General features: G+C 42.3%; 1 protein-coding gene across 2 annotated transcripts; it reads right to left on the bottom strand.

Moving 5' to 3' along the window:
* Positions 1–27,329: 27,329 nt before the first annotated feature.
* On the bottom strand, positions 27,330–51,698 carry CDC6 (cell division cycle 6). Of its 2 annotated transcripts, none has more exons than XM_085874011.1 (12): positions 51,542–51,698; positions 48,795–48,978; positions 46,805–47,095; positions 46,511–46,710; positions 40,770–40,957; positions 32,413–32,519; positions 31,369–31,508; positions 30,608–30,705; positions 28,535–28,599; positions 28,150–28,346; positions 27,814–27,954; positions 27,330–27,611 (listed from the first exon to the last, which is right to left on the bottom strand). In XM_085874011.1, exons 2-12 carry the CDS (start codon positions 48,967–48,969, stop codon positions 27,519–27,521), a joined length of 1,695 nt encoding a protein of 564 aa, XP_085730137.1. In that variant the 5' UTR covers positions 48,970–48,978; positions 51,542–51,698; the 3' UTR covers positions 27,330–27,518. The 2 variants fall into 2 exon arrangements, with proteins under 2 accessions (XP_085730137.1, XP_085730138.1); XM_085874012.1 differs by having other exon boundaries at positions 51,529–51,599.
* Between the last annotated feature and the right edge of the window lie 20,391 nt (positions 51,699–72,089).

Here is a 72,089-nt window from a genome sequence, read left to right as displayed (position 1 = left end):
CACCTGTTTCTTGTTCCCTCTCCAGGGTGGACTGGTCGATAAAATTGGGAATTAAATTATCTTCCCGGTATTGGCTGCAGTACAATCCTCTTTAAATGAAGGGGGTTGGAGCTCTGCTCAGCTCATGCCTAATCGTCAGAGCCTATGTTTTCTTCAAACATGTCTTTTTACACACAATATCTCCATATATAAAAACGAAAAGCGCAGTCCGTCTGTCCGTGAAGCCATGTGACGATATGTCGATTAATTACATCTAGCAGACCCTCCAAGTTCGTGGGGTGTAATGTACTCAATAAACAGGGGTAAAGGCTCTGAAGTGGGACAACAGGTTTAATTCGGACATGGGCACAACACAGCACAGCACAGCATCGGAACATGGGTGGGTCAAATGACTGCTTAACCACGCCCCGGTGCACCCATGTGTGCATGTATTATCATAAAGTACTGATACATCTCATCTTCCCCCCCCCCCTAAAAAAATATAAATAAAGATGCTCAGGAGGTTTACAGACACAAGCTGATCTTCTTAGGGCTAGTGGAGGGCTGTCCTTGCTTGCAACTGCTGTGGGCTTCTCAATAAGGTGCACAGGGAGTTCAGGTACATTTATGGGTAAAAAGCTTTCATGAGGAAACACCTCAGGTTCAAACGCAGGTGGTGTTAATACAGGAGTGGGCGACAAAGGCACTTGAGTTGGTTCAATGTTTGGCTCCTCATGACGTAACCTGAGTTGGTCAACATGTTTCCACATGCATCTACCATCACACAACTTCACAAGAAACATCATTCCACCAAGGTTATTGATAATGATGCCAGATAACCACTTGGTTCCACATCCGGAGTTCAACACATATACAGGATCATTGATCTGGAAGTTGCAGGATACACACGTTTGGTCCGGATTACGTTTCTGTTGATACTTGTTATTCTTGACCTCGACTGTCACGTCCGAGTGCACTAATGATAACCGTGTTGTTAATTCACGACCCATCAGAAGCTTGGCAGGTGAACGACTGGTGGTTTGAGGTTGTCTGGTGTGGTAGTTGAGCAACACACGAGCGAGACGAGATTGAATGGAGCCTTCCTTGAGGCGGCTTCGACCATTGTTGATGATCTGAACAGCACGTTCGGCTTGACCACTACTGGCAGGTTTGTAGGGGCAGATGTGTAGTGCTTAATGTCATTCATTTTACAAAAGTTCTGGAACTCTGAACTCGTAAATGACGATCCATTATCTGATACAATAGAGTTTGGAATACCATGTTGCGCGAACATGGTACGTAGATCTTCAATTGTTGCAGCAGAAGATGAGGATGGCACCGCAAGAGCTTCCATATATTTGGAGTGGGCATCAATTACGATGAGGAAAAACCTCCCTTGAAATGGACCAGCATGGTCGATGTATAGTCTGGACCATGGTTTTGATGGCCATGACCACATGGCCAATGGAGACTGTGGCGGTGTCTTGGCATGAGCTTGACAAGTGTCACAATGGCGTGCACTGGACTCAATGTCCCTGTCCAAACCAGGCCACCAAACATGGGCTCGGGAAATGGACTTCATGGTGACGATGCCTGGATGAGCATTGTGGAGTTCACTGATAATTTTCCCGCAGAGTTTAGGCAGAATTATCACTCAGCTACCCCAAAGCAGGCAGTCTGCATCAATAGAGAGCCCATCCTTCCGGATGACGTATGGTTTCGCTCCTTCTGGTGGTGATGCCCAATTACCTGACATAACACAGCGTTTAATTTATGACAAATCTGAATTGCTATTGGTAGCAGAAGCAATCTGCTTAGCGGTTACAGGAACCTCATCGTGAATGACGTAAGCCATGAGATGAATAATATCACCAGATTGTGGAGGTTTTGGGATGGATACAGGAAGCGGAAAAGCAACGGAGTGCATCAGCACAGTACATTTCCCTACCCGGGCGGTAAACCAATGAATAGTAATAATCGGCAAGGGTCAACCTGCAATATCGGCAAATAATCGGCAAGGTCATTGTACACAACCTGATGATGTGGGAAGAATGGCTCTGGTTTCTCGCAGGAGACCTAACAAGGGTTTGTGATCAGTCTCAATGGTAATATGTCTTCCAAATATTATTTTGTGATTAAAGTACTTCTTGCACTCAGGTCTGCATTGCAGTGCTGTGTTTAATGATGTCATGACAAAGCGAAGAGGCTGCACATGCGCATAATAAACCTGTCCTGTGATGGTGTCCTTCCATCGTGTTTGTGGCCTTCACTGAAATACGGATGTGAAGGCGTTTGTTCAGTATATAACAAACTGGTGATGAAGCTTGGGATCTCTAAGGTGATCGGACGTGGAAGGCATATTCGAGACATGGCGGTGTTTGTGAGTATTAGGCCTTTCGATGAAAAAGTGGAGTTGTTTGAGGACGTCACAGACAGATGTGACGCATTTTTGGCGGCAAACCAAATTGATGAAGAGCTGCAGGCGAATTTATTCTTGGCTGTTATAGGAGCAGACTCGTTCAAGTTAGTGAAGAACTTGTGTCACCCAGCCACACCAAAATCGAAAACTCACGCTCAGCTGAAGGCGTTGTTAAGAGAACATTACATGCCGAAACCGATCGTGACAGCGGAACGCTTTAAATCTCTTTCCCAGGGAGAAAATGACACTGTAGGCGACTAGATCGTGCGATTTGAAGAAGCTCACGTCGACGTCCTCATTTGGGGACTTTCTGAACGAAGCCCGACGTGACAAGCTGGTATCGGGACTCCACAATAAAATGTCTCGGACTCAGACAAATTTATTGTCAAAGGCAGATTTGTCGATTGAGGAGGCCAGGGTGAAATGTCAGTCGGAGGCAAACCAAGTCCAGCAGGGGAAGCGAAGCTTTGTCGAAGATGGGAGGAAAATCGGAGCACACAACAAGCCGGTGCCCGGAGTCTGGTGCCAATGTTGCGGTCGGACAAATCATCGCACAGAAAACTACCGACTCAGGAATGTGAACTGTCATACCTGCTATGAAAAGGGACATATTTCCAAGGTTTGTCCAGGGAACAACAATCAACAGGATCGGAGACGGAAGAAATTGGGCTTAAAATCTGAAAGGGCCACAAAGTATGTTGATTCAAACAGTGATAATGAATCAGACATGGAACGAGACCACGAAGGATTTGGTTTGTACCAAAATGGTGAAGACTTTCACAATAAGGTTAAACCTATCAAGGTAAAGGCGGCTGGAGGACATTCTGATATCACCATGGATCTGGATACTGGAGCGTCATGCTCAACGATCTCAGAGACTGTTTATAGAATTAATCTGCATCAGTACCCTTTGATTGATACAAACATTACTCTTCATAGTTACACGGGGCAATTAGTTCCTATATTGGGTTGTATGAAGATACCAATCAAATACCCGGGTAACCCGGAGATGTTGTTTGAACTTGCGGTGGTAAAGGGGACATGTCCATACCTATTGGGGAGAGATTGGTTGAGTGAAATCAAGCTAGATTGGGAAAATATTTTCTCAGTGTCATATCTCCAAAACCAAGGTCCCAGAATCAAAAGATTACCCACAGAGTTCAATAGGTTGCTCGATCAGAACAAAGTACTATTCTCTACTGCGGTGCAGGGATAAAAGGGTACACAGCAAGACTCAAATCAAAGCCAAATGCTAAACCAGTATTCCAGAAGGCAAGGCACATTCCATACTCGATGACAGACAAAGTAGGCAAAGAGTATGACAGACTGATAAAAGCAGAAATACTGCAACCAACAGCAGTGAGTGATTGGGTTTCACCAGCAGTACATGTTCCCAAACCGAATCATTCAGTCAGAGTCTGCCGTGACTACAAAGCCCTAAGTGAGGCAATTGAGATGATAATTACAAACTACCAAATACTCAGGATTTGTTGGCCAACATAACACAGAATGGCACAGAGCCAAAAGTATTTTCCAAGCTTGATTTAATGGGAGCATTCAATCAATTATTCCTTGATGAAGAATCCTCTAAACTACTAGTGCTAAACACACAGAAAGGTCTTCTAGCCCCAAAAAGGCTCAGTTTTGGTGTAAAAACAGCACAGTCTCAGTTTCAAGAAACCATGGACAAAATGCTGTTAGGAATAGAAAATGTTCATTGCTATATGGATGACATATTGGTAGCCACTGAAGCTGTAGATCAGCATGTGAAGGTGCTAAAAAAGGTGTTACAAACATTGAAGAAGCACAATGTGTGACTAAATGGTATAAAATGTAAATTTTTGGGCAATTTTTTTTTTAACAAATCCAATGGTAATGAACATACCTTCTGCCCTCCATACCACCCCTCTACAAATGGATTGGCTGAAAAGAATGTACAAACATTCAAGAGAATGTTCAAGAAATCAGATCATTCATTGTCATTACAACACAGGATAGCAAAAGTACTCCCGAGTGATAGGAACACACTACACATTACAACTGGGATAACACCCACATAACTGTTACTAAAACGCACTCCAAAAACTCGACTTTCGTTAGTGAAACCGTGTGTACAACGAAAAGTTAAAAAGAAGCAGATAGCTTCAAAATTTCAACATGACGGATTCCACCCGAGCGTTTGTCAATATGACATGCATCAGCCGGTGCGTGTTAGAAATTTAAGTGGAGGAAAATAGAAGTGGATACCTGGTACAATCGTAGCCATTAAAGGTCCTTGTACGTACCTAGTCAGGATACCGGGTAATAACCACCCATATGTACACGCAGATCATTTGATCGCAGAAGAGTCTCGAGAGCAAACACCAAAGCCGCGAGAGAGAGAGAGAGAGAGAGAGATTACTTGCTTGAAGTAGAACTAAGGAGAGACATCCCCTCGATTAGTCTTCCTGTTAGTTTAGAACCTCCGGAGGAGTTGGTAAATCCAATACCAGAACCAGGAGATTTTAAAGAAACTGTTGTAAATGAGAAACCAGCAGTTTCACCCTCACCAGTAGGCAGTAAGGAGGTAACCATAATACCAACACCTGTCAGAAGATCCACAAAAGTGTCTAAAACTCTATCGACATTAGATCTGTAGTTCAACTCGAATTGTACAACAGTGGGTTAGGGAGTTTTTGAGTCAAGAAAATGCTGATTGTTTAAGTACATTTTGTGTTTATTCTTGTTCCAACGTTCAGAAACATTGTTGAGGTTATCTTCAGTCGATTGCTTGTAAAGGGACGAAGTTACAGTAGGAAATGTTCCTTTTGTAATATGTAAATTGTAACAACTGTTGTGAAAACAATAACTGAGGAGATGAATGCATTCGATGCTTTATTCAAGGGTTTAGAATTCATGGTGTAATACAAATGCTACATCAGAATGGTAATTATGTATACGAGTACGTGCCCGTACGTGCGTGGCCTCACGTGCAAAAAAAAACAAACAAAAAACTTTCAAACCGTGAGCCAGAAACGACAACGACACAGGCCGTTCCTTCACTCACGTGCCCGTACGTGCGTGACCATATGTGCAAAAAAAAAAAAAACTTTCAAACCACGAGCCAGAAACAACAACCACACAGGCCGTTCCTTCGCTCTCGCGTGCCCATACATGCAAACCAAAAAATAAACTTTCAAACAACCACACAGGCCGTTCCTTCGCTCTCGCGTGCCCGTACGTGCAAACCAAAAAATAAACTTTCAAACAACCACACAGGCTGTTCCTTCGCTCTCGCGTGCCCGTACGTGCAAATCAAAAAATAAACTTTCAAACAACCACACAGGCCGTTCCTTCGCTCTCGTGTGCCCGTACGTGCAAATCAAAAAATAAACTTTCAAACAACCACACAGGCCGTTCCTTCGCTCTCGCGTGCCCGTACGTGCAAATCAAAAAATAAACTTTCAAACAACCACACAGGCTGTTCCTTCGCTCTTGCGTGCCCGTACATGCAAACCAAAAAATAAACTTTCAAACAACCACACAGGCCGTTCCTTCGCTCTCGCGTGCCCGTACGTGCAAACCAAAAAATAAACTTTCAAACAACCACACAGGCTGTTCCTTCGCTCTCGCGTGCCCGTACGTGCAAGCCAAAAAATAAACTTTCAAACAACCACACAGGCCGTTCCTTCGCTCTTGCGTGCCCGTACGTGCAAATCAAAAAATAAACTTTCAAACAAACACACAGGCCGTTCCTTCGCTCTCGCGTGCCCGTACGTGCAAATCAAAAAATAAACTTTCAAACAACCACACAGGCCGTTCCTTCGCTCTCGCGTGCCCGTACTTGCAAATCAAAAAATAAACTTTCAAACAACCACACAGGCCGTTCCTTCGCTCTCGCGTGCCCGTACTTGCAAATCAAAAAATAAACTTTCAAACAACCACACAGGCTGTTCCTTCGCTCTTGCGTGCCCGTACGTGCAAATCAAAAAAAAAAACTTTCAAACAACCACACAGACCGTTCCTTCACTCTCGTAAACGACGACTGGATTGGGGCATTGTGTTTATCTATAAATGCGCATAAGAAATCGAGAAATTATTAGAATACAGTAAGTCATCACTATCCAGAAGTCGTGCGTGCCCGTACGGAATGTTCACATGCATTGAAGTAACAACTGCTGTGATACTTACACACACAGAGTTAATTAAAATCCAAATTAAAATCAAGTTTACCTCCCTGTCTTTACTTGCCATGACATTCGCTGCCATTGACCAATTGCCACTCCAACGCCACCGGAACTGAGGCGCCGATCAATCCCCATCGTAACCGGCACGTCCCGTGACGTCATCGTCCGCCGGCCGCGCACCGGCCACGCAGCAACGTGTTCTGTCATTGGTTTGCTAAATAAATGGCCGCAGCAACGTGTCTTGTCATTGGTTTGCTAAATAAATGACCACAGCAACGTGTCTTGTCATTGGTTTGGTAAATAAATGGCCATAACTTGTCCGATTAATATCAAACCTTGAAAAGGCACATACTCAGGTCCCCAGCAATATACCTGGCAAGTTTCAATTAGATCGGACCAGTGGTTGTCGAGAAACAGCGGTCACAGACACACACACACACACACACACACGCACGCACGCACGCACGCACGCACGCACGCACACACACACACACACACACACAGACACACACGCGCGCACACACACACACACACACGCGCACACACACACACACACACACACACACACCACAAAAACACACCACACACCACACACACACACTCACCACACACACACACACACACACACACACACACACACACACACACACACACACACACACACACACACACACACACACACACACACACACCACAAAAACACACCACACACCACACACACACACTCACCACACACACACACACACACACACACACACACACACACACACACACACACACACACACACACACACACACACACACACACACACACACACACACATTGCTGGAATTATAGATGGATAGGAGGAAGGAGTGCAGTATTATGTTGAATGACGTCATGACGTGGCGGGGAGGCTGGGCATGCGCAGAACAAATGGCGTCCTTCCACGGTGTCTGTGTCCTTGACTCGGGCCGGCTCCTTCACTGAAATACGGATGTGAAGGCGTTTGTTCAGTATATAACAAAATTGAGTCTGTAATTGGGGGAGGGGAGGGGGGGCTGCGTGGGACTGTGAGGTAAGACTGAGATGCGGGGTTGTGTATTCCTCCGTGCCAGACCGCAATAGAACGAGGGAGCCATGCTGTGATCGGTACATTTTCCCTGAATAATTGAACTGCAATACTGAGCGAAACCTTGATGCAAAAACTTGTGTTTGTGGCGGGCCTGCTGTACTATTTGAACATCGGTTGTAGACCGTACGTACGTCTATTAATTAGGTACTCTTGGAATGTTTCTTTCACGGTGAAGCAGTGTGATGATATGTCGTGGAACTCTGATAGCTTGTATCTGCTGCCATGTTTGAGCCTGCGGAGTAAAGCATGAGTCACATTTGCTCGACGGCGAGGATACGGCGGACGTACCCCCACCCCCTTGAATTGAAAGAAACGTGCGGCGGCCGCAGAGTTTCTGAGGTGGCCTCAGGGAGGCCCTATGCCGTATGGCTATATTTTACAGGTCGTGGGGGTCTCCGTGGAATTAAAGCGCGGAGTTATATTTTTTTTCATTTCTAGGTTGGCCGTACAATTCGACAAGCCGTAGCCATGACGTAGATGTGTTCCACGTCGACCGTACGTAGGGCGTACGGTGGGCTTGCGTTATTTGTGCGTTTTCCGTAGGCTCTTATCAATGAAAAATGAATTTTGCCAACTCCCAAAAAATTACGGCGGCTGCACTATTTCCACGTTCGCCTTAGGGCCCCCCTGAGGTCACCTTGCGGGCACCTTGAGGCTACCTTGCGTCTGCCTTGAAAATTATATGGCCACCGCAGGGATGCCCTAAGGTCACCGTGCGACATCAAATCAAAGACCGTACGGCACCCCCACGTTTTCGGTCTCCACAATTTATAAATACCCCGTGCGGCTACCCGAAAAATAAAAACATATGTGACTGCTACATTGTGTGACCGTGGAAATACTGCGGCCGCTGTATAATTGTTAGTGGCCGTAGATTTTTGAGATCCTACGGCCTCTGAGCCAAATGTGATTGAAGCATAATTGCTGAAATCTATCTATTTGGGTTCTGCTTTGCTTGACATCTTTGTTCCTTTCACATTTCTTTGCAATTTTTTCTTCATAATTATCTTTATTCATTCTAATTCTTACTTTTTCTTCTCTTTCATCTCTCTATTCCTCTCTTTCGTTGTCAATCTCTAAGGAGAAGTGAATTCTTGCAGAGATTTTTCTGTAAGGCTCACTTGGCTGCGCCAGGATGGGTTTGAGGGTAGCGGAGTAGTGGCTGAAACCCGAATCCTAACCAGGTTCCTCCTGATGACTCCATCTTTGCTCTTTACTGCTTCGGCTTCCTTCTTGGTCTTCTGTTTCATTATTAATTAGGTACTGTTTGAACGTCCGTGTCACTCTGACTTCACACATGTACGTCTGTTAATTACATACTCTTGGAATGTACCTTTCGACCCTTTAGAGTTTAGACTGCTGAGACCCTTTCAACCATTGAAGGAGGAGGAGAGGAGATTGGGACCACACTCTGTGCAGAGCGTTGGTGCTGCCGAAGCAGTCTTCTTGGCTATTGAGCACAATCTTGGCTGGGCCGCCACTCCGACACAGTGTACCAGCAAGCTGGCACTCATTTTGCCGACCTCGGAAGGATGACAGGCCGAGTTAACCCCACCTGGTATTAATTCAACACCTGAGCGGGATTTGAACTCAGAACCCTAGGATCCAAAGCCCACCACCCTAACCATTAAGCCAACACGAGGCATGACCGTTGAAGACTCTTTAAGAACTCTAAGACCCAAAAGACCCAGACCTGGGAGATGGGGTTTAATGACTTGGGGTGGAGAGGAGGTTTGAAGACTTGGGGTTAGGGGAGGAGAGGAGATTTGAAGACTTGGGTTGAGGACTTGAAGTCATATTTTACATTGCGTGGAACTTCTGCAGGTCCCTGCTATTATGCTGTCTGAGGACATTCCCAGCAAGCTACTGAAATATTCCACACTCAATTGGGAACTAATTCTATTTATTTATATTGTTGCGGTTCTCGGAACCGCATGCATACAACAGATATGTGTCCCAAGACAGTTATTCCATTATTATACGTGTAGATAGTCCCCTTCCTTTTGTTTAGCGGGACAACAAGGGAGTGCGTTGCGATGATCTAATAGCTAGGGTTGCTTAAATCATTTTCTCCTTCATTTCATCCATACTCTTCTTCTTTTCTGATTATTCCTGAGATAAATCAGCCACGTGCGCCTTCGCTGTAAGGTGGGGCCTCGTGGAGGCCAGCGCGTGCGGCTCCCCGGTGGGGAAACTGCAGCGCCGAGTCATGTGGTGTGCTTGTTGGTGCGGGATTATCGACTCGAGCTTCCGATGATCTCGGGAGGATTGCTGGTTGCATTAAAAAGACATGCGAATAAATACCTCTTAAGAGGCTGCACGGATGGTGTTTTTCACGGCACAGGAAACACAGCCAGCATGACGCCCACGCTGCACGAAACGCATACGGAGGCCGATAAAGCTGACTCCACGCCATGTTGGGCAGGATACGAGTGTGCGGGTAGAAGCGGTTTGTTCCTTTTCAACCTCAATATCCGACACATATTGGTGTTCACCCCACGCACACGCTTGCGGAGTCATGTGAACGCAAGCGCTGGCCACGTGCGTGATGGCGGAACCGCGCGCGCTGTATGGAATGTGCTCGAAAGCAGACACGTACGCCACTCGTGAGACGTGCACGGATTTATCCATGATGATGTACCTTCGGTCCTCACTGGCAACAGTGGATTCTCCACGGATGCTGAACGTCTTCTCGTCTCTACGGCCAGCGAAGCTGCGACCGAGCCAGGGAATGTACAGTGCGGGCCACATTGGCGTGCGCGGAACGAGCACGTTGATCGACGCTGGTCGAACGCCCGAGCGGGCATGCGGGACCCTCGACCGGTCGCCCAGGCGTGGCCCAGGGGGTTTTGCAGGATGATTTGCGTGCCAATTTCGGTGTGCGCGATTCGTGTCATGTTGTGTGGTCGGAGCGAGGTGTGTTCGCTGTTTGGGATGGCCTTGCCGGAAACGAAGTGAGGCGGTTTCTGGCCCAAGCTGGCAGGCCACGTGAGGGGTCGGGGCCAATCAGAGCGCCCGATTCACGTGATGACGTTACGATTTGGGGTGGCCCATCCCGCCGAGCTGCAAATCCAATAAGGGTCGGAGAAGTTCCTCCGTCTCTCTCTTGACTCTTGCTTTTTGAGTTTCTCCCCCTCTCTCTCGCCTCGCCTCGACTCGCCTCCCGCTGCCTGGACTCCGCCTCCTCATCTCCGCCCACACCACGTCGACCCCACCCGCCTACCTCGTCCCGCCTACTACTCCACCCTCGCACTCTGGACTCCTCCTCTTCTCGACTCAAGCTCCTCCTTTACAGTGCCCAATTCCTGGTTCTAAACTCCCTCTTCATCGGGTTCTCTGTGTCTGTGTGTGTGTGCATATATGTGTGTGTCCTGGCGCCTGTCTGCCTAAGTAAGACCGCAGAAGATCGTTATTGTTATTATTGTTATTATTTTCATGTTAAGTCTGCTCTGTGTCCCCTTTTGTAAGTTGATTGTAAAAAAAAAATCATTATTAGGAATGTTCCCTGCTCGTTTTTGTCTTTACTTCCATTTTTCCAGCATGGTCTGAATCCTATCTTAGCCGGGACTTTATTCTCAACAATCCGTTCCTTTTAGCCGGTACGTCCTTGGCAGTGTCGTTCGGCTGCATCCGATCCGGTAAAGTGATCTGGTCCGATAGAGTGATCCGGTTCGGACAAGGCGTACCGAGGGCGTGTTCCCTGGTTATTAAATCACGTGATTAATTAGGTAACCCGATTAACCCATAGACTGGAGGACCCTAGGTCACGTGGTTGAGTTATTGGCGTCCACGGTCGGATAAGCGACCCGCCGCGTCACGGAATTATCCGTGAGTGACAGCCTACAATTCCGGGGAGTCTGATGGGAACCGGCATAGCTTCCCCACCAAGTGGTCTTCTCACCCGACCCCCCCGGCCCGCAACAATATTTTCATTTACGGATGCTTTCTGACTGTTCTGTAAAAAAATAAAAATATATCCGGTGTATTGGCTTTGATGTCTGTTGGCACGTGGAATTTCCGCTGTCTACATCACCTGGAAGGTACCAAACATAAATGTCAGTGAGTGGTTAGAATGATCTTTATATATTAGATGATAATACATGGCATGCAAGACCAAAACTGGGAAACACCAGCATACGTTTTAATGAGTTGGAGGAACTTTTAGCAGACAATGAACGAATCAACAAACTACGTGGGATTTTAGCCGAGGAATTAAACATCATGAGCTAAAGGCTTTACATCGACATACCAAGCAAACCAATCCAAGCCTTCATCACTTTGTTCTAATTAGTAGCCAAAGCAATGTTTTAAATTTTTATACACACCGCCCGTCGCTACGACCGATCGGACAGTTTGGTGAGATCCTTGGATGAGCCCCTGCACAAACCGTCCTGCACAGACCCTACTATGTACCACGTACATACCGATGCAGACGATGGATGAAAATCTTCATCGTATTATTCTATGTACAACAAGAGTTACCTTAAAATGAAGAAATATAGCTATTGGAACCCAGACTACTTAACATTATAGTTTATTTTTGACCTTCCTACATTTCCTGCAGCCAAGTTCCTTTTTGTGGGGCTGGCAGGATGGCCTTGGGGCACGCACACTCACCTCCAAGCTGTTTCACCTGGGTTTGAATGTTTGCCTAGCTATAAAGTGTAATGTGGTGTTTCACAGGCAGAGTGATTCGCCAATGTGCATGCCGTCCCTCGGATGGACGTTAAGCGGGCGTCTGTCTTCTCTGCTGATATTAGCTGGTGGATGTTGAAGAAGATCCTATGGTGTCCTTTCCAAAGAATAGGGGAGCAATTGCTGCCACCATGCATGGCCAACAAATTCCGAAATCCCTGCTCTAACCTTGCGTTCCTCCAGCCCCAAGGGAGCAAAGTGCAAAAGGGTCAACCGGTGGGGGGGTCGCTATACCTTCTTGGCTGAGCATGTACAGTAGTAGTAATAGTAGTAGTTGTAGTATTAGCCATTGTAGTGAATGGCGAATTGAAATACTTATCCTGGAGGATGCCTTTCAATGCGAGACAAGTTGGTTTCCCCGGTCAAATCACCCCTTAACACCCTGTAATCTTCCACGTAAGGATTACAACCCAAAATAGAAGTCAGGTCAAAAGTCAATCGGTTGCTGCTGTCAACCACCATACCCTCTCGGAAATCCACAATATAATTGTTTGAGTGTTGTACATTTCTGTCGGTATTTATTTCAGTTAACAAGGAATAGTAAAGTTCATATATTCGTTTCTCTTTTCATTTTCACTTCTTAATTTTAACCACCATTCCAATTGTCTCTCTTCTTCCCCGTTTATTCAGTGGACGGACAGTTGATTCATGTAAGCTAAACTTCAGTGTTGCATGTAAACGGATGTGTAATTGGTTAATATAAACGAAGGAGACCAACCATATTACACAATGTGAAACAGACGATGTGCATTTTTTGCTGAACAACATAAATGGACATGTTTATATTTCCCATGAACATTCAAAGCAATCAAATAAGGTAAATGAGACCAATGTCATTTACACATCAAAGAGAGATGGTTCCAATGACATATGCAAACAAGACAGCCATGCAAGGTACCATCTATTTATTGTATACATAAAAATTATAGTATCACTGGCAAGAGATAAATATTGCTCTCCTGTTCTCAGACGAATGGGGGAGATGCAAACCGAATCCTGTTGCCTTAATGAGGTCCTCATTAAATTCGATGCTGCAGTGTTCTGGACACTGTCAAACTCCTTAGAGCCTTGGGTAAAATTAACCCCTCATTGTCCCTCTCCAGAAAGACGGCTATCTGGCACAGCCCATCTCAAAGACCAGCTTCCAACCCCCCACCCCGTGTCCTGTGCAAACCCGATCTCAACCTCCACCATCAAATGCTGCAGAGTATCTTAACCTCCCATGGCTTTTTTTTTTTTTTGTATACCTTGGTCGAGGCTCGTATGAGAGCTAACACACAACTCACAGCAAGGAGGCATGAGACAAGAGGGGCGGGAGTGGAAGGGACAAAACAGTGGGGAACAGACACATTAGGTGAACTGTGGAAGGGAGAGGGATGGGGATGGGACGGGGAACATGGCGAAGAGAAGATGGACATTTCAGGGACTTTCAGGAAGGAAAGCAGGAGAAATGAAGGAAGTGGGCTTGGGTGGATTATCGGGGGTAGAAAAGATCGAGGATTTGGATGGGGGAAGATAAGAGGTGGTGGTGAACAGCTGTTTTGAAAGCCTGGAGGGAAGAATGGGAAAGAATAGAGTGAGGAAGTTTATTCCAAAGGCGGGAAAAAGAGGAATGAAAGAGTGAAGATGAGCAGTGATTCGTGATTTTGGTAGTTTTACCAGAAGGGGGTTGTTGGCGGACCTTGAGCGCCCTGTGGAAATGTGGTGGGGACAAATCGCAGAGAGAGCAGGGGGGCAAGGCTGGAGAGGAGTCGGTAGAAGACAGAAAGACCACCGACCAACCTGCGGTGATTGAGTGAGAGGCCCAAAGACTCAGCTTCATTGCGGGAGATGCCGATGATCTTAAATGCCCTGGTTTCGACAGCGTGAAGCCGAGAAAGGTGGGAGGCAGGAGCACCAGCCCAGAGGGGAGAGCAGTACTCCATCAGGCTACGGACAAAAGCTTTGTAAGTGGTCAGGAGCTCACGAGGGCCGAGGAAGGACTTAGCACGACGGAGGATTCCCAGTCGGCGACTGGCTTTTGAGGCGAGGTTGGAAATGTGACTTTCCCAGGAAAGGTCATGGCAGATAGTGAGACCTAGAAGCTTGAAAGAAAAGACTTCTTCCAGAGGATTGTTGAGAAAGTGGATGGGGGGGGTTTGTAAACGGTCCTTTCGAAGAGACATAGTGAGAGTGTGAGATTTGTCTGGATTGAAAGACATGTTCCACGTGTTGGACCAGTTTGTAATTTTATCCAGATCTGCAGTGAGTGAAGAAGCTGCTGCTTGCCGGTCTGAGGGATGACAGATGGTACGGCAGAGGGTGGAGTCGTCGGCAAAGAGAAATAGAGGATTTTCCAGAGAGTCCGAGAGATCATTGATGAAAACCAGAAAAAGAACAGGGCCCAGAACGCTACCTTGAGGAACTCCAGCCTGCACAGGAAGAGGGGATGAAAGAACTCCATTTAGGGCCACACGTTGACTGTGACAGGAGAGGAAGTCTGCGAGCCATGAGTGGAGATGGCCTTGAATACCATGGGAAGAGAGTTTGGTGAGTAGGGCAGGGTGCCAGACTGTGTCAAAAGCACGTGATATGTCCAGGGATATGGCTCGGATTTCCTGTCTGGCATTGAGGACCTCCATCCATTGATGGGAGAGCAGAAGCAGCATATCCAGGGTAGAGTGACCTGGTCTGAAACCAAATTGATGATTGGAAATCAAGCCATTGGAGAAGAGGAAGGATTTCATATCTGAGGCGATTATGGATTCCATCACCTTGCTGATGATTGGGAGAAGGCTGATTGGTCTGTAGTTATAGGGATCTGTTTTTGCACCTTTTTATGCAGGGCAGTGATGTTAGCAGATTTCCAAGCAGATGGCAGATGACCTTGGGCAAATGAGAGGGTGAATAGAACAGAGAGAGGGTGAGCAAGAGCAGAAGAGCAGGCTTTGAGGACACGTGGGCTGATGCCGTCTGGACCGGTTGCAGAATCTGACTCGAGGTTTGAAAGCAAGCTCTCCACCTTGTCAGGAGAAAAGGATACAGAGTCCAGGGACAGTTGGGTGCGACTGGGTAAAGTGGGTAGAGATAGAGATGGGTTTAGGACACAAGATTTAGCTGCAAACACCGAGTTTAGACATTCAGCTTTATCACGTGTGGAATCAGCAGTGCGGCCATTTGAGGTAAGGGAGGGGATGGAGGGGGAACATACACCAGAAACAGATTTGATTAAACGCCACCAGGATTTTGAGGAGGGAGAGAGGTTTGAGAGTTCAGACTTGAGATGAGAAAGATGTTGTTTTCTGGCTCTCCTAAGGGTTGATACACACTTGTTCCGAGCTTTGTGGAAAGAACTGAGATTGCCCTCAGTTGGGTTTGCTTTCCATGAGGAAAAGGCAAGTTGTTTCAGGACAACTGCCTCCCCACAAGCTTCAGTAAACCAAGGGCGGGAGGAAGGGTAGGACAACTGAACACAAGAGGGGATAAATCTGTGCATGAGGGAGAGCAAGTTTCTTTGAAAGAATTCCCAGGATGAGTTGATGTTTGAGAAAGTAGTGATAGGAAACCAGTCTGTAAGTTTGATGGCTGCTCAGAGACCCTGCCAGTCGGCTTGAGTGAAATGCCAGACTCGACGGCGGTGAGGTGGTTCTCTGATAACAGCCAGAGAGATGTCCACTTTGACAAGGACGTGGTCAGAAGAACCAATTGGAGCGAAGGAAGAGCAGCAGATATTGTCAGGGAAATTGGTCAAAATCAGATCCAGAAGAGATGGAGTACCATTGGTTGAGATCCGGGTCGGGAAGTTGACCGATTGAGTCACAGAAAGATTTTGCTGAGGTGCCATGGCAGGTGAGAGAGGTACCCACACCTAGCCAACTGGCGTGATGACAATTGAAGTCACCACATAAGAGGAAGAGAGAGTTTGGATGAGAAGATAGAAGATGGTCCATGTTTTCGGATAGTGAGGTGTAGATGGAGTCATCACTGTTCGGTGGACGGTACAGTACACATATAAACATGAGGTGGGAGTGGAGGGGAAGCCGAAGCCAGAGGTATTCCTGGGGGTGTGGGGGAGTGAGAGCAGTGCATGGAGAGTGAGGAATAGAGTCTTTGATGAAGAGAGCAACACCTCCACCAGGACGAGGCTCAGGTCTGTCATACCGTAAGAGGGAGTAGCCAGGGAGAGATACTTGGGAGTCAGACACGTCTTGGGAGAGGAAAGTTTCTGTTAGGCAGATAATGTCTGGTTTGTCAGTGGCAACCTGTATGGGAAGATCTGAAAGGTTTGAGCGAAGGCCCCGGATATTTGAGGTCCACACTTTTAATGAAGAGGAAGGTAAGGGACGAGGGGGGCAGGTAAGGAGGGTTGCTGAAGGAGTGTGGGGTATTGCAGAACAGCGAGGGGAGGGGGCCGAATGAGGAGGAGAAAAGGCTCTGTGGTGCTGGAGGAGAGGGGGGACAAGAGACAAGGAAGAAGGCAGTTGAGGATTTGAGGAGGTGGAGTGAAGAGATGGAGGTGAGAGGGCAGTGGAGGGAGGCAGGTTGGTGGATGAGAGGGGGGGCAACTTTGAGAAGGAAGAGTGAGGGGGATGAAAGGTGGGAGAAAGGTGAGGGGGATTTTTTGAGAGAGGTGAGAGGGAGGCTTGGAGGGAGAAGAGTGGGATGGTTGCTTTGAGAGTGAGAGTGAGGGGTGAGGGGGTGAGGGGGTGGGTTGGCACTGAAGTTGGAAAAAAAGAATGGTTGATGGAAAGCGAGCATCCATTGCAAACTGTGGTTTTTAAAAGTTTTAGGTCAGAGATGCGATTTAACACAATTCTTGATGGATGCAATGAAGGCGAATTCAGAGCATGGAGAGAAGAAGCGCTGTAATAGTTGGATTTTTTAGGCAAGGAATGAAGGAAAGGTCGAAATGAGAGCAGTCTGTTAAAATAGCAGAAGAGTAGTGCATTGTGAAACAGTAAAGAGTACCACATGTGTGAGAGAGGAAGATGAAGCATTATAAGATTGTTTTTGTAGTTAAAAATAATGTATGAGAGAGTTCAACAGATTAGGTCATGGAAGTGTAAAAAAAAATAAAAAAAAATCGAGGAAGAAGACGAGGAGGAAGTTAAGAGGAAGAAGAAGAAGCAGAATCGGGAGAAGGTGAGCGTGTTGTTGTTGTTGGGTGTATATATATATATATATATATATATATATATATATATATATATATATATATATATATATATATATATATATATATTTTTTTTTGTTGTTGTTAATATTAATATATGACAGAGTTCAACAGATTAGGTCATGGAAGTGTAAAAAAAAAAAATCGAGGAAGAAGATGAGGAGGAAGTTAAGAGGAAGAAGAAGAAGCAAATCGGGAGAAGGTGAGCGTGTTGTTGTTGTTGTAGGGTATTTATTTATTTATTTATTATTATTTTTTTTTTGTTGAGATAAGAAAGAGATTAGTTGGGAGAATGGGGGATGTTTGGAAAGTGGGGAGGATCAAAATTGAAGGTAATGGAGAGGATAGAAATTGAAGGTAATGGGGAGAAAAAAAACAAACAAAAAAAAAAACGATCGAACACCGAGTGGAACCGGTAGGCCTCAAGCACAGGTAAGAACGTCGACAAAAATACTCACAAAATAGCACGATTTTTGAAACAAAACCGAACTAGCAACACACAGTAACATGTAGGTGAGAAAATTAAACAGTTAAAACGGGACAAATAACAACCGGAAACTTAGCTTTGAGAACGTCAGCAGGGAGCCCCAAAGGAGACCTCTCGCTGCTCTAAAACCGGAACCGGAAGTCAACCGGAACCGGAAGAACCGGAAGTCCATTTGGCTTGGTCTGCTCATCCCTCTCTTGCCCCATTGATGTGTGCATTCACTAATCTGCAGGTTTTGTCCAGCTCCTCCTCGAGCCAGTTGCACCTCCATGCCAAGTTTCCACAATCCCAGACAACACACAGGTGTTGGGTTGACCCTGCATAGTAGTTTTCAAGATGTCTTTTAACACTTGGAGACCACCACGTGCTTATTCTTTATGGTGGTCCATGTTCCCCTCGATCTCACCCTTAAAGGTGGATAGAAAAGATTTTGTAAAAAGCATTCATAATTTAAACGTGAAATCAGAATGTCATAACAAAACCATTGTTTTAAAAAAACGGCATGTTTTCCCCCAAATGCAAAGGAGAGTAACTCCCCATAAATTCTGTGATCATGCCTGGTGTTGGCTTTATGGTTCGGGTGGCTGGCTTGGGATCCCAGGGTCCTGAGTTCAAATCCTGCTCAGTTGTTGAATTAATACCAGGTGGGGTTGACTTTGCCTTTCATCCTTCCAAGGGAGGCAAAATGAGTACCAGCTGCTGGTATCCTGTGTCGGAGTGGCGACCCGTCCAGGATTGTGCCCAACAGCCAAGGAGACTGCTGAGGCAGCACCAACACTCTGCACAGAGTATGGTCTCAATGGATGGATGGAAATGCGGTGATCTACAGTCAAGTTATACAGCTCAACTGATTGAAACACTGACAGGAAGTGACATCAACTGGGTTACTGCTTTGCACAGAACCAAAAGGAATATGTGGACTTTCAAAATGACACTTTCTACCCCAAGATACTTTGTGTGCATGTGCATTAAACCCTTCACAACAGTGGCCATCAGGGCATGCTAGCCCATATTGTGTGTTCGAGATCAGGATTGTTACCTAAAATGATTCACAAAGCTTCTAAAATAAATCAAAAATCTTTGGAAAAGTGCATGAGAGAAAGGGGGTGTATGCCTCTGCACAACGAGGATCGTCAGTGCTCTGCAGTTTTGTGCTCTGCCTGGAACACAAGCATCATCTCAACTGATTGGAAGAGGGGCCTTGTTGTCCCTCTCTGGAAAGGGAAGGGTGATCGCCAAGACTGCAACAACTACCGAGGAGTGACGCTGCTCTCAGTGGGGGGCAAGGTCTTTGCTCGGATAATTCTTGATAGGGTTCGCCACAATGTGCTTGAGCACTAGCATCAAGAGCAGTCAGGCTTCACACCAGAGGTCAACGATTGACCGTATCCTTGCTCTTCATGTCCTCATCGAACGCAGAAGAGAGTTTCGGCAGGGGCTGCTTGCAGCCTTTGTTGATCTCTGTAAAGCGTTCGATTCAGTGAATCGGGATGTCCTCTGGAGGATTCTTGGTCTTCGTGGGGTGCCACCAAAACTGATCGATCTGATTTCTGAACTCTACTCTGGTACTGAGAGTGCTGTGAAGTGTGGTGGTACCATCTCTGACTTATTTCCAGTTGTTACTGGAGTTCGTCAGGGGTGTGTACTGGCCCCCACACTTTTCAGCACTTGTATGGACTGGATTTTAGGGAGGATGTCGGAGAGATCAAGCTGTGGTGCATCGTTTGGGAATGTCAAGATCTCGGACCTTGATTTTGCAGATGATGCAGTCATCTTTGCGGAGACATCCTTTTGGGGGCCCTCGAGGTGCTGAATGAGGAGTCAGAGTCCCTGGGATTACGGGTTTCTTGGTGAAAGTTAAGATCCAGGCTTTCGATGACATCTTGGATGCTGCTGTCTTGTCTGTCTGTTTGTGGTGAGGATGTTGAGGTCGTGGAGAGATTCACTTACCTTGGCAGTGATATTCATGTCTCTGCTGGCTGTGAGTCAGAGGTCAATAAACGTCTTGATCGGGCCTGGGGAGTCATGGATTCACTGGATCATGGGGTGTGGCGCTGCCGGTACCTGTGCGGGAGGACGAAAGTCCGAAGCTTCAGGTCCTTGGTGCTTTCAGTCTTGCTCTATGGATGCGAGACTTGGACTCTGATCAAGGATCTGAGACAGAGACTTAATTCCTTTGGTACCAGGTCTCTTTGGAGAATCCTTGGCTTTCGCTGGTCAGATTTTGTGTCCAACGAGCGGTTGCTGAGAGAGACTCGGATGAGTCTGGAGTACCGACGGAAAGTGGAAGCAGCGACGTGCTGTTCTGGCACATGCTCCCATACCTGACCTGACCTGATCTCTAAGTCTTACTCACGTTGTTGTTCTTGTGGACTTTTTTGTTTCACAGCCTACTGTTTTCATAGAAACTTCCTGAAACTTGGCATACATATGTAAAAATACCCTGCACAGACAGTAACCATTTCCAATTTTGAAAATTCCTCCCAGAAAAAAAGTTATGACGTCAAAATGTCTCCGCTAATAGAAATCACCTAAAAAATTATCTCTGAAACTTGGCAAGCTTTTTGAATTCTGTTTGCGGGAATCGAACAGGGCATTAGCAGAGATGAATAATTATCGCACATATGATACATCACTATGACGTCATATCAATTTTTATGACGTCATTCCTATTTTTTGCATTTTTTGTTTTTTGGTTCATTTGTTTCACAGCCTACAGTTTTCATCGAAACTTCCTAAAACTTGACGTATATATGTAAAAAATACCCTGCGCAGACAGTAACCATCTCCGATTTTGGAAATTTCTCTGAGAAAAAAAGTTATGACGTCAAAATATCTCTGCTCATGGAAATCGCCAAAAAAATTATCTCCGAAACGAGGCAAGCTTTTTGAATTCTGTTTGCGGGAATCGAACAGGGCATTAGCAGAGATGAATTACCGCACATATGATACATCACTATGACGTCATATCAATTTTTATGACGTCATTCCTTTTTTGTCATTTTTTGTTTCACAACCTAGAGTTTTCATCGGATCTTCGTGAAACTTGCCATGTATATGCAGAAAGCCCACGCGCAGGCAGTCACCATCTCCGATTTTGTAAATTCTTTCTAGATAAAAAGTTAACGTCATATCGCCGCTAATGGAAATCGCCTATATCATTATCTCCGAAACTAGTTTGTTTCACAGCCTACAGTTTTCATCGAAACTTCCTGAAACTTGGCGTATATATGTAAAAATACCCTGCGCAGACACTAACCATCTCCGATTTTGGAAATTCTTCCGAGAAAAAAGTTGACGTCATAATATCGCCGCTAATGGAAATCGCCGATACCATTCTCTCCGAAACTGGGCAAGCTGTTTGAATTTTGTATGCGGGAATCAAGCCGAGCATTAGCACACATATGATACATCACAATGACGTCATATTCGTTTTTATGACGTCATCATTAAAAGGACGAGGATCTTTGCTCATTCGAGCTTGTTTTTCTACTTTCTTCCCAAATATTGCACATTCTTCCTCCTCAACATTACCCTATTTCCGCTTTCTCGCTCCAGAATATATATATATATATATATATATATATATATATATATATATATATATATATATATATATATATATATATATATATATATATATATATATATATATATATATATAATTTCACTCCACAACAATCTCACATTCTACTTTAATTTCCTTCTGCCTGTACTTATTTTGTTCTCCATCCTTTTTTTTCTCCCTTTTCTCAATATCTCCAAACGGAATCTTCACTGAATTTGTAATGTACTTTTCATCAATGCCAAATTATTCGTACTTTTACATCATGAACTTCATTCCATTTACTTGTCCAACCAATGGCAGAAGTGTAGGTGTATTACTTTTTAATCTGCTTTCTAACCTATCATTTTTCCCCACACTCCTATCGGGTTCTTGGACCTCCCCCTCGAGGGACTGTGATTGAGGAAGGCTTTAACAGAAGTGTGACGAGGCTTTCATGCCGAACAGCTCGCTATTTACACCATCGTGGAAATGACTCACGGACTTGAGTTTTGCTTGAGTTAAACAAAGGTTCATTGGAGTTCGCAGGAGTTAAATCGCATTTGCAGCCCCATCTTCAGCGACGCATGGATCTTCATACCAGGTGCCATGTCGCAGCTCTATCTTAAATGGATTTTCACTCCTTTCAACCTCGGGACTTCGATCACTGAACCCCTTTTGGTGAGCAGCTTACCCCCGTGGGCACTAGCCATTTATATCACGCGAAGCACCGAGTGAATCGTTATTTCATGGACACGGCACTGAATTAGTCTTCTGGTGATACAGTATTTCTTGCTTCTTATTGAACTTGTGGCTGTATTCACCTGCACTCAAGCTTAACAGCTTATGGGAGACCGCTCAGACTGGACGAAGTCCTCAACCTTGAGTAGAGGTCGATAACGTGATTTTCTGTAAATGCTTTTCCTTCAAAAGCATTTTAAAAGCTTCACTTCCCCTATTTCGGTGTTTGGAATACTGCACGTTCTTCTTCACCACAATATATTCCCCTTCTTTTTATAAGATTATTTCCTAAAATGTGTCAGCAAAGCACTTGGTTCAGCCATCCTCATGCTGAACCTGCGGCACCACCTTTACCCGTGCCTTCAACAAAAATCTGACCTCCCATATTTTTATTTTCATTCTTCCAATTTGGGAACTTGGAATCAGCATCCCTCCACTCCCCAACCCACCCTCCCTTTCTGCATCTCTCCTCATCCCACTGTCGCAATGCTTCCCCTCAGCCCACCCAGCAAAGCCTTCCTCTCATCTTGCCCCCCACAAGCCCCCCTACCCTCCGTCCTGCACCCCTCCCCCCCTGTCCGTAACCGTGTGGACCTCAAACATACAAGGTCTTCACTCCAACCGGACGGATCCCTCACTCCAAGCCGTTGCTGATTAAGCAAACATCATCTTTTTAACAGAATCCTGTTTATCCATCTCTTTGGCAATTCTCTGAGCTGCCTCAGCACTTGTGAGCCTGGCAGTTCATTCAAGCAGATTGGCAGGGAATGGAAGCAGCCATCTCGCTTCAGGAGTGACTGCCCCTGATATTAACTTAGTCAGAGAATTCTTCCACAGAAACCTGCGTTCTCTTGTGCAGAGATCCATCCCATCTCTTCTTCAGTTATCCTACCTTTCCCTTTAGTTACACACCCATGGTACACCAAATCCTGTGGTGAGGCAGTTGCTCTGAACAAAATTGCCTTTCCTTGTAAAGCAAAGCTGACCAAAGCCAATCTCAGCTCCTGCCAAAAAGCTCACTCACAAGTGTGTGTGTGTGTGTGTGTGTGTGTGTGTGTGTGTGTGTGTGTGTGTGTGTGTGTGTGTGTGTGTGTGTGTGTGTGTGTGTGTGTGTGTGTGTGTGTGTGTGTGTGCGCACTCAAGAGAGTCAGAAAACATTTGCCCAACCTTAAGATTGAACTTTCAGGTCTCCTCTGTATATGCTGTAAAACCTGGTGGCACCTTCTTAAGTCTGTCTGAATATGCTCCCCCTCCAACCCTTCCCTCACTTCAAATTGCACCACAGCTGACTCCGCTCGTGAGAAGGCCGAATTCCTCAATTCTGTGTTTGCTTCCAAATATTGTCCTCAAACCCTCACTCTCTGTAACCACCATAACCAGTGAAACCCAATTGCTCCTGGATTGTCTTTTCACCCGAGAAGGTGGACAAGTTTCTGTTGACCCTTGACTGATTCTGCAACTGGACAGCATCAGCTCACATATAATAAACTGCTCTGCTGCTCTTGTACTCCCTCTCTCTCTCTCTGCTCTTTTCATATTATCATTTGCCCTTGGTCATCTTCCATCTGCTTGGAAATCCACCAAAAATCACTGCATTGCATCATAAAAAGGTGTAAAAACTGATCCCCTTAACTCCAGATCTATCAGCTTACTTCCAATCATCAGCAAGGTCATGGAATCCATCATCACATTTCATATGAAATCCTTTCTTTTCTCCAACAATCTGAGAGCAGGTCACTCCACATTGTACATGTTGCTTTGACTCACCCAACAATGGATGGAGGCCCTCAATGTCAGACATGAGATCAGAACTGTCTGTGGACATATAATGAGCTTTCAATACAGTCTGGTTTTCCATCTTGCTAAACTCTTCATGTATTTCACCCACGGACACCTCCACTCTTGGGCGACTGACTTTCTCCACTCTCATAGTCGATGTGTGGCTCTCGACTGAATCCTTTCATCTCCTCTCCGTAAAGGGTGGAGTACCCCCAAGGCAGTATTCTGGGCCCAGTCCTATTCCTGATCTTCATCAATGATCTCTGACTGGAAAATCTCCATTTATCTATTTGCTGATGACTCCACCATCTGCCGTGACTATCCTTCAGATGGACAAGCAGCAGCCTTTTCCCACTTCAGACCTTCACAAAAATCACAGACTGGTCAAACATTTGAAATACATCTTTCAATCCCAACAAATCTCACACCGTCTGAAACGATGGTCTGGCAAACCCTCACATTTTTCTTAATGATCCTATTGAGGAAGTGCAGTCACTCAAAACCCTCGGTCTCACAATCCGCCATGATCTTTCTTGGGCAAACCACATTTCAAAGTTGCCTTCCAAAGCCAGTCGCTGATTGGGCATCCTCAGTTGTACAAAGCCCTTCCTCGGCACAGCTGAACTATCCCCTGACAAGGCCTTCATCCACAGATTCATGGATTATTGCTCCCCCCCCCCTTTGGGCTGGTGCCCCTGCCACACCTTGATGCTATGGAAACCAAGGCCTTCAAGACTATTGGGATCTTCCTTGATGAAGCTGAGTCTATGGTCCTCTCCCTTTCACATCACAGACAGCTCAGTGGTCTCTGTTTTCTACCACCTCCTTACTGGTCTTTGTTCCCCCACAAGTTTATACATGGTGCATGCGATTCACCATCAACCTCCTTCTGCTGAAACTCCAAGCCAGGATCACTGCTCACCCCACAAGAACGAATTTCCACATTCTCTTCAATGTAATTCTTCGCATTAAGTCTTCAAGACAGCTGTTCTCCACCATCTCAGATCACCCCTCCCATCTAAAACCATATTTCCTACCACTGTTAACCCCCCCACCTCCAAATATCCATTTTTATCTCCACCACCAAAGGTGGACGGAGGTTGTTTTCAGGATGATATCTCAATAAGTTGTCAGATGCATTCGGACAAAACTTAGTGGGCAGGGTGGGTGTGTGACAATAATGAATCAATTATATTTTGGTAAATATCCAAATCCAGATCCAAGAATCTTTAATCGGGCCATGAGATACAAACACGTAAACTGTTCAGGCTGGTGGAAGTATGCACTTTAAATAATGCTGTTCTAGTTACCCTTGCCAAAGGATTCAGAGAGGGTTTTGCATTTGGGTCCATTTGTTACTTGACTATTTTTTTATTTTTTGACAAGCATGTTGATCACCTCCGTTTGTTTGTTTGTCCGCTCACCTCCAGCCCAAACCGCTCAACCAATCATTCTAAAATTTTCAGAGATTAATGTCACCGACTCTACCAGGGTCCTGCATTGAATTTTCATAAAACTTGGTCGACCGAAAAGGTTTACATCGGCCAATTTGAGCCAAATTTTCGAAAAAAATACATCCTCAAATTATCTGATTGACTTAAAATTCAGGTTTTGCACATCCGGTCAGTGAATCCAACCACCTACTACTGTTGAGGGCATCATAGGTCAAATTTTCAAAAATCCTCAATTTTCATCTGATCGACTTGAAATTTGAAAAGCATTTTCATGTCAGGTCACTGAATTAAACTACCAATTGATTTTAAGGTCAACACAGGCCAAATATCCAAAATTGATAGGGCCAAAAACCTAAATACATCACGATATCTCAAAAAGTTGTGGATAAGTTATAACAAAACAAGGTGGATGAGTTGAACAGGTGACAAGCAGATTGGATTTTGGATCAGATCCAGCCCATCATTTTAAATATATATATATATAATCTGATGTACCATCCTGTGTTGTGAAGGGTGAGTTCTACCAACACAGTTTCTTGGCCAGTCATGATAGGTGGTTTGTCATAACTTCCCAAGCAGTAGTTGGAGCAGGAATTTCAAATTTGGTCATGTGCCAGCGATACGTTGCCTACTCAGCAGGATGGACACGGTTGGATCTTTAATGCCCACCAACAAACGTCAGCAAACGGGACTCCAGTTCAACATCCACCCGAAGGACAGCACACACATTGACGAGTCACCTTGGCTATGATATTACACCCTGCCAGCACTATAAATATTGCTACTTGATGCTGCAAAGTCTTTTATGCCACTTTTGATGTTGAACTGAAATAATTCACCAAGCACTCCATGAATTGGAACTCAGCATATAAACACATCCACCAATGGGAATATTAATTGCTGTGCAAAGATATTTCCAGCTCAAATAGAGTAAGGGGATCTGAAATATTTAAATTATGCACCACCATCAAAGGACGTTTTTTTCGTTTTAGAGTTTGCATTATCCTTCCCAAAACGATGACATTTTGAACTGAAAAAAATTCTGCATTTTGGGAATGAGAATGCAAACTCTATAAGAGAGATAGAGATAGAGATAGAGATAGAGATAGAGATAGAGATAGAGATAGAGATAGAGATAGAGATAGAGATAGAGATAGAGATAGAGATAGAGATAGAGATAGAGATAGAGATAGAGATAGAGATAGAGATAGAGATAGAGATAGAGATAGAGATAGAGATAGAGATAGAGATAGAGATAGAGATAGAGATAGAGATAGAGATAGAGATAGAGATAGAGATAGAGATAGAGATAGAGACTTTATGCAAAAAATGAAATTAAAATTTTTTTTTTTTTAAAAACCCAACAATTTATTGGTCATACATTTATACAATCTCATAAAAGCATATTAAATGGGCAAGAAAAATTTAAACAATTACTTAAATGATTCATGGCTTCGATTTTGTCTCACACGAGATTCAAATGCAACAATATAAAGAATTCATCAGAGCTGGCATAATAAATAATTAAACATGGCCTTGCCAGTCCCACTTGAGTGGATTCATAGCCTTGTGAGACCCAATTATTTACAAGAAAAATAAAAAAATAGAAATAAAAACTGGTGCAACAATAGGACACAGCATCTCAAAGGAGCACTCACTCACTCAGTTTAGAGTATGAAGCTGGCTGTCATGAACATGCAAGTATCAAGTCATCTTAGTTCAATGCAAGAGCTGGCCAAATCCTCAATTCATGCTCACTACCCTGCAATGTTAATGACGGTACATAACTGCAGCAGTGTTTATAAAAATAAAATAAATAAAAGCCAGAAATAAAGCACAAGGGTAGTATTTACCAAAAATGTTTAAAATATACACTTTGCACACAATAAAAGTAAAAGTAATGCCAAATAGTATAAACTGCTTAACAATTCAAAAGCATCACTAGGTCGGCAAATAAAGCAAAGGACAGGATGAGAGAATTTGCAAATCACTCTGGGATGCCCCCTTGAAGGATCTTCGATAAAAGCACCTTGTCCTGCAAAGCGTGTTCCACTTCGTTTTCCTCAATCACGAGATGCAACTGCAATGCAATTGGAGATGTACGGGCATTTAATATGAACAAAAGACTCGTATTAGATGGTCTCTCATTTGACAATCACAAGTCAGAAATTAAAGATGAGGTTTGAAAGGCGGGGTAAGGGGGAAATCAAAAACAAATCAACCAGGTGGATAAGTGGTTGGAGTCATTAAGGAGGAGACAGGGAAAGCAAGTTGATCGACACCTTGGTTAGTCGAGCATCCTTGGCACGTTTCATGCCGAGGATGCCTCGAGATTCTAGTAGACCACAAAGCACCAAAGTCTCAGCTAAATCCAGACGTCCTGCAAGGTGCTTCTGGCAGAGTCGGACATATCCCTCATGCAGCTGTAGCCACCAGACAAAGACAAAGAAAATAACTTCATTATATATATATTTTTGTGATGTACAAAACCCCACCGTAACAGCAAATCTCACCAATCTGATCGTATTACTGATACACCTTTCCATCAATTCCCACTTAGAGCATTTTCAACATGATATTCTTTCATTTCCTGTTGGGTTATAGGATCACTTTCACACCTTGCCCAACATCACTTCACGACTCTTTCCATGGCGAGCAAGCAGCAGCACAGCACATACAAGCAGTGTCTGCTGCAGCGGCAGTTCAACGCCTGTATCTCCACCACCCAATCGCTCTCCGTACAATGTTGATACCACTGCTGACACTTGTTGTAGGGTGACCTTTCTGGGCATGACAGCTGGAGGTGCAGACTTGCCTAGTGAAACCAGACAGCAAGATATTGCAGATGAATCTGTCACTCCAGTGCCAAGCAATTAGGATATATAGTGATGGACATAATAAAACAATATTTATTCACAATCCTTCCTTACTCCTATATTTGAACACCAATAAAGTATCAATAAAAATGTTGTTGTCTGCAAGGCTGATGTTCATATTCTTTACCTTCTCCAGAGGGTTTAAGAACAGCTTCTCTCAAGACTTGAATCTCCACAAGTTCAACAGCTCGTCTGCAAGACAAAAAAGGTTTTCACAATGCAAGACAAAACACCGACACTTTCAGAAAGACAAATTACAATTTGTGGAGGTCATAACACAGCATAGCATTTATTTGGGGGGGGGGGGAGAATAATAAAAAAAAAATACTTGGGGAAGGTGGCAAAAACATAAATAAATGAAAATGATCTCCCATATTTCCAAACAGTCCATCTCCCAATTAGTATTAGTTTGCTTGACCCCCACCCTACAAAAGAATTTTTTTGACCCATTTGACCATGCACAATTTTACCCTTTATAGCACAGCCAAACTTTTTCAAATCTCAACCAAACATGCTTCAAGTACAGTGCCTTCAGAAAGTATCCACACCCCCTCGACTGCCACATTTTGTTGTTGCAGCCTGAATTTAAAATGGATTAAATTTAATTATTTTTCTGTCACCGATATACACAAAATACCCCATGATGACAAAGTGAAACACGTTTTTAGAAATTAATTAAAAATTAAAAGCTGAAATATCTTGCATCAATATGTATTAAACCCCCTGAAAACTTTGTACAAGCACCTTTGGCAGGAATTACAGCGTCGAGTCTTCTTGGGTACGTCTGCATCAGCTGTGCACACCTGGATTTGGGGAATTTCTCTTTCTTCCTTGCAGATTTGCTCAAGCTCTGTCAAGTTGGATGGGCAGCATCGGTGAACAGCAATCTTGAAATTTTCCACAGATTCTCAATGGGATTCAAGTCTGGGCTTTGGCTGGGTCACTCAAGGACCTTCATGTTCTTGTTCTGAAGCCATTCCAATTTGCTTTGGCTGTATGCTTGGGGTCATTGTCCTGTTGTAACATAAATCTTCACCACAGTCTAAGATCTTTTGCACTCTGAAGCAGGTTCTTAAGGATTTGCCTGTATTTGGCTCCATGAATCGTTTGCTCTTTCCTTAAGTCTCCCAGTCCCTACCGCTGAAAAGCATCCCCATAGCATGATGCTGCCACCACCATGCTTTATGGTAAGGATGGTGTTAAATGGGGCAATGAGTTGTGCTCGTTTTCCATCTGACACAACGCTTTGCATTCAGGCCAGAGAGTTCAATTTTCATCTCATCAAACCACAGAATATTTTACCTCGGGCTCTCAGTCTTCCATGCACCTTTTTGCAAACTCCAGGCATGCTGTCATGTGCCTTTTTCTCAGGAGTGGTTCCCGTTTGGCCACACTCCCATAAAGCCCAGATTTGTGAAGTGCTGCAGAGGTTGTTGTCCTCCCAGCAGGTTCTGCCATCTCAGCCAAGGAACTCTGTAGTTCTGTCAAAGTGGTCATTGGGTTCTTGGTCACATTCCTGACCAAAGTCTTTCTTGTGCAGTTGCTCAGTTTGGTCGGACGGCCAGCTCTAAGAAGAGTCTGAGGAGTTCCATATTCTTTCCATTTCATAATGATGGAGCTCACTGTGCTCTTGGGAACTTTCAACACTCGAGAAATTGTTTTATGCCCTTCCCCAGATCTCTGCCTCCTCACATTTCTATCTCAGAGTTCTACGGACAGTTCCTAAGACTTCATGGTCAAGTTTCTAGTCTGACATACACTGTCAACTGTGGGACCTTATATAGAAAGGTGTATTTATTTCTAAATTATGTCCAATCAATTGAATTGGCCACAGGTGGACTCCAATGAAGTTGTTGACACCTCAAGGATGATGAAAGGAAATTGGATACACCTGAGCTCAATTTGAAGTGTCACAGCAAAGGGGGTTGATAGCTTGACACAAAACATTTCAGCTTTTAATTTTTAAATTTGTAAGAAATTCTAAAAACACATTTTCACTTTGTAATTATGGTATATCTTGTCAATATCGGTGCAAAATTTTTTTAACATCAAGTTTAATTCATTTTAAATTATGGCTGTGTGACACCACAAAATGTGACAAAAGTCAAGGGGTGTGAATACTTTCTGAAGGCACCGTCACTTTCCTTTACCATACAGCAAGACTCAAGATTGCAGATGACGGAAGAGGCTGTACAGTTACCTGCACACATCCAGAGCCTTGCGCACATCTCCAGATGTGGCTGCTATCTTGCGTGCACAGAACTGCAGAGCTGCAGCATCAATCACCTGGCCAGCCACCTGCAATATTCAAAACATTTTGAGTGTAGCAGTTCAATTTCTGTTTTGCGATCGTCTACACATTGTGGGAAAGAGACATTTGTGTGCTTGTACAATACACCATCCAAGAATAAAATTCTCAGTGAAATGCATTTTAATTATCATGACAAATGCAATGTGACAAAGTAATTAGGTTTTTGATTCACAAGCAACACCCGACCCTTTGGGATCAGCCTGGGAGGGTTGGGGGAGGAGCTGGAGTGGAGAATTGTGGGTGGTTGGGTTGGGCAAATATATTTTGAGCCGTAGCTAATAATCTTCACTGTACGCAGCGGGGGTGAGTAAACCGTTTGCACTGTGGCACATGTACAGGCAAAAATCACAAGTCACCACCCCCCCCTCACCAGGGAAGGGGCGGGAGTTTGTGCCCTCAACCTGACCCTGGGTACTTCGAACACGTATGCAAAATTTGGTGGAGATTGGGCAGACGCAGACATAAAACACACAGCAGGATTGTTCAAAAAAAAAAAAGTTAATTCATACATTTTCAGCACAAATTAAGTTACACTTAGTATCTGTCTTAAAACAAGTTTTAAGAGTGGCAAAATTGCAAGTAATTTTCAACTTATTTAACCAATTATTGACACAGACAAACGAGCTGAAAAAAAAGCAAGCCAATGTTACCGATTGTAAACGGCTCTGGAGGATGGTCACGAGCTGTTCGTGAGTGTACGGAGGGAAGTGTAGGAGGTCAGGGCGACAGGCGGAATGTGCCTGCAGCCGTGGCAATATGCGGTCCGTGAGATCCAGCGAGTTAGCGATTCCTGCACAGACACACGATCACAACTTATTTTATCACAATGCATTATAAACAGGTTATTGACGAATGAGTATTTATTAATCCATTGAAAACGGTACCCCAACAAAGTAAATATATGTATTTTATTTACCTAGTTTGATGGGGGCTGGCACCACTGCCTCACACCTTGTACTACTTAATGCCCAGGAAACAAAAGCCCTCAAAATCATTGGAATCTCCCTGATGAAGCCAAGTTTGGACCTGTTACTCTTGCATCAAAGGTAGGCCGATGGTCTCTGTTTTCAGTCACATCCTTTCTATTCCTGCACCTTCTACTCTTTCCTTGCTCCTTCATTCCCCCACCTTGCCACTGTTATGCTTTGTTCTAATCCACACTGTGTTCTACTCTTCCAGGAGTTTAGATTTGGTATTCAAAATAAATCGGTTTTATTCTTCTCTTCTCTTTATAAGGGGTGAGGTTCAACGGTACCAAACTTCTGCCCTGCTTCAATGGCAACACGCCTCCACTTTCCCCAATCCTCAGTCATCTCTTTCCACTCTCCTTCAGCACAAGCTTTTCGACCTCTATACTAAAAATTAATCAATAAATAAATCTTGAAACTTTGGTATTCCAGTGACCTACAACTACAGATGGCCAAAGTGCTGAACACATAAAAGCCAGAGCAAAATGTAGTGATTCACAAAGTATTATTAGAAATACAATAACTTAGCAATTTACAAATCAAAATTGTCGTCAAAGTTGCTACTACTTACAGCGACCATTTTACTCATTTTGCAATTGCAGAGAGTCATAACATGGGACATTGGAGCTAATCACAAGTTAACCACAAACTATCATTTTTACGTCCACAAATTAACACAAAATACCATAGCCTGATTTTTCGAACAATAGGTGCTTTCATTCTCACCAATAAGCACGAGGCGTGAGCCAGGCAGTGATAGCCACCCAAAGATGGTGTAAAGAACCTCCTGGCCACGACTGTCTAACTGGTCGATCTCATCCAGCACAAGCAATCTGTGGGAAATGGAGTTGAGAGAGAATTTAGACAAATATAGAGATACACAATGCAATTTAAACCAAAAATTAGAAAAGAGAATTTGCCACAAATGTGCCGAGCGATGTGCTTCAGTCCACTAATTAGATTATTGTGCAAGTCAACCAACTTGCATTAGATTTCAATTGAAAGTCATCCGAGGGAGAGTGCGAGAGAGAAATGAGGCAACATCAGATGCTTCTCACTTAATTTATAGTCTGCAAAATGATTTTTAAAGGCAAATGACCTTTGACCGGTTGATAATGAAATCGAGTGTTCATAGTTGTATTACATTCCATACTTGTACAAAGTTTGCTTGAAATACATTCAGTGGTTCACAAGTTACGGCTAAAAAAAAATTAATAAATAAAAAACAGACACACGGATGGCTAAGACAGTCTCCAGCCTTTGGCTGCAGAGGCAGAACAAAATGCTACAAATAAAGTGCGGTGGGATATGACACTGCCAGTTGGTATAAATCACACTGACTGACTGGTGCACACATCTGTCTATCGCTCACAGGAGAGTTCTGCGGTACAAACCTGTGAGAAATATAAGACAGAGCATGCACTGCATGAGCAGAAGCACCACAACGTTTGTGCCGCCATATCACATCAGCACCTGATGTGACTGCCAACACCACCGACAAAGACCTGCTATTCCCGGCTCGCAATTGTGACCACAATCATTTGTCCCAGCTTGCAGTTCATTTTGCTGTTAGTTTAAATTTTTTTTAGTAATTCACTAGCAGGTTACCCACTGTTCAGGTGGAGTGCAGTACTTCAGGTGGGTGCACAAGAGGAATTTTAAGTGGAGTATGTTCAGCCTTCGCTGATGCCAAATATGTGATCATCCCACAATGTGCTTGAGATTGGCTCAGTGATCTAGGAGTAGTTAGATAAGGAACATACATACAAACACTGATTATTCTGGTTTATTTATAGAGATGGCTGAGTTACATACACATCCATGATCTGGGTTATGGACTTTAACAAAGAGGGGGGGAAAAATCAAGTAAGATTTGTATCATACAAAACAAGTCAGATTCAAGACTAACATGTACTACGTAGCGTGCTTACCGGAGAAAAAAAAAAAAAAAAAAAAACAATACTGCAAGAGTAATTTCACATGTATTTTATAGATATCGTACGTTACAGTCGTTGAAACGAAGTAATCATTTTGCTTATAAGAGTGATTGAAATGCCTTAAATTCTGGTGAGCAAAATTGAGTTGTAAGTGACGTGTCACTATCCCGCAGACAGAAACTAAACTGTGTTTGGGGTCCAAACATGTTCCACGCGAGTGCAGACCCTGCCTCAGGCAACATTTCGCCGGCTTCATCAGGCACAATAGAATGTGACTGTCCAATGGGGATCAGCGGAGTGCTCGGCACACTCCACATGTTTCGATTTTCCCGCTGATCACATCATGCGTCTTCTGGTTGAATGGGTTGCATTAGCGGGAACAATTGTCTGGGTGGCAGACGGATGGTTGTTCTTTGCGGATTATGTGGTTTTACCGTATGAGACATAATCCGTGGAAATGGTCACCATAACAGTCAGGAGGTGCGTCTGATGTATAAATGACAAATGTGGTCATCATTAGTAAGATATTTATTGGTATGCCATCCTGATGAGGGGCAAATAAACCTGAAATCTGGATAGGCGGCTCCGTTTGATGGTTAACTGATGCTGACCATGTAATCTTTGTCCGTTTGAGGCCTCTGGGTTGGAGGTGATGTTTGTTGTAGGACGATGTCCACTGGGGAGTACTTGTCACACTCCACATGTTTTGAATATATATATATATATATATATATATATATATATATATATATATATATATATATATATATATATATATTGTTGTGGTTGACCAAATTCGCAAACCACCATTCAGGTCCCTGAGGTGAGATATCTCTAAGTATATGTGTAGTTAGGCCCAAACCCGTTGTTTCGAGGGAATAAATGTCATTTATGCGGGCTGCGACCCTTTTAGATAGCCGTTTTTCTTTTACTATCTTTATTTTTGACCAGCCGCCATTACTACCACCACCAACCACGTCTCAACAGCCATCACACAACAACCACCAACCGCAACGCCGCTTCACAACAACGGCCACGACCTTTACCGTCACAACTCGCCACCATCGCATCACCACCATTCTTGCGCCACTTGTGGGCACCGATACTGGACTCGTGCAGGGCGCGCACCGAGCAGCGTGTTCAGAAACATCACAGACTTTCCGAAGAAAACGGATCAAAAACGACTCACGCCCACTTCTGTTCCGTCCTATCGGTGAGCGTGGGGCGATTTGGCCCCGCCTCCAGGGCGTTGGAGCGTAGTCGCTATATGCAAATTCATGGATCAAAAAGCATTCACGCCCACTTTTCCTCGGTCCAATGGGGAGCCAGTTAGAGGTGAAGGGTCGGAGGTAAAGGGTCAAAGGTGAAGGGGCGAAGCCACGGGGCATATAAGGGGCCGCGTTCGTCAGTCGAGGCAGTTGGGAGTTCGCGGAGCCAGTGAAGAGTTGGGACGAGTCAAGAGAGGAGACGGAGAGGGCGATCGGACGGAGCTGTGGAGAGGTGGCGGCGGTGAAGGCGGTCGAGGGGTTGCTCGTGTCGGAGTCGGGGAGCTGCGGAGGGAGAGGCCGGCGGCGCGACCGAGGTCGTGGTGGAGACGCTCGTCGCGGGACCCGAGACAGGGAGATATCCTCCTTCCCCCCCGAGCATCAACAACCCCCTCCTGTTTCCCCCCGCGCTGAGATAGTGCGAGAAGGGGGCCCCGTCCCCACCCCATACCAGGCAGTCCCAGCGAGGCCCGCGGAGTCGGGGCGCCAGCGCCATTTCGCGGCTCATCACCAGACGGGTAGGCCCGACGCGGTCTCGGCCCCAGGCCCGCCTCATCCTTGAGGGTGGTCCTTTTCTTTTGCTTTGGGTATATGTGTTGTCGGCGCCGTCTGTGAAGTAAAACTGCATAAGTGTTGCCGTGTGCTCGCGTAGTCGGTAATAGATCTGCATTGTGTTTCTCTTTTATGTTTGCTTTTTGTGTAATATTGTGTTTCTTCTTCTTTTACATTTGCTTTTGGTGTAATTGTATATGTATGCTTTCCGTTCATCGTGAAATAAATGTGCTTTATGTTGAACTGTTTTCCCGCTTCGCTTCGTCTTTTCCTCTATTGAATCTCCATCTTACTTCACGTAAAGGGTTGGTCGTGGGCTAAAACGCCCGATAATTAATCGAACCGTCGAGGCCGACGATAACACCGCTCGGTTATCCCGATAGTACGGAACGGGTCGCTTAAAGTGGCCCGTGTCCGAAGTCGACCTGCGGCGAGGTGCGATCGCCCGGTCTACCCTCCGTGTGGGTACTTAGGTAGGTCGAATTTGGCGAGCAACCCTATCCCACGCGGGGGGCCGATTGGCACGATCGTGGTGAGGCCGAAAGGTCCACCCGTGACTAGTTCCCGGTGTTAGTCCGAGAGGGTCACGACGGGATTGTCCGTCTGGTGGGCGACGTGCCGCGATTCGAGTTACGTGGCCGTTCGCACGCCGGCGGGCGCGAATCCGCAACAATATATATATATATATATATATATATATATATATATATATATATATATATATATATATATATATATATATATATATATATATATATATATATGAAAAATTACATGCCCAGACCAGGAATCAAACTCAAGTCCTCTGGAAAACCATACCAATGCTCTGCCATCTGAGATATCTGGGTAACCCAAAGGCTGAATCCACAATTCTCCCACATAAAGAAGCCACTCTCTTTCCCCTGCTGCTAACCATAGGAGCAGCAAGGGCATGCCCACACGAGAGAAAGAGTGGCATCTGTATGTGGGACAATTACGGATTCAGCCTGTGCATCACCCAAATAGCAGAGCACTGGTATGGTTTCCCAGAGGACCTTGACACGTGATTTTTCCCACATATACATCTATAATCTGTATTTCCAGTTCATTAATAATTTTGATATATATATATATATATATAATATATATATATATATATATATAAATAACTCTTTCCCACGGTGGGATCTTCATACAATTGTTACTATTGCCACATGGTCAGCCATGACAAAAAAGTTAAAGGTTGGCATGATAGCAATCCGTAAAGGGATTGTGGTGTTGCAGTGTGGTGTCATTGCTGCCTTGTTTGGTTGTAGTTTTAGAAATCCATCCTTTTTTCCTCCCTTTTTTGGTGGTGGGAGTGGGGGGGGGGGGAGATTTATTGTTCCATTTATTCTGGACCCTTTTCCATCATAAATTATGCATACTGCAGTTACGTAGTAATGCACAGCAGACTTTACGACAGAGATTATGATTAAGTCAGAGTTTTCCCCGATCTGGGCATACGTAAATTGGGGTGAAATGGCTATGCAAATGACTACCAATTGCCGAACAAGTTCAATTTCTTTGAAAATGCCATGGTAAGAGTGCAAAACCCCAGAGACTGTTGCTTCCTCACGTTAGAATACTGTAATTGCAATCACTTCAGCTATTTTTGTGTGAGCCTGGCTGAAGATGAAGAAATTACAATTTGGCAGTTGAGCGTTCTCCCAATTTAGTACTTTCGCAGTCTTGGTAGTTGTGAAAATGCCAGAGAATAAAAAGGTACGAGTTGTTAGGCTAAAAAGAATTTTAAGGCTTATGACCTTGGAGTATAATTTTATACACATTGTATGCGGTGGCTTTTTTTTTTTTTTTCTGTGTCATCCCTCCATGTTAAAATGTGTGGGTGTGGGTGGGGAGGGGGTTGGAGTTATTAAAATTAAGGGAGGGCAGCTAAAATGATCAACTATTCAATAACAGATAAACTGCGTAACATTTCATTCAAAATCTGAGCATGTGTCGACACAAGAGCAATCTATTGCTCAAACAGCTTCTGAGAATGAGCTCGTTATTTGTTTCCATTTCCATGAGTTGGCTATGCCTATGCATGTTCCATGCCACAGCTCTCAAGATGTTTGCCATTTTGACACTGGTTTTGATCACCCCCTTAAGTATATGCAAGATTATTTTCACTGAAACATAAAGTTCAAATAAATAATAATTTTAAAAATGTAATCACCAAGAATGCACATATTAAGAAGTTTCGTCATTACCTCCGCCACCAAAGGTGAAGGAGGTTATGTTTTCATCCCTTTGTTTGTTTGTGTACAGGATATCTCAAAAAGTTGTGGACGGATTCTGATGAAATTTGGTGGGTGTGTGACCACGACAAATTGATTCGATTTTGGTGAAGATCCAAATCTGGATCGAGAATTTATTAATTTTTAAAGTGATTCTTCACCATAGAGAGATAGGGCAAAAAACGATATAGTACTGTAAAAAACTATATTGGGCCCAGGTATGTTCTCATGGATCAGGCGTTACGTGACGGAGGTAAGCGCTCGACCGAGTGCCCTTCTTGTTTTATCTATTAACATCAAATATGTATACATTGGCTAATCTCCACCCAGAATCTGCAGAAAATACTTCACCGTCAAGAGACTGGGGATACGAGACATTTATTAAAATTATGTTTAAAATGCATGTACAGTAAGTCCTCGCTTTTCGCAAGGGTTGCGTTCCTGGAAAACCTTATGATAAGCGAAACTGTGTTAAACAAAACATATTTTCCCATAGAAACCAATGTGTTGAAGGGGGGATGTGTTTTTGGCTCAGAATTTTTTGGACATAAACACAAATAAACAAAACACACTCCGAGTCGTGGAGACTTACCCCGAGGCTGGAGGAACGGAGTTGATTGCGGTGGACAAGTCACACTTGCGGAGTGGCAGAATAGTCCCCCTCTTCACTTGACACTGTGCTGTCACTTTCTTCACCAGCGGGAACGGTCTCTTGGCAGCTGGTTGAAGGAGCATCCTGGATGGTGGATGGAGTTAGTGCTGCATCTTTTGGCTTGAAAAATGCATGGAGAGTGGGCTGGATGGCTTTCTTTTTCTTTGCTGCATAAAGTTCCTTGTAGCAACAAAGGGCGTCATAAACAACACTGCTAAAATCAGTGCTCCTTTCAAGATTTGGATCTTGCTCGATAACAAATTCTATGGCACTTTCAAACGAGCTGAGGATTTGGCTGAGGTTTTTCATGGTGAGATGCTCGGATGAAGGTGTCACAGCATCTTCTTCTTCCTCAAGAGCAGACTGCTGTTCCAACTCCATAAGATCTTCATTGCTTAAGGGTTCTGCATGAGACTCCAGTAAGTCATCCACGTCCTCTTCGTCAACCTCTTCAAAACCAGCCTCCTGCGCCAGGTCTACAATTTGACTTGTAATCAACGGAACATCAGCAAACCCCGTGAAATTGTGGATGCACTCAGGCCACACTTTCTTCCACACAGCGTTCATTGTGGAGGTACTCACCTCCGCCCATGAATCCTTAATGTTTTCCAAAGCCATTTTTATGTTGTATGTTCGCCAAAACTCCTTGATTGATAGCTTGTCCTTATCAGTTTTTTTGATAAGCTGCAGCATGGTATGTTTAACATAATAGGCTTTAAAAGCAGCAATAACTCCCTGATCCATAGGCTGTAAAAGTGAGGTAGTATTTGGTGGTAAAAATACTACCTGCACGTTTTCACACCAGTCTTCCATTTGCTGAGGATGGGCAGGAGCATTGTCTACAAGCAGCAAAGATTTGTTGTCAATGTTGTTCTCCTTGGAGATACTTCTCAACATGATTGGAGAAGTAATTGATCACGTAATCGTGGGACAATGCCCTAACAAACTACGCGCTTTTTCTTGTATCACAGCAAGAGATAAAGGCATGCGACGTTTAGTTTGATCTTCTATCCACACACATAATAAATGCTTCATGTTGTGCATGGCACCATCTCTCATTCTCGTTAGTGTCGTTGTATTCAAACTGGTCGCAATCTGTGATATTTTCTTTATCTTTGCCGAACTTTGAACGATCGAATGTACAGTCGATGCAGCGATTGCTGTGCACGGCCGATTTCCGTTGTCCCTTCACCTCGTTAATGTCTTTTAATTATATCCATTTTCACCTTCAATGTGACAGCCTTTCGTTGTCGCTTGAAACGAGGTGTGCTCGACAAAGACATGCGGGTCGCTTGGGATTCATACTGGAAGGTATGCAGGCGAGCGTGAAGAGAATACGTACAGTACAGCATACAGTACATGCGCAGTAAAGTGAAAGTGTGTTTATGCGCATCCTGTGTGATTGTTGTTTTTTGCAGGCAGTTTGAAACTTTTTTTGCGTTTTTCCTTGCAATGACATTACGATAGGCATAAAATGTTTGCGATCATTGAAAAATTGGTCATTAAAACTAAATTACGAATAATCGAAACTACGATATGTGAACTTCCGGTTAGCGAGGACTTACTGTATTGTGTCATCATAAAGGACAAAGTTGTGCAGCAATGAGGGTTATTATTGCAAATCAAATAGGTGAAGCTTCACACAGTGCAGAACTGATGAGCAAGTTATGTAACCATGTAGTCAAAGGTCTATCAAAACTACAGTGACTCAGATCATCACCCAGGTCCGACACTGCAAAAAACGCCAATTTGAATTTCCTTGTGGTGGCATAAATGGCCCAAACCACTCAATACTCCCCACAAAAAACAGGCAAATAAACCGATATATTGAATTATTGTGGTTTATGAAGCACAGGCATGATGGGCCAAATGGCCTCCTCCCATGTCCAAATTACTTGTATAAACTGTAATAATACTGCTATACAAAGTTCATTTGCTATTTGTATCGTATAACAAATGCATGGCAAGCATGCTGTCAAGATTGGTATTTGTCTATCATACAAACAGTACCAATTGCTTGGGTTTGCAATGCAGCTGCGTGTGAGCAGATTGTGAAAGCACATAGCAAGGAATTTAAAATAAATAAATAAATGCCATTCCCAGCTTACGAGCTTCTGCCCCAAGAAATGCAAATTAACAGGACACATCCCTCATCTGTTTGTTCCTCCTCAGATGAGGGCTCAACAATCAAGTGAGTCCCTTTTAAAAAGGGTCATTTGGGAAACCAGAACCCTCGTTTTTATGGCCAAAAATATCAAAACAGCCTGTTTATGCCAAATTATTAACAACCTCAACTGCATGACTAATGCTGTTTAACAGACAAAGTATTAACATCTAAAAGAAAAAAACAAATTGCAAATGCCACGTTATTAATTCCAGCCTCATCCTAATGACTCAACTCAACTCAGTCACTTACATGACAGGTCCCTTGCGAGAAAGAATCTTCTCCAGTTGCTTTGCAGACTCTCGGTTGTCAGACTTCCCCACACTGGTATCTCTGGCAGCTTTTGGGGATAGCTGAGTTAGCAAGGCCGAGAAAATTCTCTGAGACGTCGTCAGCTCCATACAGTTCAGGTATATAACATGTACCTTCTTCAGGTCTTCCTGTATGGGAAGAGAGAAAGTTTATCTGAGAAGCAGAAATAGTGCTGCAATTAAAAAGACAAAAAAAAAAATTTGATTTATAAAATACCACATTGACAATGATTTATAAGGAGTCCAGCAAAATACTTACAGCACATCCGTTGACACAATTAAGTAATTACTGCCATCGAAAAAGAAAGCTTGCTTCGATTTCATTTAAAATAATAAAAATTTTTTTTTTTTTTAATAATACAAAACTCACAAGTGCACCTTAAATTCCAAGCTAGGACAATAGTAGACAATTGATAAATCAACCTGGAATGCAAAACAAACCAACTAAACTTAAAAGGAAATCATGAAAATAAACTCCTTCAGAAGAGGAGACTTGCAAAGCACTAAACTGGTATACTTGATATGACGAATAAAAGACTATTACTTAAATATTCCAAGAAAGGAAACCATTTACAACTACATTTCAATGATTTATACAACACATTTGTAGACAAAAATCAAATACAAGAACTAGACAGTGCTATTTTGTTTGAAAGCAGAGCATCTTTCAGTTCAACATACGCACAATGACTGAGTTTAAGTTTGTTCATGACATATTGGTGAGAAGGAAAAAATAATAATAAAACCACTACAATTAAAAACAATATTGTAAAATCAGCAATTTAAACTAGATATCTGCAATCACAAAGCAATTGCTAAGGGTAAGCTTCCCCCGATCGAAGGAGGCTTAACCTTGGCGATCGCCCGTGACTTACACTTGTCCCGCGATCCAATGATGGCCATATTTTTTTCAGACCACCCTATGACCTTGACCTTCAACATTTAGGGATAGAGTGTAAATTAAGAAAATGTGTCACCTTCTACAGTCTACACGATCCATAAACTCAACATGAAAATTCTTCAAGTTATGAACAAAAAAGTGGTTCATCGACACCAATCCAAAATATTAGGTACACAACTTCAATGCAAGAACATTTTGGAAGGCCAAGAGGTCTTTGAGATTCTACATTGGCAAAATTTTATTGTTATTATTATTTTTATTTTTTTTCAGAGCACCATTTGATCACGACCTTCAACTCAGAGGGTCATGCAGTAAATTAAGCATAACTAACTTGCTCAAGGCTATCTAGAGAGGGGCAATTCCCATCTGAGCAGACAAACCAGTCAAGTTTTGGTGAAAAATGTTGAAATGTCGTAATTGGGTCAAGACCTAAAATTATGTCAAGGCCAAAAAAAAACAAAAAAAACAAAACTTTTTATTCACATATTAAATTTCATTCAGAAAGTCCGGCCGGCTCCGAGATACAGCTTGGAGTGTTTGGGAGTGCAGGAAGAACTATTATTATTATTTTATAAATGGTGGTTTAAGACTCCTATGGGTCTAAAACTGATACCATAAAAAATTTGGAGCACCAATTGCAGAAACAAACCCAAGAACAATAAGCCTTTTTATATGCTCAGGGCAGGGAGGCTTAATTAAACTACGGGGAACTCAAACACTCAAACCTGATCGACGTCAATCTATCCCTTGATACTCGACAAAATAGGCATGTGTTTTTCCGGTTTCTAAAGTAATTTTGCAATTAAAAGTTGAAATGTTCTTCTTCTTCACCCTTGCCGTGCCATCGCACTCAGAAGTCGACCATCATATTCGCACCGTCTACGGGTTACATACTGTATGATTGAACTCAAACAGCAAATAATTTTCGATCTTCCACAAATATGCCTCGGCGATTCATCCTTGGCGGTTGTAGCAATACAAACCAAGATGGTTTCAGACTACAATGGCCAAAAGACCCTAAGCTTGCCAAAAATTGGACGAGGTTTGGCCGAAATACCCGAGTGTGGATCGGGTCTACAAACAGGTCATTTTGTGCTTGGAACATTTTACAGAGCACTATGATACAACAGAGATGGTGAGATCTTGTGGTTATTCGCCACGATGGAGAAAGGATGCCATCCCCACGATTAAGCGGAAGAAACAGCCATCGCATAAAACCAAGATCATCTCTACCCAGCTACCAGCACATGTACATGGGCAATTTGAGCGGTGAATCAAACACCTGTGTTGACCTCCCAGCAACCAAAATCACCTCGCTGGAGGTGCTGGCTAACACCGCAGTCACCATGCCCTGTGCGTCTGAAGAGCTCGAAAACCTAGATTCCACTGTCTCAGATGCCATTGCGTGAACTCTGAGATCCAATAAATTACCACCCAAAGAAAATTTGAATTCAGTACAATCAGCATTCAAGAAGAGATCGAGAACGAGAGTTTGTATATCTGAAATGTCAGTGTAGTTTGTACATCTGTGTGTCCACTGGGGCTGGACATAGACACAAGACGACCACACACAAATGGCACCCCGGGGAAGTATGAAACGGGACAGTTCCGTAACATACAGGACACCTGGTCAGCCTGCAATTGTGGGACAAAGCATTCGTTTCCCATTTTGGCGGCGGTGTCCGAATGTACCTGGGCGGTGTTGGCTGATAACGGGGATTTTTGCTGGAGTAATATTACCGATTTATCAATTAATACAAAATCCATGACAAACAGTCAATTGATCGGAAAAACATAGCCTACCAGTGTCAAGAACATGTGACCGGCATTTTCACATTCACGAACACTTCCATTGTTACCATCTTTGTCTGAATTGCTCGCGCAAGGCTCAAAAAGACACGGCTCTATAATCCCCCCCCCGCCCCCCAAAAAGTTTCCATCACCAATTTTGTCTACAATAGTCTCTTCAAAATCCTGCTGATCAGTTTCAACATACCGAAAACGTTCAGTTGTTAATGATGGTGGAATCGGTATCGGAATCCAAGCTCAAAATAGTTTCTCCATGTAAAGTCGCCATTTGGTTCAAGGTATATGTTCTGTTCTGAGCAGTGTGACCACTCATTTTCATAAATGCCATTGTGAGCCAATGATAAAAAGCCAATAATTCACAAGGTTTCGGAAAAGCGATGATAATAGAAAACCTATACGCCAAGAAAACCTATAGAAAACCAAGACACCAAGGTGAATAACGAATAGCCAAGATCTTGTGAAAAAAGCCAAGGAGTGGTCACACTGGTTCTGAGTGACGTCACTGGCAAAAATTGAAAAATCGACACCTTCAGGCTTTTTTTTCGGCAAAAAAAAGAAAAAGTTTTCCCTTTAAATTAAACCGAGATTCATGACGTTTATTGGTTTTCAGAATAAAAAACATTTTTTTGCTTTTGGATTCCCCTTCAATAATTTTTTTTTTTTTTAAATAAAAAATACAACTTTTAAATCAACCAATTTGGTGTTAAAAGGTGGACATCCACTAAAATGTCATAAGTTCAGTAGATACATTATTTCCGCAATCTCTTCCAGGAATGTTCGAAAAAGCTTCAATTGCATTTGCAACTTCATGGCCCAAAACGGAATGCACACTTAATGTCGATCCAAAGGACGACACGCACTGAGGCATCACAGTGCCTGCAAAAGACCAGGATGACAGTTTATAGCTGGGTTGGGATTCAAACCCAGCTCGGTAGCTCACAGGTGAGTGTGCATACATCTGGAGGCATCCTGCCAGCATAACTTGTCAAATATCATTTCACGAAAACAAAACGTCTCAAGCAATAATTAAAATCACCTTTTTTTGTAAAATCATGATCACAAATGCGAATCCACACGTGTAAATATCCTCATTTTTCTCCCCCAATAAAGACAGATTTCCGAGTATCGTACATTTGTCACATGTCAAGATTGAAGGCACAAGCTAGCAAGGATTTTGATTTTTGCTGAGTCTTCAAACCATAAACCACCTCAACCAAACTAAACATAAACTACCTACCGAAACAGAGCTGAGCTACTTAAACTGTTAATCGACATCTTGATTTATCAATGGGCCACAGAACATAATTATATGGAATAACTTGCACTGAAGACAAATTTTGTGACAATAATTGTTTCTGGCCAATGACATGTCAGGCTGGCAAGATGGCTGAGAGGTATGCACACTTGCGTTTAAGCTGTCTACTCTGGGTTTGAATCCTGCATCAGCTACAAACTGTCATCCTGTTATTTCATGGGCAGGCCGATTCATCAATGTGTGTGCTGACCCTCAGATGGACATTAAACGGGTGTGTCCTCTGCTAACATGACTTTGTGGTCATTAAAGACCCCACTGTTATTCGCAAAGAGCAAGCACAGTGTTCCAAAGGTGTCCTGTGCAAAATTTCAATGTTGGCCTCCAAAGCCAGCTGCCGACTGGGCACCCTCTGTCATACAAAGTTCTTTCTTGGCACACCTGCACTCCAATCCACCTAACAGGCCTTCATCCACAGCTTGATGGAATACTGCTCTCCCCTCTGGGCTGGCTCCCCTGTCTCACATGTTGCTCAGCTTGATGCCGTGGAAACCAAGGCCTTCAAGATCATTGGAACCTCCCACGCTGAAGCCGAGTCGATGGGCTCATCGCTTCACCATCACAGACAGGTCAGTGTTCTCTCTATATTCTACTGACTCCTTTGTGGACTTGCATTGTCTACTCTTTCAGCTATTTGTCCCCCTCTGGTTTCAGCAGGGCTCAGTCCACCATTAATCCCCTTCTGGTAAAACTATGCAAATCCAGGATCATTGCTCACCTCCACTCATTTGTTCCTCCTTTATTTTTTTCCCCCCACCTGTGGAATCAACTTCCACCTTCTCTTTAAGCTTATTTTTCAATCTCTTCCCACCAGGGTTTCAAGACAGCCATTCACCGCCATCTTACTGTACATAGTCCCCAATCCATCCATCCATTGGGACCATACTCTGTGCAGAGCGTTAGTGCTGCTTAAGCAGTCTCCTTGGCTATTGGACACAATCCTGGACGGGTCACCACTCCGACACAGGATAACAGCAAGCTGGTACTCATTTTGCCGACCTCGGAAGGATGACAGGCAGAGTCAACCCCACCTGGTATCAATTCAACAGCCAAGCAGGATTTGAACTCAGGACCCTCGGATCCCAAATCCACCACTCTAACCATTAAGCCAACACCAGGCATATCATACCCAATCCAAAACCATGATCTTTTCTACAATCATCAACCACACCCAAATCCCTCTGAATATTCCAGATTTTCCTTCACTATGCATGTGTTTTGCATCCTGATCCATTCAGTGTACAAAAAGACACACAAACAAGTGAATGGTAAAAAAACAAATTTCTACAATTTGTTTTGCAAATGCTTTGGTGATTGTTCAGCAAGAAGGGTGACAATGTGGACACATCCAAGTACTGCAGACACCGCTCTGTTAAAATCTCATGATCAACGTTGGTTCAGCATAAAATGTCCCTGTGGAAAATAATCCAGTATCCACAGATCATAAATCAAAGGTGATACAACATAATAATAATTAAATAAATATTTATTTATTTAATTATTATTATGCTGTATAGCCTTTTCCAGCAACATTACCATGGCCTCGCTATGCAAAAAAACAACAAACAAAAAACACAAAAACAAAGTCACATAACTGTTAGCTTTTATTCAAAATCTCAAAATTGTTGCTGTGATATCCCATTATTCACCCAAAACACACCGAAATGCTGGTAAGGATGTGCCGTAGACATGCAGTCTTGCCGGTTCCAGGGCGTCCGGAGACATACAAACTGCCAGGTTTAGCAGAAAGCACATGATGCTGCAGAAATGAACGCACCACATTTTGCTCAGCTTCACGGCACAACAGGAGTGATGGAAGAGCTGTGTGTAAAGCTCCTTTCGCTTCTTGATAACACCCTCCTAAAAAAAAAATTAAAAAAAAAAAGTTGTTACAAAATAATTAAAAAACCAACCACACAACCAACAAACCAAACAACTAACCAACCATACACACCTTTCTTCCGATTGAGCTTTACAAACAATGCCTTGGGTTCAGGTGACATTTCCAGCAACGCTTCAGTATGCTCAGTCTTAGTTTCCGGAATCGTTTCTTTGCTCGGAGGACCAATGTCCTTTCCAGCCAACGTGCCGGTCTCATCAAACTGAAGCCGCCTGCATGGTGTCAGCAACTCTCCAGGTGATGTGGATGGAGATGCCACCGGTCTAACAATCATCACGTTCTCCTTCTTTTGCTTGGACGGAGAGCATTCAGTCACACAAGGCACATTGCACGTGTTCTCAGCTCCTGGAGGAAAAAAACAAAAAAAAACAAAAACAAAACAACCTTTTGCTTTCACTGCACAACTAAAAGTCATCACTCTGGATAGCACATGAATCAAATTATTATAAATGACTGAGAATCACAAATAAAGACAATTAAAAAAAAAACAAAAAAAAAGGATGCATTGCCAATTAATCATATAAATAAGGAGCAATAACAAAAAGGAACCACAAGTAAATGTAATCAAGCCAATTTGTAAAATTTGCAGTGCTAAACTTAAAACAAATATAAAGTTGGAGAGTTCATAGAACACGGTACCCCACGCTGTCTGGAGAAAGTACGTGGGCGAGGTCGACGAATGGAAAATTTAATTAATTGCTCGTGATGACTGAATTTTGGGCCCAGTACTGCTAAACGGAAGGGTTTTGAAATTGCCAAAAAGGCGATTTGTGTTCTACAATGTTCAAGTATATAACTCAATATTGAAATAAAAGATTTTAAAGGTCATTGAAAAAAAATAAAATAGTAGTAATAAAAACAATTCCACACGTTTACCACCCACCGTTGATGGTCTTCTATGTTCTTTTTTTCCTTTGTTAACACTTTACACTAGTTTGTGTCCTTTATGATGTCCTTAAAAAGTTTTTTTTTTTTGGAATGATTTTCAATTTTGTTTTGACGACCAGAGTTTAAAAAAAAAAAAAAAAAAAAAAAAATTAATCTCACTCCTCTCTGCGCATGCGCAATCGTGACAGATTCAGAGCCAAAGTAGTACAAAACGACAGGTTTGTTTTCCTATTTGAGTTCAAAATACAACATTCAATTTAAATTAATTGTTTCTCAAACATAAACTGACATTTGTAGACAGGACAGACAGACAGAAGTGAACCAATTGCTGAACTCCACTTTTGGCTTCACGTCCAGTTAAAACCAAAACAAACAAACAAATTAACTCATGTATGCTTTTTAATTATAGCAGAGTTGACATTGTCGAGGCTTTGTGTCTGTCTGTGTCGGCAGAAAATTCAAATAATGTTCTACCAACTTGAGATCCACAAATATATGCGAGCCACCACAAATAGCAACACCAACGTTTGAGGGATCAGCTCTGGCTCTGATGGACGACGTTACTTTGCTTCCTGAAACACCAACCTGAGGTCGAATACATTTAAAGATGTCCAGCTTCAAGGAATGGTGTTTAAATCAACTAAAAAAAAAAAAAAATATATATATATATATATATATATATATATATATATATATATATATATATATATATATATATATATATATGCTAACAGAAGGTTGGGTTGAGGGCGAGATACAAAATGCACTTCATGCTGCAACTAGTCCCAAAAATAAGACGCAACACCCATTACTCATCACTTTAAAACAATGCCCAACATTTGGTGTGGCTTATTGCCTTTCTGGAATTGTAATGTTTTCATCTGTCGACACCTTCCTTCAATCCAACTTGCGTAGTTTACTCTCCTTGCTACCAACACAGTTTATACAGCTACACATTACAATCGGTTACAGTTAGCACCTATATTGTGAACACTCTCTCCACCATCTCATCAACTTGTAAGAGATACTGAACAAAGAAAAACAAGCAAGACAATGAAAGAAATAAAAACAACAGCTCTCCATTAAACCAACTTCAAATTCATTTTCTTATCGGTCTGCTTGCAGTTGAGATGAAATGAATCAGTGGAGATATTACCGAGTCGTTTTCTGGGTGACAAGAGCAACTGTGTGCCTTTAGCTCCAAACTCGTTCCTCGTCCGAGTCTTCGAATTCTCAGCGGCATCTTTTGCATTCTGAGCCTTACGCAACTTCGCTTTCTGCACCGCCGCTCGAGTCTTCCGTTGCGGAAAGGGGATGGTGGTCTGGAGCATAATGAAACACTGCAAAGATTTGCATCATCAGTCAACACCAATAAAACACCGAAATTAAAGAGTAAAATAAAATAAAAAGCTAAATGTATTTGATCACATTTCACAAAATAAAGGGATTAGAAGAAGGCTTGTGAACAGGTAGTTGCTCACAATGTCTAAGAGCAACTTGTTTTCAGATTGAAATGGGCAAACAGCTTGGAGCTCCACTCCACATGAGACAGCATTATACAGTCCTTCATTTGCAAGAGTGCATCTCGATAGATCCAACCATATGCCATGCAAGCGTAATCTAAACAGAATGATCTCGTTGTTGACAAATGGTTTAATGAGAATCAGGATTTCTAAAACATCATCATCCCTTCAGGGTACGAAACCAAACTCTAAACAACAAGAAAAAGAGCAGAGATTGCAGTCCCTCGCCAGGACTTGTTTTGTGTGGTGTATTTTGTGTGGTGTTTGTGTACTGGTGCGATACGTAATTAATACGAGACATAATTAGAACTGCCACTTTATAACTGCTGGCAGGGATGACCGTGTACCAAGATGTCCCGCTTTAATTTGGACACCTGACCCATGATGTTTATTGTTATTCAATTGAATTTAGAATGGGATTAATATAAATTCAATTTGGATCAAATGGAAGACCAAATAGGTCCAGTCCTGCATTGGAGTAATCCGAAGAAACCCGAACAAGCAAAAAAGCAAAGATGGAGTAATCAGAAGGAACCTGGATAAGATTCGCATTTCAGTTACTACTCCTTTACCCTCAAAACCATCCAGGCCCAACCAAGTGAGACTTATTAAAAAAAAAAAAAAGGCACATCATAAAAAAAAAATCAAATAATTCTTGTTGCCAGACTGCGTGTGCGATCAGGTTTAAATTTAAAACGTATTTCCCATCAATACTAGATCACAATTGTGAAGTTTCATGTCGATCGATTAAGTGGTTCCAGAGAAAAACATTTTTTTTGAATCCAGTATGGCTGCCAAACCATGTGACATCAATTTTTCCTTAACAACCCGGTCCAGGCATGCCTTGGACGTGGTGTCCCCTCGGTCTGTCCAGCTGTTCTGGAGTTTTGTTTTTTAATACGTTTAATGATAAATGCAATATGACTGTCAAACCATGTGGCCAATGACATCATATGTGTGAACCTTTTGTTCCTCGTGGATAGGCAGTCATATATGTAAAGTTTTGCCTCGGTCTGTTCAGCCATTTCAGAGAAAAAGATTTTTTAAGGTTTAAACAAAAAAATAATAATAATATGGCTGCCGAATCACGTGACCAACGACATCAAAAAGAATTGTGGACCATTTTATCCCGAGATGACCCTCAAAACATTTTCATACCGATTGGATGTGGCGTTGTACAGATGCAATTATGCAAAAAGGAAAACAAAAACATTGGCACATCTTAGACAATGATGATACATTCAAAGACGGAATTAGTGTGGAGAAGTTTTTACAGCAGAAGAGACGGCGATAGGACAAGGAGTTATTTATTTGTATGGATCCTGTGGCTGCATCATTTTTTTTTCTGGGGGTGTGGGTGCACCTCTGATGCAATGCCCCCCGCCCTCCCCTTACCAGTAAGTTGATACTCATTTTGCGAAACTCAGAAGGATGACAGGCCGAATCAACCCTCCTGGTGTGAATTCAACGAGCCGACAGGGGCCGAAACTCAAGATCCTGAGATCTTAAGCCAACACCATGCGGACTCAGAGGTCATAGATTCAGAGTGAAGAAGCTACATCAACGCAAGGGTCTTTCAGACTAGTTAATGCAGGGAATGGCAGCAGGAACAGCAAGTAGGTTTAAAATGGATTCCAGATAAGTATACAGAGTAGCATTAGGGATAAAAGGGGGCACATCATAGATATTAGTAGAAATGCATGAGTAAGATGGGTCCGATGGCCTCCTGCGTTGAACTTCCTTGCATGTCTTTCATAGAACCGACTTGACACACTGTGCAAGTCATTCCCGCCAATCGTGAAGCGCTGAGGCCCCAAGTCTGAGCGAAGTTTATAATCAGACAGGAAAAAAAAAAAAAACACAAGAACAAGACCAACAACAACAACAAGATCACGACGAACAAGAAGAACAAGAAGAAGAAACTCACGCAGTCACAGCTTTCATTCCCTGCAAACGGACATTTTACAACAACTGACGAGCAACCGATAAGGGTTTAAGTCCATATTATCCACGACAGGCCTGCAGTACCAAACAACATCCAATACAATCTGTTTGTCCATCAATTATTGTTAATCAATTAATTTCTTTGCCATCAATTAGCCAGGTTTCATTGAATGTGATGCATGTTGTATATTGTACAATATAATATAATACACACGTAATCCCACATCCCCCCCCCAACTGCACTGTCTCCAACATCCAAGGCCGACTCACGAGACCATCGGACTGGAAAACTGTGACACGATGACTAAACGGTGCACTGAAAGTAATCAAAGCATCACAGTCGTCGAGACAGCGCACTTAGCGCCAGATAGCCGAGACAGAACTCGAAATTAGAAGTCGTAAACCGTTAAACCCATCCCTTACCAAGTTAACTTACGTCGCTCAACCCGGTATGGAGCTCGAACTCAGCAAGGAAATTGCGCTTTCCCAATCTCCCGCCAAACGTGCTGTCTTAACCAATCAAACGCGCGCCTTTCGTTTGCTCGCCGTGACGTCAGGCGACGTGGCCGGTGCCATTGGCTGGACTCCGCTCCCTGAAGGATTCCATTGGTTGGTGATATCTCGCGGCAAAAATGTAAATCCTGCGGAAATGACATCGAAATGATGACGCTCAATGAATTATAACAACTCTTGTCTGGAAACATTAAAGTACATTTTAAATATGTATCCCTCGGAAAAGGATTGTTTTCTCACAATTGTCGTGATGTTTATAAAAATCATGAAACAGATAAATTGTTTGTCCCAGGGATGTCATGGTCAAACAAACGGTGCTTTTTCTTGTCTGGATCTCTATCAGGTTTTTTTTTTTTTTTCAATACTTCGTCTTTCTGCTATTTATCCGAAGTAAAGTTCGTCGCAACGAGGGGAACAATTTAAATACACGTTGAGTGTCTCGATGAGAGTCGTTGGAACAAAGGAAAAAAAAATCACTCGATCCTTACGTGGTGACGTTGAACACCTTATTGGTTGTTCCAGGGTCGACAGGGTAGTAGAGGTTTTTTTTTTTTAAATGGGTTCGAGTCGAGCTTTTCTCTCCTGGACCGATCCGGTCCCAAAACAAGAAAATCCGAATATAACTGTGTTCAAAGGAATCAAAGGGTGGTGCCAGGAGGGGGCGGTGTATCGTCAGGCTCGAGGGGTATGGATGGGTGAATGTTCAAAGGATCAAATGGAAGACCAAATAGGTCCAGTCCTCAAGGTCCAGTCCAGGAGGGGGCGGTGTATCGTCAGGCTCGAGGGGTATGGATGGGTGAATGTCGTTTTCAGGACATCTGGGGTGTGTTCCACAACAAATCAGCTTGCTATCGCTTGCCAAGCCACCCGTCCCTTAAGGCCTAAGTCACATTTTCTCGACGGCGAGGATACGGCGGCCGTACGCCCTCTGAATTGACAGAAACGTGCGGCGGCCGCAGAGTTTCTGAGGTGGCCTCAGGGTGGCCCTACGCCGTTTGGCTATCTTTTACAGGCCGTAGAGGTCGCCGTGGAATTATAACGCGGAGTTATAACTTTTTTCATTTCTACGTTGGCCGTAGCAATTCGACATGCCCTGGTTGTGACGTAGTTGTGTTCCACATCGACCGTACGTAGGGCGTACGGTGGGCTTGCGTTTTTCATGCGGCTGCCGTCGGCTCTTATCAATGAAAAATAAATTTTACCCTAAAAACCGAATAAATTTTTAAAAAAACGAACACAATGAAGCGTTCATGTTTGTTCACCTGTCTTCCCCACCTGTTCGACCCGCATCTTCGCGCTTTGTTCATCCAGTTCGTCGGTGGAACTCCTCGTGAAAGCATCTCTCGTGTGTCGATCGCTACTTTACCTCGTGTTTTCACCTTCATTTGTGCTGTTTTTATTTTTTTTATTTCTCATCTTGTGTTTTAATTAATACCAAAAAAGCAATCCGATCACGTGGTGTGACGGACTGACGGGCAAGGATTTAATTTCACAGAAAAACCAGTTGTAATTTGGAATATCCACGATTACCTCAGCCCGATGCGGTTGATGAAAGTGATTGTGGTTCTGGGGGAATCATGTTTGATGAGCTGCCCTGGGGGCAGCGCTCGCAGAGAGCGAGCGATCGGAACCCAGGCCGGAGCTCGAGCCTGTGTGGGCTTTTGGATGTGGTGATTGTACCAGTTTACATGCAATACACCACCACCTAAGGTCATTCACTCATCTTATTTTACCTTAAACATGGGGAATTTCAGTTGAAAGTGGGTTTTCTTGGGGTCCAGGAACAGGTTAATTCACTCACTCCATTATTTCTTATTGGGGAAATAGTTTGGGAATCGAACTTTTTGCAATCCGAACAGCCTCCGGGAACGATTTCAATTCGGATTCTGGGGGCACCACGTACTAGTATGTTCCGAACTGTTATATTTTTATTTCAGTAAAAAAAGAACTGGTATATATACCCACTTGTTACCGTCCGTCTGGCCACACATTCGACTCAGGCCCCCCCCCCTTTGGGCACCTTGAGGCTACCTTCCGTCTGCCTTGAAAATTATATGGCCGCCGCAGGGACGCCCTAAGGTCACCGTGCGACATCAAATCAAAGACCGTACGGCACCCCCACGTTTTCAGTCTCCACAATTTCTAAATACGCCGTGCGGCTCCCGAAAAAGAAAAACATGTGACTGCTACATTGTGTGACCGTGGAAATACTGCGGCCGCCATATAATTGCTCGTGGCCGTAGATTTTGGAGACCCCACGGCCGCCGTGGCAAATGTGACTTAGGCCTAACCGTTTCAAAACAGAGTGCTTAAGCCACTTGGCGAGCGCTCTACAAGCTGCGGTGTGTTCAGTCACCAAGTTTCTTGAGCGCTCACCAAGTGGCTTAAGCACTCGAGCAAGCACTCCTTTCACTTGGCAAGCGATAACTAGCTGCCTGGTAACTGAGCACACCTGATTTGTAACAGACACACACCTGCAGTGATTGATTGTGTTGTTTGTTTGTTTCATCAAAAGGTGAATCGATTGTTACTTGTTCGTTATTCTCGACAGTTGTCTATACCTGCACCTACAACCATCTTCACCTACCCCCAACCCAAAGGACATTATTGTTTTTTTTGGTTGAGCTTTTTTAACGTTGGGTTAACGTCAGCACAGTCGGTGTCTTCGTGTAACAGATTTTGCGTCAGAACCCCATCCCATGGCAACCAAGAAAACAAGACCCCAAAAATCTCGAGAAACCCCCAACATTTTCCATCTCGATGATCTTCGGCTGTTCTTGTGGAGATAATCTATTGCTTGTGTTCATGTAGTGCTATCTCTTAGCATAGTTTGTGATTTACTTAATTCCCTTTTGGCATCTTTCACACTTATTTTTGCAGCACTCACTATATTCCACATGACAGCAGTGGATGAACTTATTGAATCTTTATCTTTCATGATTTTGTTGCCTATTATACCATTTAGGTGTCAGTCCATCTCCTTCAATTCTATAGCACGTACACACACATGCACACGCGCGCACACACACACACACACACACACACACACACACACACACACACACACACACACACACACACACACACACACACACACACACACACACACACACACACACACACACACTTGCAATACCCCTGCCTAATGGTTGTGTAATCATCATTACCATGTTATTGTACTATAGACAGTATAGAGTGAGATGAACATCCCATCCCCAGAGGATGTACAAGATAGCTCATCGGGTTGGGAATTGAAGCAATTTTGTATTTGGTCAATTTGTGCCTCCTGACAAGAAGCATAAGTTAAATGAGAAATAGTCATGAACCTTCCGACGGAGAAATCCAATTGAATCTGTCAAAGATCGATTTTTATCAATATAATGTCCTCATTGAAAGAGACAACAATTTATTTTGATTGGTCGTTCCAAAATTCACCCTGTCCATCTCTTTTTTTTCCCAACACAGGAAGATACACAACGGTTTTCATTCCAATTAGTGTCGAGTTATGTGCACTGCATGAAAGAACATGGCACTTGTTCTCATCTCATCATTGTAAGCTCCATAAATCGGTTAATTATTGTACGTAAGATATTTGAAAAATCGATGTGGAGTTGATTCCGGAAAATATTTGAACAACATGATCATTATCAGTATTGGATGGACATCTCATCAAGGCAGGGGCACGTTCAAATCTGTACCATGTTGGCGTCCTGTGTTTTTGCTTTTTCATTGAACAGATTCCATACAACTGCATTTACAGTTGGCCTAATGTGATGCGCTGGAAGTACAGAAAGCTAATCAGCGAATGTAGGTCAATGGAGATCAAGTAATTGAGGCCGTGAGCAGGAGGCTATTATAAGAAGTGGTGAGAAAACGATTTGTGTTTCATGATCAAGGTCCCACTTGAAATTTGGAATTTTGTGAGACAACTTCGTGGTGGACTCTGGGTCAAGGAGATCTCTGCCAATTATACTGTGGAAATGGGGGGGGTCTCAAAGTTGACCACCCGTGTCCAAAAAGGCACTTTTTGGCATTTTGCTCATTTTCATGGACCCATGGCTTCTTCAATACTGATCTCAGGGCTGCGAAACTCGTATCAGGCAGCAATCAGACATCACAACATCGCATGAACATGGGCATGTCAGTAGAAGCCGCTATGTTCCTCCAGATGGTGAAGTATTGAGATCGTACATTTGGGAATTAAGAAGTCACAATTATTGGAATTAGTACCTTCAGCATATGTGGACAATGAGGGGTATAACATGCACCGAAGATCCATAAATTTTACAGGAGTGTGTGCATGTGTATATATGCAGTGTATGTATGTATATATATATATATATATGCAGTGTATGTATGTATATATATATATATATATATATATATATATATATATATATATATATATATATATATATACATACTGTATATATATATATATACATACTGTATATATATATATATATATACATACTGTATATATATATATATATATATATATATATATATATATATATATATATATATATATATATATATATATATATATATATATATATATATATATATATATATATATATATATATATATATATATATATATATATATATATATATATATATATATATATATATATATATATATATATATATATATATATATATATACAGTATATATATATATATATATATATATATATATATATATATATATATATATATATATATACTGTATATATGTATATATATATATATATATTAATATTTCGGCACGCCCCTTTCTTTGTTCCACCATCAGATTTTTCTTACTGCATGAAATGAAACAAGATTTGGCACATATACTAATGATATTATTGTCTTCTTTAAGAGGCCCATCAAAATTCGTTTTGATGCATTTTCACAAACTCCAACGGATTCCATTTAAATTCGGTACGATTATGGCTTTTGGTCCAACTTAGGTCATTGGCTATAAATCTTTTCCATAACACTTCTGATATTCGAAAAAATCGATAAATCGATATCCCTTATGGGATTTTCCATTCAAATCCACTGAAGTTTAAGGCCTACGGGGGACGCAAATTTCCACTTTGCCCGGGGCGCTGTTTACCTCCGTTACGCCAAGCTGTTCGGGTTAGGGTTAGGGTTTGGGTTAGTGTTAGGGTTAGCATGAGGGTTAGCTACCCTAACAGCTAACCCTCACCCTAACAGCAAACCCTAACCCTAACCGCTAACCCTAACTGCTAACCCCTAACCGCTAACCCCTAACCGCTAACAGCTATTCAGGAAATTTGCAGGAAAGCCCGAGCAACGCCGGGCATTTCTTCTAGTATATATATATATATATATATATATATATATATATATATATATATATATATATATATATATATATATATATATATATATATATATATATATATATATATATATATATATATATATATATATATATATATATATATATATACAGTAGACTAGGCGTAAGTCGGCAGCGTGTAACTCGTCACTTTGCCTAAGTTGGCAGTGTCAAAAAGTCCCGAATTTATCTGATGTTAAATCGACTTACAGACTTTGAATAAAGTCTGTAAGTCGTCATCTCTAAGTCGTCACTTCGTCTAAGTCGTCAGATGTTGTCCGTTCCCACGTAATGGAAACTCAAGGAAATTACCACGCCGAACTCGTCACACGGAACTGCTGCCTCGTGAGAAGCCCGATTTCATGGAATTGTGATGTGCGGGCTATTTATAACTGCGCTGTGTTCAGCCTAGTCAGCGTGCCTTCCCACATACATCTGAAGAGGTAGACAGGCTGCGCAATGCAGTCTCTGGCGAAGGAGTAAAGGATCGATTGAGCTTCGTGTTGAAGTCCGATCATGGTTTTATATTGGCTTGTTTTGTACATCACCGCACTCATTTCACATAGGTATTGAGTGGTCGTCATCACGATGACTGTGTGTCATGTAATTAGTCGATGGTATATAAGTTTTCATTCCATATGAAAACTCATTCTATATTCATTCCAATGAATGAATTATAACAGCCATTCATTCCACATTTGTAGATGGTTATATACCATCACCGATGGTATATGAGTTGTCTTACAGTTGTTCATTATCTTTACTTTTGATAAAGTGATTAATGAATTCCATCTTTGCATCTTTTTTCTAATTCCATCACTTTACAACTAACCAATGAACCCCCACCTATGCTCCGAGGATTGTGTTTCCCTTTTGGTACAATAGCCGGCTTAGAGATTGTTGCACCCTCTCACACGTACGTGTCCAGGCCACGCGCGACTTCATCCGTCACCCCACAGTCATCATGAATGTTCGCATACGCGTACGTCGTCACATGTCTAAGTCGTCACTTTTTTCTCGGTCCCGATGGTGACGACTTATGCCTAGTCTACTGTATATGTATATATATATATATATATATATATATATATATATATATATATATATATATATATACATATATATATATATATATATATACATACATATATATATATATATATATATATATATATATATATATATATATATATATATATATATATATATATATATATATATATACATATATATATATATATATATATATATATGTATATATATATATATATATATATATATATATATATATATATATATATATATATATATACATATATATATATATATATATATACATACATAACAAAAGACCCACCCACATTGCTCACCTGTGAATGAAGAGAATAGCCAATCAGTTATCATGTAAACCCAAGTGGCTAGTATTATATAAATAAATTGACACCTCCCATGCTGTTCCAGCCGAATAAGCTGTATAATGCAACCAAGAAGGCCTAAACAAGGTAAGTGCTTTCCATTTCCAAAGCCTTCCCAGAGTTCCTCCACATTTTTTTTCCACTTTTTTCCGCAATTTTTCCACGCTACGTGCTTTAGCACTCGGTGGTCCCGTTCTGTGAGCTTGTGTGGCCTACCACTTTGTGGCTGAGCTGCTGATGCTTCTAGTTGTTTCCACTTCACAATAACAGCACTTACAGTTGAGCTGGGCAGAAATTTGACTTGTTGGAAGGGTGGCATCCTATGACGGTGCCATTTTGAAATTCACTGAGCTCTTCAGTATGGCCCATTTTACTGCCAATGTTTGTCTATGGAGCTTGGGGGGGGGGAGAGAGGTCCACATGGAGATTTCCTGATGACGCATTCTTTACTCTTTCCTTCTTTGGGTTCCTTCTGATGACTCTCATGCAGTATTTGATCTTCCGTTTGATCGTATTGTAAAACGTGCACTGAGGAGGCAATGAGTGTTCACTTTAAGACTTTGTAGAGCATGTGTGTTGCATAAAACCTACTGTTTTTGAGTGAGGTTTGGTGAGGACTTGGGCACAAAAGCACAACAAGAAAGTGGAGTCTACGATCCTTCCAGCCTTGCACCGGCCCACATCATTTGAAAATTAGTGTTGGTAATTACAATATCTCATTCCTTTGGTCAATCTGAGAAAGTTCTTCAACTCTTCCCTTGTGCAGAGGCACATCCCTTTCTCTGCGGTACTTTTCCAAGTATTTTCGGCTTACTGTAGAAGGGTTGTGAGGCATTTTAGAAAACGATCCTTATCTCGCACACAAAATAAGGAAACATGCCCTCATGAACATTTCTGCTAAGGGGTTATGGGTATGCGCACTAAGCATTCTGGGGTGGATTACATCATTTATGAAGTCCCGTATTCTGTCATGAGCATCTTCCACGCATTCAAGATCGATCACTTGGACGCGATTCTTCAGACCCAGTCAAAAAGAACGATTTTTGCCAATATCTAAAGACTCAGTAATCGCGACCACAGCTATATCAGTCTCTGGACTGTGAAGAACGATGTTATTGTGAGTTGCACCGGCATGTTGTGCATGGAGGAGGTGATGGGTGTCAGCCTTCTCATGGTCGCTTCGTATCTTATTCATAAACTGTCTGGTTATTTGGGAAGATTCTAATTTGAACACATGACACTCTTCAAAATGAGTTAAAAAGAGAGTAATCTCAGCTGAGATTCGGCAGCGGGGTAGGGCGCCAAGTGTATAAAAAATAATTCAGAGTGCTTCCTTGTTTTCTTCACTTCCAAGGTTAAAGAGTTAGATTATTTTTTCCCATTGAATGGGAATTTTTGGATTTGAATGATACAGTCTGATAAAATTTGAGTCCTGGGCACCTCGTCGAGAACGTTCAGCATTCTTTATCGAAATAGGTGCATACCTGTCAGTCGCAAGGTGTGCTTTAGGAGGGCTACATAATATTTTTTCATGCGTTTAATGACAGACCGACGGGACTCACTGGATGGTTCCTCTGTATGGTGCTCCTGGGTCCCGCCGGTGACTCGTATACGACTGGACCCTCTTTACATGGCCGGCGTTCAGAGACAGATTAGACTAGTGGTGCGTCTGCTGCAAAGACCTGGGGGACCATTTCCACCCAAATGGCTCACACCATTACATAGACGGACATTCTATAATAACATAGTTTATTATAGGACGATTTAATCATCCATGTAACTGTCTTCCAGGAATTGAAAGCCGACTCAGTAGTTCAAAAGCGTGTGAACGACTGCTGAGCCACCCTTTGAGCCCGATAAGGTTCCATCTTTCAGTCTTGTACACTCTCTCTGTAAAACTACATGTGGTATGAGTGGTTAAGTTCGTGGTTAAGCTGACGTGGTTTGTGGGTGCAGGGAATTATTATTATATTGAATTGTAAATACTGCCTCTACAGTGTACATACATGCTCACCTTGACCCAAATTTCCTTCTCTGTCCAATCTCCACTCCACCCCACCCCCACCCTAATTTTCAATACACGTTATAACATGACTTGGTCTCTGGATGATTGGATGATTCTGTTTGTTCTGGCGGTTTCATCTCTCGCATTGTCACACTTGCATCATTTGATTCGGTTGCTCGTAGCCTTGAGAACATTTTGAACGTCCATCACACGTTTTGTACTAGGTAGCCTCATTATACTCCATTGATAGTGCTGCTACGGCAATTCACTGTGAGCATAGACCTGCCTCAACGTTTATGGAGGTTCATATTACATTGACCCTCACCTGCTCAACTTCCCAAAGTCGAGTCTTTTTGCCAACCTGCATATTCATTCATCCCATTTTCGGAATGCCTCCATTCTCTCATCCTCCCCTTTGCAATCTTTCAAATGTGCTGTCCATCATTATTTCATGCCCTCACCCTTGCACACAATTATTGATTTATTCTCCTCTCAATTTTTCCCCATTCTTTTCATTTGTGGGCCATTGTTCCTCATTTTTTGTTGTTTCCCCCTTTCTTCCTTGTATAGACTAACTCATCTTTTTGAGCTGGGTTTTCCTTTTTTATTGCCTCGCAGCCCAAGAGGAGAGATGATTAACAATTTTAAGTGGTGCAATTCATTTTCCATTTGACTATACTGTATATGTATCATGCCTCGTCTCAAAAGGAATTAAGATTGAACACAGAACCCTTGGATCCAAGTGAGCAAATGAAATGCTCATCCCACCGCATAAGTCTTCCTTGCATAACAACTTGATTTTTGTTTTAAGCATCCCAAATAATTTTCAATAGTTTGATAAAATTATGTGGATTTTTTTTTGTTTGTTTAGTTTACGTGCAATGTCTTTCAGGTTTTCAAAGTTGTTCCACAAACATCCATTTATACTTGGAAACGGAGGTGCGGGCTAATTGTGGTTCGAAAAATCGTGTAATCTGTTCATGTGCTTCCAAATTCAAACCATGTGCAACTTCTCCAATTTCTGAATGCCATCCAACCAAGGTTTCTGCACACAATACACGAATGCAATAACAATGTCATTGCGTACAAGTGTCATGCAGTATATTGGAAGTGGGTGCAGAGTTTTTGGTATTTCAGCTTTATCCTCACCTTGGAAGTTCACTGTGAGCATAGACCAACCTCAATGTTTATGGAGGTTCGTATTACATGGACCCTCACCTGCTCACCTTCCCAAAGTCCAGGCTTTTTTGCCCACCTGCATATTCATTCATCCCATTTTTGGAATGCGTCCATGCTCTCATCCTCCCTTTTGCAAACTTTCAACTGTGCTGTCCGTCATTATCTCATGCGCTCACCCATGCACACAATTATTGATTTATTCTCCTCTCAATTTTTTTTCCCCCCATTTTGCTAATTTCTGGGCCATTGCACTACTGCCCATTCGTTTATAAAATATTATGATGGCCAAATATTTTCCATGCAAATTTATAGCATGTGTAATCAGCACCTTGTTGCTGACTGCATAATTCTGGTGGTGGAGCAACTTTTCATCCTAGTTCTTCAAGGTCTACAAACATGCAAAACACCTCCCGCTCTCCAAAATGCACAGTGGTAGGTCCATAGATAAGCAATTGGTATGGGGCTCCTCCTTCTGACTTCCATTTCTTTATCTTTCTTTCCCTCTTCCTTGCATGCTATAGCTACTGCTAACACAATAAATTTGTTTGGGGAAGTTGTCAGACGAGGATGGAGAAAAACTGAAAACGATGGCCCGGACAGCGTGAGCACCACAATATCATTGTTTACATTGGAGGCTTTCTTGGTGTTAAGGAGTGCCAAGCACTCTGTTCCATTGGAGTGATTGCCTAAGTGCTTTGAATCAAGCAAGCTGCTTGGCAAGCGGTAAGCAAGCCACTTGCTAAAGGAACATACCCCTGGTTGTCAAATCTGCATTAACTTTTGAAATTTATGCCTGGTGTTGGCTGAATGGTTAGGGCTGTGGGCTTGGGATCCTAGGGTCCTGACTTCAAATCCTGCTCGGCCATTGAATTTACACCAGGTGGGGTTGTCTCAGCCTGTCATCCTTCTGAGATCGGCAAAATGAGTACCAGCTTGCTGGGATGATTCAGCCATTCGAATATCCTGCATCGGAAAGGCGACCCATCCAGGATTGTACCCAATAGCCTCGGAGACTGCTTTGGCAGCACCAACACTCTGTACAGAGTATGGTCCCAATGGATTTGGATTGAATTTTGAAATGTGGATATGTTGAAAATAACTAATGTGTGTGCCATTCGATGTGTGTTCCCTGCCCTAATTTCTAGCTTAGGGTTTGCTGTATAATTGGCCTTGCCTGCAATTTAGTGTACTATGGTAGAGGTATGATGGACCAAATGGCCTTCTGCAGCTAAATATTCTTATGCAGTCCTTTCATACAATAGATTAACCCCACCAACCCCCAAAAATAAACATCGCACTTGGTACTGTTGCTTATTACATCACACAGCTATTTTCAGACATATTCAATATCTGAATATGAGCAGGGAAGTTGAAAAATATAACAATGATGTTTCTTTCATCGAAAGTTGGTTTCACTTTTTAAATATGTCTGAGCAAGAGGTAGTTGAGCACAGGAATGGACTGCGTTCTCATCACATGGGGTGATCGTACACATTATTTTTGCACTATTATAGTAAAATGTGTAAGTTCAAGCTCGTAAAAACTTTCACTTTATTTTTGGCTTCACACAGAAGAAATTAACACCGTTGTTTGAATGTTAATTTTAACAATTTTGCATTGTTTGATAGTGTGAATCGGGCTCAAAAGTGGAAATGTAGAACTTTGATTTGTATATTTTGATCCGCCATGTCTGTACGAAGTCTGTTTATTTGTCTGTACGAAGCCTGTTTACTTGGCTGTACCAAGCCTGCATTGGATTAAAGTCCCACCTACCCACACCCTCTCAATCACCTTTCTTTTTGACTCCCCCAAATGTAAGATCTAAAATATCGAGTTATAAATCTCTTTTAAAATGAAATTTATCAAAGTGCAAAACTTCAAAAGACTACGTTAACCGTTGAGTTGCTGGCAAGGGTGCCCACAGCTGTGCACACAGTGTGCCATTGCATTAGCCCTTAATTTCACGTAAGAAAATAAATTTTGCGTGATCGATGGCACGGAAGCGGATGTTTTGTCGTCTTAAGTCTTTGTACTTTGCTTATCATGAGCAAACGAAAGCAACTATACTGTTTATTTCACGCCTTCAGGAAGAGCAAATGCCAGAGGGATGATAGTGAAGTCCTATTGGTTGAAAAGTTTTACTGCAGCAGTGTTCCACCATCTGTTTGAGCCCAGCAGTGGCTGTGAGGTCTGTGATAGGGACTCTTAATGCTGTTGAATGCAATGACCAAAGTACAGCGTTGGTGCCTTGTTGTACTGAACTTCTAAACACTGCATATAATTCATCAAACGCAATGCTTTATGAAACATATTCCAGCCAAAAATGGTGGGTGGCACCATTCCCTAACCCCAACAACACCAACCCCCCCCCTAATAGTGGGGCAACTAAGCATAACAATTGTGCATTTTGTGAGGAAAGCACCAAATTTGGTGCACTAGTAGCTTAACATATTATGAACAGATTTGGATATTGGGCCATCTCAAATTCAGCCGCGGATGGCTGTGGCAGCCATTTTCCACTGCCATCAAAATTTTTGAGATGGCCCAATATCCATATCTGTTCATAATATGATAGGCTACTAGTGTGCCAAATTTGGTGCTTTCCTCACAAAATGCACAATTGTTATGCTATATTTCGCTAAGTTGCCCCACTATAATCCGAACCCTAACACCGAAGAGTTACTTGATGAGGCAAGTTACCCAACTTTGAGAAACAGTGAAGTAGATGCTGAGGTGTGTGATCGTAGCTGTTATAGTCCTGTGGTGCCCTCCATGGCAGAAGTTGAAAACCCACCTTGAAAATTTTGACAAACTTGTGAGATTTACCCTTCTGGCCAATCTCGGATGTTTGTTTTACCCAAAAGCACTGGTTGCATTAAAAAAATGCTCTCAGTATTTTCCCCAATTTATCAAAACAGAAACAGGATTTAGTCTTCAAGACTGAACACGAGGCTGCATCAGTTGCAGGTGGGCAGAATGTTTAGATTTATCTGAAAATATTTTTAACATGTAAACTGAACAACAGTCAAACAAACGTGGGTGAATCAATAAGACTTACAATTTCTTGCACTTTTAAAATGAAGTCTCACTTTTCAGTTGTTTCTATTTTGGTTAATTTCATATTTTAATGCTTAATGACTTGTTCTTTATATTCTTGCTTTGTCTAGCCTACTTAAGGTGGCCAATGGTGAACAAGAAACGTGGCTAACAGCCATTGCACTATCTGAATTCTGCCCCTGAAGCATCACCCTATGTCAGGATACTATGGAGAAGTGTGTGGATTGTTGATGGGATGGCCATGCTGCAACAAATTAGCCCAAAGCACACCCTGCAGAATACGGGTCAATTTTCTGAAATCCTTCGACAGTTGGTGAACTCGCTAGGTAGTCATCGATCTTAATGCAGTTAATGAGAGACAAGTACCAAACGGTCAGCATAAAAAAACTGCAGAGTGGAAACAAAGGGTGCCAAGCGGATTCCAGAAGATGATTATCTCCTAACCAGATCATTCAATTTCAAAACGGTGGAAAAAGTGCAGAGCACATTACTACAACAGAGAGTAGTTGGTGAAATTCCTCGACAAGACATGTGGTGTGCATGATGCTGAGAACTCCGAGCGATGTTGTCACACTGGGAATGAAGAGAATATTTGCACCATCTGCTCACAGGCTATAAAGCATCACCTTGGAGATGACATCACTAAAGCACTCATTAGCATTCACCGCTTCAGTGGCTGTAAAGGTGCATTTTATTTGCAAAGGCAAGATGAAGGCGATGAAACTGGTTGTGCAAACCCCAACATTCTGTGCTGCATTTCAGTGAATAGGAGAATCTTCCACCGTAGCAGATGATATGGTAACTGCTTTAAAGCCCTTTGGTTGCAAACTCGATGGCCATCAAGATTACAGCCATGTCAATGACGCCTGATATGCTGTTTTTAAATGCCTAGAAATACTGAGAATGCCGTGCCAAATAATTGTGATGCCTTGCATAAACACGTCCAGCGTGTTAAGTTCCAGGCAGCCATCTATAAGCTCAGCTTTGAAAACACCCAGATATTTCATCTCCTGTTACACGTGTTGCATGGAGGCAATTGTGTTGGAATATTTTTTTTTGTTTGTAAACTTTTGGCACCATTGCATTTTCTTGATCCCTGGGCCTAAACCTTTACCAAAAAACATAATGCCAGTTTTTATTTTTAGGTTTCGTCCATTTTTGGGGTCAAAGTTCATTGTTTTTGAAAGAATCACACAACAAGTCAATCTACATTCAAAGTACACAGCCCCCATGCCAAACAAATACATAACAAATTCTCCAGCGCACGACATTGCCGCCATGCAGCAAATAGAGATGGAATTGGGAGAGAGTGGTGGACAATTAATTGATTGATCGATTGATTCATTCTGTAATTAAAATAAATAAATAATAATCGTAAAATAATTGAATTCTTAAATGAGGGATTGACTATTCACCACTTTGATCATCAGTAAAATTTTCATGATCTGAATCATCTAATTCTCTCAGTTCAGTGTTTGTACACGTGTCAGTCACATTTTCACATACACACATTTCATTGCGTACCAGACTCGCTCCCTGACATGAACAGTTTGAGGCTTTGCACTTTCCTGTTCCACAAGCACATGAGATCAGCTCTATCGCAGCATCAGGTGCAGGCTTAAAGTATGTAACAATGGGCACGAACATGTTTCCGCCTTTTGGCCATCCATATGAATCGAGAGTTGGGAATATTGGATTAGCTTCTGTCTCATTGCACCAGATTTGCCTGGTAATGGGCATGTAGAATTGCTTGTTCCAAAAGAGCGCGAGTTGGGGGAAGTTTTTCCGCTTTCGCCTGCCACTTCTGAAACATTTCCCATCAAAGGTTGTTCACTTCATTTACTTTAGTTTTTGGCTGACACAATCTGCAAACGTACTCTTTCAGTCCTTTCATCGCCTCATCCGTTGGTTGATCTGTTCTTCCAAGCTGGACAAATGCTCTTCTCACCTGTGCTGATGCTTTTAGGAAAAAAAAAATTGCAGGTTGTTTTTCCCTTTGCTGCAAACCTCCCAGTTGTATTGCAACCAGTGAAACAATGGAATCTGGGAAGAGCTGCAGCGACTTCAGGACCGAGCTTCATAGATATATGCTTCAGAGGTACAATGCGGTGCTTGCTTCCTGTTCTAAGAACGAAACATGTTTTCGGTCCAAGGTCAGGAAACCGACAAAGTGTAAGCACAGAAACATCCGTATCTGGTGACGGTTGAGATGGTATTTAGTATCTATTGCCTTAGCATAATCTGGATTGATGGAATTAAAGGCTGAACCTTCACCTTCCACTGATCATTATTACTTTTATGCATAACTTTGCTTACTTTCTGGCCAACAGCAAAATAACAAACATCATGCAGTGTCCCAGCTGTATTATCCTTTTCACAAAATAGACAGCATTCATTGTCAAATTGTTTTGTCGATAACCTGGTAAAATGTTGAGAAGTACCTGCTTCAGGTGTTGTATATCAATTCCTACTTCTTACATCTTTAAGGTTGCATCGCATTTCACATGACTTCCGCTACTTCCTGTGTCTTTGATGTTTTTTGTTATTTTTCTCTTTCTTTTGTTTTGTTTTTGCTTTATCCTTATCTTTATCTAACATTCCCTTAGCCCCTTAACGAGAGTGGCTTTATACCTTGTTTGAGGCGATTTCCACAAAAAAATCCCTGTTTCAGGTGTTGTGTTGCTGGTCTTACCAATTGGATGACCTGTACATGCTGAGGTCATCATAAAGCTTGCATTTCTTTTTAACACACTGGATTCATACCTTTTCTTATCTCTTTCAAGTTTTTTGTTAATCGTCTCTTGATAGAAACTATTATGCCAAGACGCACCCTGATCCTCCAGCTCAGTTACATTGATGTGTTCCAGCCAGTTCTGTATTCTCATTCAGTAGATTCTGCATCTTTGTACTTAGTCCATTGCAACACTGATTCCAAAAATGTTCTATATGATGACCTTTCTGAAGTGATATTCAAGGCACCGTAAGTTTGGCATTTCAAACACGGTTCATAATCTGTTGGCTTCATCTTGGCCATCTTCTAATGCTTACAAACAACACAAAGTAAAAAAAAGCTCTTCACCATTATGCATGTAAATGTAATGCTATGCTCCTAGTATGTATATATATATATATATATATATATATATATATATATATATATATATATATATATCTACATTTTACTGAAACAAATAGATTACAGCTTTGCCTGCCATTCAAACTGCCACTAAACTCTGGGGTAAGAAGAAAGTGCACATAATTACACATCATGCAAAGAAACCATAACCTGGGAAAAAATAGTATTTTTTTATCGAATAGAATGTCTCAACACATCTATCAACTGGTGCATATACATTTGAAAACCATAAAAGTGCAATGAATTAATCCCTATCCTACATTTAAACATAGGGGCAATACCCCCAGGTGCTCATCTGGTCGGAGCTGGATAAGATAACCAGGGAACCACTGGAAGGCATGGATGATCAACAAAATATATAATGGAGAAGAAAGTAAATACCGATGGATTTTTCTTTTTTTGATGCCATGAACAAACTTTGGTACATCACGGGTGATAAAGGTTGTGGTCAAGTTTCATCGGAATTGTTTGTGTTGTTTTTGAGAAGACAGCAAATACATATTTTGGGGAGTAACCCCCCCCCCAACATCCCCTTCGACCCTGATTTTTCTTATGTCATCAATAAACCTTTGTACACCATGGGTGTTGAAGGTTGTAGTTGAGTTTCATCAGAATTGTGTGTCGTTTCTGAGAAGAAAGTAAATATCACTTTGGGGGGGCAACCCCCTCTATAAAGTCACTCTGTTTACCCCCTCAGACACAGATTTTTTTAATGCTGTGAACAAACTTTAGTACATCATTGGTGATGAAGGTTGTGGTCATGTTTTATCAGAATTACATGTGTAGTTTCTGAGAAGAAAACAGTCATATTTTTGGGGGCAACTCCCGGAGTCCACCTTACAGCCGAATTTTTTTAATCACCCCCCCCCCCGGTAGACCCCAAAATGCCATGTACAAACTTTGGTACATACAGGGTGATGGACGTTGTGGTAAAGTTTCATCGAAATCATATGTGTAGTTTCAGAGAAGAAGTTGAAAGTATTTGTGGATGGTCGGACAGATGGACTGACGGACGGACGAAGCGCAATCCCATCAGCTCCCCGGAAATAAGTTCCAGGTGAGCTAAAAATGTGGGCAATACCCCTGGGCATTCACCTGGTAGAATAATGATACTGAGGACGAAATCGACGTGGGATGGAATCGGCAAAATATACCAATGCACAAATGTGATAGCAAATACCTATTTTGGGGGGCAAACACCCATCCTACAAATCCCCTTTGACCCCAATCCTTTTGTTAAATTGCGCGAGCAAACTTTGGTATATCGCGGGTGATGAAGATTGTGCATACATTTCATAAAATGGCAAATACATATTTGGGGGGGGGGCTATTCCCCTTCCATGTACACCCCCTTAGACCCTGATTTTAAAAAATGTTTTTATTTTTTCATGTCATGAACAAACTTTAGTCCATCGTGGGTGATGAAGGTTGTGGTCAAGTTTCATCAAAATTGTGTGTGCAGTTTCGGAGAAAAAAGCAAATGCATATTTTGGGGGGCAATCCCCCATGCAAATCCCCTTGGACACTAATTTTCTCTATTTTTATTGGTATGAACAAACTTTGGTACATCATGGGTGATGAAGGTTGTGGTCAAGTTGCATCATAATTGCTTGTGTTGTTTCTGAGAAGAAAGCAAATACTTATTTTGGGGGCCAACCACCGCCCCCCTCCCCGGTAGACCCCATTCAGGGCCCGATTTCATTTTTGTTTTTAGTTTTTTTAAATGCCGTGAGCAAACTTTGGTCACACTGGGCGATGAACGCTGTGGTGAAGTCTGATCAAAAACCAATGTGTCGTTTCAGAGAAGAAGTTGCAAGTGTTTGTGGATGGACGGATGGACGGACGATGCGCCATCCCATAAGATCCTCGGAACTCCGTTCCAGGTGAGCTGAAAAGAAACACTGAGCATGACATGTGTTTTCCATCTTGATATTTTCTGTGGAGTTCAGATGGAATCGTGCAACAGATTTTGAATATTGAATATGACATTTGGATGTCAGCCATGATTTGTTCGCTGCACCCCCTCCCTTTGTTATTGTGATCTTTTTCTTCCATTCTACAGGGTGTGAATGTGCTTTTCATCTTTATTTTCATTATATTTAGGGGACCAAGCATGCAAATGGTGGTCTCCTGTTGTTATCAGAATTTTATTATCATTCTTTCTGGCAAATGTTTGTGGAAGCTGTAGCCTTGGTACCGCTGCTCCGATTAAGTTGACACTTTACAGAAATGTCGGGGAGAATGGGAACTGATGCCTATTGTTTCGGAGTTTTGATTTTGTAATCACGATGGCAACTAGCTTGGATTTTGGCAAAAACTGAAAAAAAATCCTTCTTTGAAACTGCAAATGCTATCGATTCGATTTTTGCCAGGTTGTGATTGACTACCCATGGTACAAAACAATTTGTATAAGATGACATCATCGTTGAAGCAGTTTGCCAGCCACATTGAGGTGAAAAAACAAATTTTCCGATTAACACGAAACATTTTTTATGTCATCTACACCACTATACAAACTTGAATATGAAATTTTGTTTCGATCGTACACATGGTATGGCAATGACTAGTAAAACAAAATTGATGATGTCAGAGGTGACATCGTCTTGGAGTACTTTTTGTTGTTGGTGTAACCTAAAAAAAAGCTATTTATCCAGAACTTCTGTTCTGATTAAAGTGAACCTTCCCATGCAATGTTGGGGCAAATGGGAACTAATGCCTTTTTTTTTTTCTTCCAAATTTTGATTTTGCAATTACCATGGCAACCAGCTTGGATTGAAACAAAAACTTAAAAACTCTTTTTCTCCTAAACCGCAAGTGCTATTGATTTGATATTTGGTAGGTTATGATCGACTACCCATGTTGCAGAAATCGGTTTTTTAAGAGCAAGTCATCAGTTATGTGGTTTGGCCACCATGTTGGATTAAAGGTGAACACCTTTTTAGAATCTTCTTTAAAAGCGTTCAACCGATTGATGTGAAACTTGGCACACATGATCAACTTCACATGTGATATAACATGTGAAAATTGTGACGTCATACGTCATGTGGTTTGGCTGCCATGTTGGATTAAATGTGAACCTCTTAAAAATCTTCTTCTTCAATGACGTTCAACCGATTGATGTGAAACTTGGCACATATGATCGAGTATCCCTGGGGAACATATATGCTGTTAATGATGACGTCATAGTTCATGTGGTTTGAAATTGCCTCGTATTGGTTGTTCAACTGATTGTTCTGAAATTTTCAGAGATTAATGTCACCGACTCTGCGCCGGTCCCGCATTGAAGTTTCGTCAAATTTGGTCGACTGAAAAGGTCTACATAAACCTTTTCCACAATACAATAGGCCAATTTAAGATAAGTTTTCTAAAATCCTCAAATTTCATCCGAGTGACTTGAAATTTGAACATGATTTGCATATGAGGTCAATGAACTCAACCAATCTTTACTTTTGTGGTTATCTTAGGTCAAAAAGGTCGACATAGGCCATAAGGTCAACCCAAAATAGGCCAAATTTTAAAATTGTTTCTAAAATCTTCAATTTTCATCCGATTGACTTGAAATTTGAAGAGTATTTGCATATAAGGTCACTAAATTCAACCACCTATTCATTTTGAGGTAAACATAGGCCAAAAGGTCAACATAAACCAAAAGGTCAACATACGCCAAATGTCTAAAATCCTCAATTTTCATCCGATTGAGTTGAAATTTGAAAAGGATTGACACGTCAGGTCACTGAATTCAACCACCTATTAGTTTTGAGGTAAACATAGGCCAAAACGTCAAAATAGGCCAAAAGGCCAATTTGGGCAAAATTTTCTAAATCCTCAATTTTCATCCTATTGAGTTGAAATTTGAAAAGGATTTACACACCAGGTCACTGAATTCAACTACCTATTAATTTTGAGGTAAACCTAGGCAAAAACGTCAACATATACCAAAAGGTCAACTTAAGCCAAATTTCTAAAATCCTCAATTTTAATCCAATTAACTTGAAATTTGAAGAGCATTTTCATGTCAGGTCGCTCAATTCAACTACAAATTAATTTTAAGATCAAAAGGTCAACACAGGCCTAATTTCAAAAATTGATAGATAGGGCCAAAAACTAAATATATCACTATATCTCAAAAATTGTGGACGAGTTATGACAAAACAAGGTGGATGAGTTGAATAGGTGACAAGAACAAGCTGATTGGATTTTGGTTCAGATCCAGCCCATCAATGGGATACAAAACATAAACTGTTTCACCTGGAAAGTATGCGCTTTCCGAGTGCCATTCTACTTCGTGCTCTTTTGCCAAGTTGTCACTCCATGAGTGATTTT

Source organism: Eptatretus burgeri, chromosome 3 (genome assembly GCF_056783735.1).
Source record: "Eptatretus burgeri isolate ZD-2024b chromosome 3, Ebu_testis_v1, whole genome shotgun sequence".
In the NCBI taxonomy this organism is placed as follows: Eukaryota; Metazoa; Chordata; class Myxini; order Myxiniformes; family Myxinidae; genus Eptatretus; species Eptatretus burgeri.
Note: the sequence above shows the minus strand (reverse complement) of the source record. Positions and strands in the feature narration are given on the sequence as shown.

Bases quoted from the DNA above. Each gene is read 5' to 3' on its own strand.
- CDC6 (XM_085874011.1), bottom strand. From the start codon at position 48,969: ATGCTCCAGACCACCATCCCCTTTCCGCAACGGAAGACTCGAGCGGCG. The intron at 40,958-46,510 runs GTGTGTTTTGGG...CTTCCCATACAG, and splicing joins ACATCCTTACCAGCATTTCG to GAAGACCTGAAGAAGGTACA. The intron at 28,347-28,534 runs GTAAAGAATATG...TGGTTTCACTAG, and splicing joins TCTTAAACCCTCTGGAGAAG to GCAAGTCTGCACCTCCAGCT.